A 72,089-nucleotide genomic window follows, 5' to 3' on the forward strand; every position below is an offset into this window, starting at 1 on the left:
AAACTCACTTTTTAGCAATTTGTATAGCGATCCCAGTGTTCCCTTTCGTGCTTGACTGTAATCCGGATTCTGTTCTGTGGTTGTGTTGTCGTCTTATCCTCGTTTCTATCCTTTACTCTTAGTGTTTAAGTTTTAAGATGTGTTGGACATGTTTCGAACAGGTAGATTGAGTTTTGGTCTCTAGTGTTGTTGCCCAGAATTTTGGTGTTACGCTCGAGCGGGTCATTCTGCGCTCGAGCGGAGTCTGGTTTTTTTTTGGTTGTCCGCTCGAGCGAGTCTTCTTGAGCTCGAGCGGGGTTTACACACTTCCAATATTTCGTGGCCCTGCAAAACTTCTGCAGGTGTGTTTTCTACGCTCGAGCGGGTTTATTGCGCTCGAGCGAGTCGCACTCGAGCGGGATTGTTGGCGCTCGAGCGGGTAGTTCTTTTTCTGAAAAGTTTTGGGAGATGAAAATCTGTGCTCGAGCGGACTGGTTCTTCACGCTCGAGCGGATGTGTTTTGCTTTTGTTTCTTGGCGCTCGAGCAGTTATCCTTACGCTCGAGCGGTACCAGATATTTGTGCCTGACGCTCGAGCGTTCTATTCTCAGCTCGAGCGGGTCGTGCGTATATGAGTTATCTGCTGGGTGATTTTAAATCACTTTTCACTTTTCTTTCTCTCTCCTACTTTTTCAAAAAAACCATTTTTGAGAGCTCCTCTCTCTAGAATCTCCCTTCTCTCTAGGGTTTGATCTAGCTAGGGTGTTCTCCTTACCTTTTGGTGTTTACAAAAGTTATGTTGATCGTCGAGGGCTATCTTTTAATCTGAAAATTTCGAGATTTGGAGCATTTCCGTTTCTTCATCTCCTTCGTTGAGTCCCATCATTCGAGGTAGGGATAACCTACTCCATCTTATGAGCTTTGTCTTTGAATTTTAGCATTTTGATATGTTGGGGGTTGTTGGGTAATTTTGAGAAAGTTTGGGCCTTTGTGTAATTTTACCAAAGTTGGGGTTTTATATATATAAACCTATATGCATGTTAGGCGTAGAGAAATGAGTTTAATGTTGGGACATTGATGGAAATGGAACCTTAGGGTTGTTTTGTGAATTATAGTAATTTGCCCTAATTGGTTTAATTAATTAACGCATATAATTAATTGAAGAAAGCGAGGGATTGAATTGAGAATGTGAAATTGGGAATGTATGGGACTAAAGAGTGTAGTCGAATCTTTTATTGCTCATCTAGTTGAAATGTTGACATATTATCCACTTGTGCATTTATTTCCTGCTTAGAAATAATTGCTTTGGGCTACCCGTGGAGGGTAGTGTTGATTGTTGTAGACAATGCATGATGATTAGGCAAACTAAAACTAATCAATTGGATGTGTCATAGAGTATGACGGTGGATAGAATACATTAACTTTAGTGTTGGTTGATTGTGCATATGGTCAATGTGTTTACATGCATTATGTGTAGACAGTTGATAGAATACATTAGCTTTATGTATTGATTGATTGCATATGTGATTCTGTGTTTATGTGCATTACTTGTGTATGGGAGGAGATGGGGGATGTACTCCACGGTTTAGGGGAAGATGGGAGATGTACCTCTAAACCGGTTAATGGTTAAGGGAAGATGGGAGATGGACCCGGGGATGCAGCTCATATGCTCTCCCATTGTAGTAAGGATACAGCTCATATGCTTATCTGTTGAAGTGTTGATACAGCTCATATGCTTAGCTGTTGGAATGTTGATATAGCTCATATGCTCATCTGATGTAGTATTGATATAGCTCATATGCTTATCTGTTGGAATGTTGATACAGCTCATATGCTTATCTGTTGGAATGTTGATACAGCTCATATGCTTATCTGTTGGAATGTTGATATAGCTCATATGCTTATCTGTTGTAGTAGTGATATAGCTCATATGCTTGTCTATTAAAAAGTTTGTTTGATTTGATATAACACTAAAATGTGTATCATCATCGTTTGTGAAGGATGGGAGTAGTTTATGTGTTATTGATACAACACTAAAATGTGTATCCATCTTAAATTTCAAAAATGTTCTAGTGATGAACTATAATCTCATCAAATGTTTTGGCTAGAGCACTGAACCTTGTTTTCAAACTCAAAGTTGAATAAGAAATAGAAAGTGAATGGTAACATAGACTTGACTGTCATGGAATTATAATAAGATGTAAATGGAAGTGTAAGTATTGACCATCTATCAGTTGCTAATCTTTTAGGCATTGTTCATAGTCGGTTTAGTATATTTCTACGGGGCTGCGGCTCACCCTATATGGGAACATCATTTTCAGGTTCAGGTAGCATGCCACCCTTGAGGACATAGCTTGGGAAGCTAGGGGCAGACTTACTTTTGTTGCCTTATTTTCCTTGATTGTATTACATATAGATTCAAGCCAAGGACTTGATGGGTAATTAAGTTAGCACTCACTTTTGTAACCAAGTGTTGACCTGGAAAGTTGTAAGCCCGTAGGGCATTTGTTTTTGTTGTAAACATGTAATACTTTTGTAATGAAATACTCTGATGAATAGATGAATGTGGACCTTTTATGTATCAATGCATGTCTCTATATGGATGGGTTTAATGTTTTTATTTTGAGGGCGCTACAACTTGGTATCAGAGCGTACCAGGTTCGAATACTTTGGGTACGTGGGAAGTGATTAGGATCACAATGGGTTTGTCTCGCTTGATAGAGACTTAGATGTAGTGTCATATGCTACGTGCTTAATTGATAACATGCTTATGTGACTATGTGGGTATGGGATTTAGTTTCTAGGATGTTGATTGGATCCTTGGGTTTCTGTGAGTCTTGTTGGAAAGGCACTTGATCAATGTTGTTTCTGACCGGAACTCTAGTAACGCCTCGGGACTATCATTATCTGGAAATGAAATTCGTAAGTGCCTATGTGTTTATGTGCTTACGTGGGGTGAATTACAGTTGTCCATGTATTAGGACGTGAGTGTTTAGCTTCGGCACATGTATGAGTGTGCTAACGTATCCCTGTTACTTTTACTAGGATGCCTAGGCGAGGAAGTTGCGATTTCCCTCCTTCCGCTCGGGAAGAGTTACGGAAACAGTTTGTGGAGTTACGCCAAGGTACTACACCTTTGGTGCGGTTCGAAAGATGGTTTGCTAACCTGTCGAGGTTTGCTCCAGGATTGGTGGAGACGGAGGACTTGCGTTGTTTCAAGTTTGAGAGTAAGCTGCGTGACGACATCCGTGTAAGGATAGCGGGGTCTTGGCATAAAAGATATAGTGTGCTTGTTGAGGCAGCTGCCCATGTAGAGGTTACGGTGCTAGCAATGGGGCAGAGTGGGGAGGGAGCCATCTCAGCAACTCCCGTGACTCAGGGTGTTGGTAGACCTTTTAAGAGGCAGAGGGTTTTAAACCCGCAACAGGGAGGTCGGGCTAGAACTACCCTTCCAGTGTCGGATTTGAGTTCGGGAGAACGTAAACAAAGGGGTGTCTTTTGTTTCAAATGTGGTCTACTGGGCCACAAGGTTTCGGGTTGCCCACAGAGGAAGGGGGCAGGGTTAGCAGTTCAACCAGTAGTTGTACCACCAGGATCATCTAACCAGCCGGGTTTTGGGCCGATCAAATGCTCAGTGGGGAGGCAGTTGTTGGGGTCTTCATCAGCCCAGATTCTGAACCAGTCTCGTGCTCAGGCACCGCCTACTTGTTGGATGTGTAATCAGCCGGGTCATATTCGACGTTTCTATACTCAGCCGGGGACTTCTTTAGGGGTTTTGCAACCTAGCCAGGCTCAGTTTCATTCGACTGGGCAGGGATAGTATCGTTTTGGGGGACTAGCAGGCCAGATTGCGAGGGCCTCAGTAGAGTCGAGTTCCCAAGCCCCAGTTGGGGAAGTTTGTAGTTGTTCCAGGTGTGGACAGAGGGGGCACGTCAATAGTTCTTGTCCATGGCTTGTAAGCTCGTAGGCTATCTTATGTTTGGGGATGACCAATTTTGGCGGTCCAGCGAGGGACGGCATGGTGGTAATACCGAGGGGTTGGTTTTGTTTTGACTAATCCATTTTGTAACTGGTGAATTATCGTTTTGTGGCCATTGGGTTCTAGCGTGTAACCAATGTGTCTTGGGAATGTTGAAACATCTAAACTATTTGTTTATCTATATATATCTATGCTTGGTTTGTTAATTTCCTGGGATTGGGTGGATTGAAGCATTGTGTAGCTTTACAGTTTTACTGATGTGATAAGTTGCTGTAAGACCATAAAATTTTTGGTAATAATGCATTCTTATGCGTGTGTTTTGGTTTGGGAAAAATGAGGGTCGTTGAGTCGTGTCTTCAAATTTAGAAGGATCACTGAGGGATGCGTATCTTAATCAGAAGTACAAAGGGGCGAGAACAGTTATACTTACCAATGTTCGAAATTTCACTAGTGTTATCTAATTGATTTTACACGTGTAAAAGTGATGTTAGTCTACTGTCGCGGGAACTCCTCGAGAGGATGTGAAGTGTGAGATTAATACTAGTTATAGTATGTATTTAACATGGTACTTTACGAGGGCATAGTGCATAACCTTATTAGGAATAGACTTGTACCCTCGTGGTAGGTAACGCTGCCGAATTGGCATATGTACTGGTTGGTTGTTTCGATTGAGGGAGGGTTAGCCCCTACATGAGGGTATGGTTGATGGCATCGGGGAGTGATGTATTGTAAGCAGTTAGTACTATATCTCGGGTAGTGGTATATGGGTATTTCCTAAGTTTTTGGGCTCCCTTATTATGATCGAATATGATAGGTTTGTACCTTAACACTGGTTAGGTCGAGAGATGCTATCATAAGGGTTGATTGGGTATGTAGCCCGTGGTTAGAGTGTGACCCGTGGATGGAGTCACAGTGGTATGGTGTTTGCGGATGAAGATGTGGGTTAATGATGAGGGAGGTGAGGACTTTTACTCCTCTGGATAGTTAGGATGGTGAGTCTTTGAAAGCCTAGTCGGCGACATGCGATAGTGTCGGGGTTGGTTCATGGTGATTGCCTAGCGGTAGTTTTGACTAGTGGTTTAGCACGGAGGCTAGGCCTCTGGAGGGTACTCTCGGGATGGGTGGCAAACAAGATGTGGAGATTTGATGTGATAGTTAGATGTGGTGGTTGCGAGAGTTGCGTGGTATTGGCAAGGTTATGTGAGAATGTTCGAGGGAATGTGAGATTTGTATCTCGGGTTAGTGGAAATGGTACCTGTATGTGGGGTTTGGGTTGTGAGTGGATGCTGGCAGCATTCTTTGAAGGAAGAGCAGTTCGTGTTCTAAAGTAATGAGTATAGCGTTGGTCAGAACAGTCCTTCGTGTGTGGGTCGTTGTGATTGAGGTTGACCATGTCGGTCTTCAATCAAGGAAGTGAGCAGGCTTGCTAAATAGTCATGGTGGGGGACGGTGATTTCCTTAGACGCAGTGTTGATGCGGTTCAATTTTAGGAGATCCGGAGAGATTCCAAAATTTTTGGTTTGTGTAGAGAACTCCGTGGTTGGGGTTAGTGGTTTGAGTAGCACATCAGTGTGTGGATTACTGAGTGTGGAGTTTATTGAGTTGATTAGTCAGCTTGTCGGTATCGGGTTTTGGGTTGGCATTAGTCACCTTGAGTTTAGTCTCGTTTATTGTAGACTTTGTATGTTGATTAGGAAAAACTGAAACTAATCGAACATGTTTTGTCGTTGAATCTGACGGTTGGAATAATACATCTAATAAATGTATTGATTGATCATTGAGAATGATTGGCTTTCTATGCATTATGTATGTATGATGTTTGGTTTGATATTGATACAGCACTATAATGTGTATCATTCGTGTATTTCTGAGCCGTGTTTATGATTATAAAGTGGTTAAGTAAAGGGAGGCGGGATAAAATTGCAAAACCATAAATTTCTTATGCCTTATGTGTTGATAGTACTGTTGTTATTTCTATTAACTATCATTACAGAAATGTTGTGTTCCGTGTTGGTTGTGGCATCACAACTACTGGTTGATGTGAGTGATGGTTGTCGATAGTGTTATTTTGGAAAGAAATGGAAAACAAAATTTTTCCCAGTGTTTGGGCCATCTGAGGGCGTTGTTGAAAAGTTGATTCAATTCAAGGATTTTAAAGAATTCCAGATTAATCTTTTGGGCAAAAAAAAAAAAAAAAAAACTGTGGATGGCTCTGCGTTTTGGGTAACACCGTATTTGTGAAAAATGTTTACAAAGCTTTTGAATTTTCGCATGGAACATGCAAGATTTATTACGGAACGTTAACGTTGAAAATTTAAACATCATTGAGAAATGCCTCTTGAACAAGAAAATGTTTTCTTATTATCTACTTTAAGGATTTGCTTTGGTCGTGTTGTTGAGTAGTGACATAGCTTGAAGCACTAGCCGGTTATTGGTGAATTGTTTCGGGGAAGGTTTGGTTTGTTGAGGCTTGCGTACCTAAGGTGTTGTCGTTTAGAATGTGTTCCCTTGGTTAGTCTCTTCCTTGGTAAGAGTGAGTCGGAGGTTTGTTTTGAAAGTAATTTCTTTCCTTGGGGCTCGGTTGTTGAATGCTCTGTGATCCATTGGCCCTGTGTTTTGACGTACCCTTAATTTCGGGGACAAAATTCTTTAAGGGGGGGAGGTTATAGCGATCCCGGTGTTCCCTTTCGTGCTTAACTGTAATCCAGACTCGGTTCTGTGGTTGTGTTGTCGTCTTATCCTCGTTTCTATCCTTTACTCTTAGTGTTTAAGTTTTAGGATGTGTTGGACATATTTCGAACAGGTATATTGAGTTTTGGTCTCTAGTGTTGTTGCCCAGAATTTTGGTGTTACGCTCGAGCGGGTCATTCTGCGCTCGAGCGGAGTCTGGTTTTTTTTTGGTTGTCCACTCGAGCGAGTCTTCTTGAGCTCGAGCGGGGTTTACACACTTCCAGTATTTCGTGGCCCTGCAAAACTTCTGCAGGTGTGTTTTCTACGCTCGAGCGGGTTTATTGCGCTCGAGCGAGTCGCACTCGAGCGGGATTGTTGGCACTCTAGCGGGTAGTTCTTTTTCTGAAAAGTTTTGGGAGATGAAAATCTGCGCTCGAGCGGACTGGTTCTTCACGCTCGAGCGGATGTGCTTTGCTTTTGTTTCTTGGCGCTCGAGCAGTTATCCTTACGCTCGAGCGGTACCAGATATTTGTGCCTGACGCTCGAGCGTTCTATTCTCAGCTCGAGCGGGTCGTGCGTATATGAGTTATCCGCTGGGTGATTTTAAATCACTTTTCACTTTTCTTTCTCTCTCCTACTTTTTCAAAAAAACCATTTTTGAGAGCTTCTCTCTCTAGAATCTCCCTTCTCTCTAGGGTTTGATCTAGCTAGGGTGTTCTCCTTACCTTTGGTCTTTACAAAAGTTGTGTTGATCGTCGAGGGCTATCTTTTAATTTGAAAATTTCGAGATTTGGAGCATTTCTGTTTCTTCATCTCCTTCGTTGAGTCCCATCATTCGAGGTAGGGATAACCTACTCCATCTTATGAGCTTTGTCTTTGAATTTTAGCATTTTGATATGTTGGGGGTTGTTGGGCAATTTTGAGAAAGTTTGGGCCTTTGTGTAATTTTACCAAAGTTGGGGTTTTATATATATAAACCTATATGCATGTTAGGCGTAGAGAAATGAGTTTAATGTTGGGACATTGATGGAAATGGAACCTTAGGGTTGTTTTGTGAATTATGGTAATTTGCCCTAATTGGTTTAATTAATTAACGCATATAATTAATTGAAGAAAGCGAGGGATTGAATTAAGAATGTGAAATTGGGAATGTATGGGACTAAAGAGTGTAGTCGAATCTTTTATTGCTCATGTAGTTGAAATGTTGACATATTATCCACTTGTGCATTTATTTCCTGCTTAGAAATAATTGCTTTGGGCTACCCGTGGAGGGTAGTGTTGATTGTTGTAGACAATGCATGATGATTAGGCAAACTAAAACTAATCAATTGGATGTGTCATAGAGTATGACGGTGGATAGAATACATTAACTTTATGTGTTGGTTGATTGTGCATATGGCCAATGTGTTTACATGCATTATGTGTAGACAGTTGATAGAATACATTAACTTTATGTATTGATTGATTGCGTATGTGATTCTGTGTTTATGTGCATTACTTGTGTATGGGAGGAGATGGGGGATGTACTCCACGGTTTAGGGGAAGATGGGAGATGTACCTCTAAACCGGTTAATGGTTAAGGGAAGATGGGGGATGGACCCGGGGATGCAGCTCATATGCTCTCCCATTGTAGTAAGGATACAGCTCATATGCTTATCTGTTGAAGTGTTGATACAGCTCATATGCTTATCTGTTAGAATGTTGATATAGCTCATATGCTCATCTGATGTAGTATTGATATAGCTCATATGCTTATCTGTTGGAATGTTGATACAGCTCATATGCTTATCTGTTGGAATGTTGATACAGCTCATATGCTTATCTGTTGGAATGTTGATATAGCTCATATGCTTATCTATTGTGGTAGTGATATAGCTCATATGCTTGTCTTTTAAAAAGTTTGTTTGATTTGATATAACACTAAAATGTGTATCATCATCGTTTGTGAAGTATGGGAGTAGTTTATGTGTTATTGATACAACACTAAAATGTGTATCCATCTTAAATTTCGAAAATGTTCTAGTGATGAACTATAATCTCATCAAATGTTTTGGCCAGAGCACTGAACCTTGTTTTCAAACTCAAAGTTGAATAAGAAATGGAAAGTGAATTGTAACATAGACTTGACTGTCATGGAATTATAATAAGATGTAAATGGAAGTGTAAGTATTAACCATCTATCAGTTGCTAATCTTTTAGGCATTGTTCATAGTCGGTTTAGTATATTTCTACTGGGCTGCGGCTCACCCTATATGGGAACATCATTTTCAGGTTCAGATAGCATGTCACCTCTGAGGACATAGCTTGGGAAGCTAGGGGCAGACTTACTTTTGTTGCCTTATTTTCCTTGACTGTATTACATATAGATTCAAGCCAAGGACTTGATGGGTAATTAAGTTAGCACTCACTTTTGTAACCAAGTGTTGACTTAGAAAGCTGTAAGCCCGTAGGGCATTTGTTTTTGTTGTAAACATGTAATACTTTTATAATGAAATACTCTGATGAATAGATGAATGTGGACCTTTTATGTATCAATGCATGTCTCTATATGGATGGGTTTAATGTTTTTATTTTGAGGGCGCTACAATTTGAGTGAAAAAATTTTCATTTTAGTTGTTTAATTGACAACTGAGATTAAAAAAAATTAACAGGATCCACCATGTTTCGCAAGTGTTAAAAACATTTAGATGAACAATAAGAAAAATGTTTGAGACCCACAAAAAAATACACACAGTTGTATCTACAATGATATGCTATCATATGTGTCAACTCTTGATTTGCTATACACTCAATGACATGGGTTTCAACTCCCTTGTCACGTCATTGTGAGTGAAAGTGTGGATCTGTAGCGTTGCTAGAACAATAAATTATCACATGTAATTCCCATTTTATTTTTTTATTATACAAAAAATATAAGTTTCACCAACTATCACTTTTAATAGGGGAAAAAAAATGTTTATTTCTATTTGATTTTAGTAAAAGTCACTTCTTAACTATTTAAGCCAACAAAATTTATTTTTTTATTTTAATTTGTTTAATTGACAATTGAGATAATAATAATTAAAAAAAAAAATAGAATCCATTATGTTTGGCAATTGTTAAAAAAGCCATTAATTTTCTTAATGTTTTTGTATCTTGTTAAAAAAAATTATTGTTTAAGTCCTTATAGTTTAGAAGGACATAATTTTTTTTATAAAATTTAAAAGCAAAAATGAAAATAAAAATAAAAATATAAACTTTTAATAGTGATTACTAATTTGAATACATGTATTTAATAACATATTATGTTTAGACCAATAATATTATGATACATCATTATGACACATGTGAATATTGATCTCATTCTAATTGTAGTAACATAATTTAAAAAAGAATTTAAATTTAAATTTTTATTTTATAATTTAATAAAAGATACATAAATTAAGGAATAAATATTGATCTTATTCTGGTAACATAATTTAAGGAAGAATCTAAATTTAAAATTTTATTTCAAGAATATATAATTAATTTATAAACCAATCATATTGTAACACATATCAACAAAAATTAAACAAAAAAAAAAGAAAAAGAATTGAAACTTTAAACTTTAATAGGATGACAACGTTTTTCAATTATAACAGTATATAAATTTTGTATGAGGTTTTGAAACTCTCATAATATCTCTTCTTAAAAGCATTTTTTTGTAAAATATATAAATAATTTCAACGTCACTCTTATTACTTCTAAATACAAAAATTATGAGCTAATTATGATAATTTTAAATTTGTATTTAAAAATTATAAATTATGGGATAGACCACTATAATTTTAAATTTATATTGTATCAATTTTAAATTTAAATTAATAGATTATTTTCCATATTTAGTGACCCTCAAATTTGAATTTTGAAATTGACTAGTATACTTTTCAATTTTTTTTTTAAAATTTGATATACTTTTTATTTGAAAGTCATAAATCAATGGATATTAATTTTTACTTATTTATTTATTTATTTATTTTTGCTTGAATAAGAGCTAACCAATAGAAGATTTTTTTAATTTTTAAAAATCAAATAATTATGAAATTTAGATTGGGAACTTGGAGCTCCCACAAGTCTTGCGGGTTAGAAACTGTAACGCCCCGAAATATTCTAGCATAAATTCAATACATCATCCACCATCCACATAATAATAATAGCGATTCTCCAAAGTTTACATCATTAATCAACAAGGTTTATACAAAAGTTCCACATGTGAATTATACATTCAACGGTATGAAAACACGTGAATCTATAACATGTAAAGCATCAAATCCCAAAAATAAATAAAATGCCCTTAAGGGCTTACATCTTCTAAGGCTTGAGTCCGGTTACACAAAAATGGTTTTACGAACTCATACATTTAAAGCCCTTGGCTAACAATTAAATTCACAACAAAATAGAGTCATCTACTCTTCACAAAAATATGTCCACGCCCTCAACTCAGCGGGACCACCACATCTTTTCTTGCACCAAATCCCATAGGGGTGAGCATAAGCCCAGTAGAGAATTCTTACAAAGTATATACAGCTATGCAAGACTTTCCAACATTAAATGCGATGCCATGCAATGCCAATTTAAAGAAAATTTCAAGTACATGGTCTTCTTGAAAATCACCATATTCAACAACAATTTAAATCTCAACAATTCCGAAGCTTACAATTTTATTCAATAGGGGCGATAAATACGACTCAGGTAATCCCTAGGTTGGTGTCTGCAAATAGGCTTAACAAGCACTGAATAAGGCCAAAATGTACATCATTGAGGCCGTTAATTAGAATCTTTTAACTTCACTTGCTGGTCAAACTGTATACTTTATGTGTGTTGAATGTCAATCAGGTTGTACATAGTCAGAGCATAAAATGGGCAAAAAGACAGAATTTGGAGAGAGTTGACTTTCCCGCACGTGCGTTGACTTTTTCTGGGAAAGTCAGCTCGACGTTTTAAACCTGTTTGGAAGGGATCAGAAGTATAAAAAGGAAAGGAAAAGGCTGGATTAGGGTTCTGAACTTGTTTTGACCTAAAGAAAGAGGCTAGGGTTTGGAGGGGAAGCGAAACTAAATGTCACGCCCCAAACTCGCCCCTAAAAGTTCGGGCATGACCTAAGCAGATACGGACACATGACCTGATATACATAATATACGGGGCCTGAACGGAAGCATTTAATATTACAAAGTAACATAGAATAACATCCATTGAGCTAAAACTAACATGCCAGGATCACATACATGAGAGCCATTTATCTATATACATACCCATACATATAAGTGAGTGTATATCCGAACATTGGTAAAGAAAGGGGGTATATACATACATTTTAACCTTAAGTAAATCATTAAAGTGCATGACAAAATCTTAACAAAACCTCACATAAATGCATAGGCTTGGTCGGGGAGTCTAGGCATACTGAGGTTGACAATTGAAGGGTAAGCGTCAAGGGTTAAGACGGACTCCCAAAGTAATTACCTACAGAACAGACATAACACAAAGTGAGCGAAGCTCAGTGAATAGTAGTATATAAATGATTCAATATTCAACTTAATCATAATACATATCAATGCGTATGTAAATGCGGAGATCATATAATTAAGAATTCTGTACTAATTTTAGAATGGCCTTAGGCCCAATCTTGGCGATAGCCCTTGAACATATTAACATTAAGCTTTTACACATGTTGGCATATAACCCTTGGACATATTAACATTAAGCTTTTACACATGTTGGCATATAGCCCTTGAACATATGGCATAAAGCCCTTGAAAAGTTGGGATTAAGCCCTTGAACATATGTATGGACTCAAGAGGTGGCTCGTACGGATTCTAGAGGTGACTCGCATTGCAGCACTTAGTTCCATACAGCACTTTGTTCCATACCAGAAATCATTAGGTCTTAAAGACCGATCAATTCATATCATGTTATAACATGGCATAAACGGAACGGATAAATAGAAGCATACACCTTTGTTTGATCGTTCACACATGTTACCATAGTTGACTTGTACTTAACAGAGTACTAATGGTAGCCGTTACATCATTTACATGAGTTAACATAGTTAACTTAAGTTTAACAGGACATTCCTGATAATTATTAATGAGAGTTAAGCACATTTACAGATTGAATGATTTCAGAGACACGTGAATACCATGGTTCCATAGTGCTTATACGTTCCCTTTGTTCGTCATGAATCATTATAGCTATCTTGCAAATAACAGAATGTTAGTCTTCTTTGTCAACAGTAATACCGCTCAATAATGCCTCTAGATTTTCCAATCGACACATTGTTAACTTGATTACTTGCAAGGAACAACATACTAACGATAAAAATCATCAACGATAATTGAACGTACGACTACCGTACTACTACTCACAGTGTTGCGATGATGTGCTCGTTTCTCCCGGAGTGTGCCCTGCACATACTCAAACCTTACAATTTAGTTCCCCTTTTCATATCAAATTACTTCCTGTTTCGTTTTACTTCGAAGGAATTTATACATATTAAAAAGGCATCAAATACATATTTCGACAACATTAGAGGATTCTACACGCAAAATGAAGCGATCCACATTTTTCAGCATGGGCCGCACGTGCGGCTGTGAGCCCCGTACGTGCGGCAAACTCCCCCCCCCCCCCCGCACGTGCGGAAGAATGCCCCCACACGTGCCTTTTAGGCAGAACCAAACCCAAAATTTTCAGCATTTGCCGCACGTGCGGCAGTGACTCCCGCACGTGCGGCGATTCCCCTATTTTGGTCCGAAATTTGCATCAAAATCTCATCTTTTGGGGAATGTTTCCAAGGCTCAAGGATGGATCTTTTCAATGCTAAATCATGGTTCAAAACATGTAATTCAAAGCATCACATACGCAATCTAACTTGCATTAATCATGAACACAACTCAATTTAATCAACCAAGAATTGAAACTCATAAACATAATTCCCTTTCTTGAAATTCTTAACTTCACTTATATCTATCATAATCAAAATCATAATTATAAGAATGAATACCAATTGGATGAGGAAGGAGGCACAAATGATAGGATTATCATACCAAAACTTCACCATACACAACCAAGATTCTCATTACACTCTAGATCATACCCAATCAAGAACTTTTTATTTCAAATTGAGGAAGGAGATTGGATTAGGGAATTTAACCTTACCTTAGCTTCAATTTCTCTTAACTCTCCCTTGATCTTCTCCTTTCTTCACTTTTCTCCAAGGAATATGTTGTATGGAAGTTCCTAAGTCTTGAGTTCATAGAGACTCTTATAGACATACATATATAAAGGGTGAATAAAGACGAAAATCAATCGTTTAAACATCTGAAATTGAAATTCCATAGAAACACTTAATATTACCTAAAAATTATGTTGATCACATATATAAACTCAATTTCAGATAAGCAGGCCCCTAAGGCTTCCAATTTCTAATTCAAACTTTATAGTTGCAACAGATACATTTCTTATCAAACAGATAGGCATCTTTAAACATGAAGTTCACTTTCTTAACCGTAATTTCTCATAGGATTTCACAATAAGCATCCGAAAGCACAAAACAGGGACTGAAAATATATAAGAAAACATGTACGAGGGTCGGGTTATTACACTAAAAGCTTCAAGGATGTCTCCCATGGTGGTTCCTTCTCCATCTACCTCCTTCCACTCCTCCATGAGTGACTAGTCTCCTTTTCTAGGGTTTTGATAAAACCCTAGCCATGTAATTATTTAGTTTTCTTTTTGATTTTTAATTATGTAAAGGTTTGAACATTTGTATGGTGATTTAGAAGTTTCTTTTATATATTTTTCATTATTTCTTCGAATATTTGATTTTCTATGATTGTTGAATGTTATCCATACATAAGTTTTCTACTCCTTCACATTCAAGGTATGAGATGAACCATACTACGAGGAACGAGTCGTGTCACTACCTTAGTTTAGAGTGAACGATTCGTATTACTTGAGATGGTTCGTGCTCGTACATTGAATGTGATGATCTTCTTGTTAAATACTTTAAGCTTGTAGTTGCGAAGCATTAATCTGTTCAAACCATAGCATAATTGATTTCAGTTGGAAACCCTAATTACGTGGCTAATGGTGGACTCTTTGCCCTAGTTTTTCTACCAATTCAGTAAATCCACTGTTAGTTATAATTGGTAATTTAATTCATTATTTTATTTTATTTGTTATTAAATTAGGTTATGAACAATCAATCTTTTTATCAAAATTAATTTAGGAATTTAACAATTAAATTAGATTAATTTCACAATTGTCCCTATGGATCGATACCTGAACTTGCCATTATTCTAAAAGAATTTGGTGTAGTTTAGTATTTAATTTTGGTGTGTTCAATGACCCATCAAATTTTGGCACCGTTGTCGGGGACTTCTGGCGAAATTAGTTAATTTAAAGTTACATTCTTATTTTAATTTTCAGTTTAGGATTTTATACTTTTGTGTTGCTAAGTGTGCAGAGCGTTTTAAATTGGAGTTATTACCGAAGCGCAAGCGGCGCGCAGCCGAGCTTTAAAAATTAAAAAAAAAACCCTCAGCACTAAAGTGAGTAAACAGAAGCAAACACTCACAAGCAAAGCACCAAAGTGCTAAAATGAAAGGCGAAGCTCAAATAGAGGTTAGAGACAACGTCTACACCTCAAGCATCTGCAAGACGAGTAAAGCGTTTTCGTTGAACCGCTGTGAGTATATCTCCTTTAGCATTCTGCTTTCGTAACTTAGTGCACAGAGTTGAGCTTTTTGTGTGTGTGTGGGTAGTGTATGCACGGGCGTCGTTCTTGTCGACCTGAATTGTGGTGTTTGGACCTTGAACTAGAAAGGACCCTTAGAAGACTTAGGGCCTCTGCCCGTGTTCCTAGGCTTGAGTATTCATATTCATACATTGAGCCATTAGAGATGGCAGATCCTAATGTCCCGAATGTGCCAAACCGGACCCTTAAGGATTATTTTACACCCACTGCATATACATCACCATCATGCATCCAATTACCCAACACCACTGCTGCTCATTATGAGATTAAGTCTAGCACCATACAAATGCTCCCATCATTCCATGGACTAACTCATGATGATCCTTATAAGCATTTGAATGAATTTCTGGAAATTTGCTCGACGGTGAGGATCCAAAATTTCACAAATGAGACCTTAATGTTGCGATTGTTTCCATTCTCGTTAAAGGATAAAGCCAAACACTGGCTAAATTCTTTACCTACTAATTCAATCAGAACTTGGGACCAATTACAGCAACGGTTCTTGGAGAAGTACTTTCCCATAGGTAAAACCAACCAACTTAGGCGAGCAATCACAAACTTTGCTCAAATGGATGGCGAGTAATTCCATGAGACGTGGGAAAGACTTCAAGACCTTCTCCAATAGTGTCCCCACCACCAGGTGCCTGATTGGCAACTTGTTCAAACATTTTATTATGGCTTAACTGAGTCGCACCGCCAAATGGTGGATTTGTCCCGTGGTGGGACATTCATGTCTAAAAATGATGCCGAGGCATGGCAATTGTTTGAGAACCTAAGTGATAATTCCCTTCACCATGCCTCCGCAGCCCGGCAAGTCCGGCAACCAGTAGTTGGAGCCCCGAAAAGAGGGGGGCATTCATGAGGTCAGGCAAAACCTAGAGTTAGCCCAACAAGTAGAGGCACTGTCCTGCAAGATGGACCAATTGTTAGCTACGGGACATGCCCCTACCCAGCAAGATCAGCCTCAATTTCACGAGGCATGTGTTATTTGTGCGAGCCCTACTCATGACTTGAGTGAGTGCCCTTTAGCATCACAATTTCTGGAGTTAGTCCAAGAGCATGTGAATGCGGCTCAAGGATTCTCCAACCCGGGTAATGACCCATACTCCAACACATACAATCTGGGATGGAGAAATCACCCTAATTTTTCATGGAGACCCCTTTCACAAGGCACTTCTTACAATCCTCCACCACCAAGGCAGAATTTTAATAATTTTGCCAACCAATCATCCTACCGACCACCGCAACCTTATCGACCCCCACAACCGTACCGGCAACCACAACCCCCGCCTATTCCTCAGGGAAACTCTGCCTTTGAGACTCAGGTGTTAGAAGTTCTCTCCGAACTTAACGGGTTAGCACCAGTAGTTCACTCCCACACTCACTCTATTGCCAAGCTAGAGACCCAATTGGGTCAAATGGCTAACAACATGAATCAGAGAGAGGAGGGAAAATTACCAAGTCAAACTATGGCCAACCCTAAGGAACAATACGGGGTAGAGAGTTTGGGTGGGAATGGAAAGCAACATGAGCAAGTGCAGGCGGTGGTTGCTTTGAGAAGTGGTAGGGAATTAGAGCCTCAGTCAGTTGCGTCTGATGCAACTAGAGTTAGGAAGGGTGACCACAGTGGTACACCCAATGAGAGCAAGGGTGAGTGGGAAACACTTAAGAGGGATAACTTAGGCCCTAACACTTCACATGAGCCCAAGGCATCATATGTGCCTAAGGCACCCTTTCCCCAGTGCCTTGATACACTGTCCCCTTTTAATAAGAAGGCGGCATCTATGGAGGCAATGATGGAGGTCTTTAAATAGGTGAAAATTAACCTCCCCTTGTTAGAGGCAATTAAGCAAGTATCATCATATGCCAAATTTCTGAAGGACCTTTGTACGGAAAAGCATAAATCTAGGACACATGTGTCCCAAAAGGTCTTACTCATGGAGCAAGTAAGCTCCATCTTGTTGAATAACACACCTCCTAAACTTAAGGACCCGGGTGCCCCAACTATTGCATATATTATAGGGGACCATTTCATTGATAGGGCCTTATTGGATTTAGGGGCTAGTGTCAATTTGTTGCCATACTCTGTGTACGAGGAATTTGGGCTTGGCGAGTTGAAGCCCACTACTGTCACTCTTCAATTGGCTGACCAGTCCCTCAAAGTGCCACGTGGCATGATTGAGGATGTGCTAGTTAAGGTTGATAGGTTCTACTTCCCTATGGACTTTTTGGTTTTAGATATGGAATTGGTAGCCAGTTCTAGGAAACAAATCCTGGTGATCTTAGGTCGACCTTTCTTGGCTACGGCCAATGCATGCATTAATTGTCGTACCGGGGTGATGGGAGTTTCATTTGGTAACATGCAAGTGAAACTTAATGTTTTCCAAACATCTCAACAACCTCATGAGAGAGAGGAGTACTTATTAGTGGATGTTGTGGATGAGATTGTGGAGGAGGCTTTGCCCTCCATTCTTGTAGAGGACCCTTTAGAGGCTTGTCTAGCTCATTTTGGGTTTGAAATTTTTGATATTGATGGGTCAGTTGAGGAGGTGAATTTCTTGCTTAATTCTTCTCCTACACCGGATTTTCCTCCATGGAAAGCCCAGTTTGAGTCACTTCCTCCTCTGTCGAGAGAGCCTGCCATACCATCTTTAGTCACACCACCTACACTTGAGTTGAAGCCACTCCCGGCCACACTCAAGTATGCATTTTTAGGGCCCCAAGATTCTTTACCGGTCATCATTGCATTTGACTTGACTGTAGAGTAGAAGAGTCAGTTAATGAGTGTTCTCGTGGCACATCGGAGTGCTATAAGGTGGTCAGTGGCTGATGTGAAAGGGATAGATCCCTTCGTGTGCATGCATTATATACACCTAGAGGAGGACACCAAACCTTTTTGTGAAATGCAACGGAGACTGAATCCTATTATGAAAGAGGTGGTGAAGAAGGAGGCATTGAAATTGTTGGATGCAGGTATCATATACCCTATCTCAGATAGCAAGTGGGTGAGTCCCACACATGTGGTGCCCAAGAAAACGGGCATCACCGTTGTTGAGAATGAGGGAGGAGAGTTAGTCCCCACACGAACCACTACTGGGTGGCGAGTGTGCATTGATTATAGGAGACTAAATTCCTCGACTAGAAAGGATCATTTTCCTTTACCTTTCATTGACCAAATCCTAGAGCGGTTAGCCGGGTAGGGTTTCTATTGTTTTCTTGATGGCTACTCGAGGTATAATCAAGTCTTGGTGTACCCCACTGAGCAAGAAAAGACTACATTCACATGCCCTTTTGGTATTTTTGCTTCTAGGCGCATGCCCTTTGGGCTATGTAATGCACCGACGACTTTTCAACGGTGTATGATGGCCATTTTCTCTGATATGGTGGAGAAATTCTTAGAGGTTTTTATGGATGACTTTTCGGTGTTTGGACCGTCTTTTGAGGAATGCCTTAGGAACTTGACTAGAGTGTTAGAACGATGTACTGAGGCAAACCTAATCTTGAGTTGGGAAAAGAGCCATTTTATGGTTCGTGAGGGTACAGTGTTAGGACACATTGTGTCCCCTCGAGGCATAAAGGTTGACAAGGCTAAGGTTGACCTCATTGCAGGCCTTCCTCCACCCAATTTCGTGCGTCAAATTAGGTCTTTCTTAGGGCATGCAGGTTTTTACCGTAGGTTCATCAAAGACTTTAGTAAGATATCACGTCCTTTGTGTAGTTTACTGGTTAAGGACGCGCCTTTTGTCTTTGATGAGGCATGCTTAAAGGCATTTGAAATGCTAAGAATGACCTTGACCACCGCCCCAATCATGAAATCACCAAATTGGTCGCTTCCCTTTGAAATCATGTGTGATGCCTCCGATTATGCTGTCGGGGCTGTGTTAGGCCAAAGGGTCAATAAGGCACCATTTGCTATATATTATGCTAGTTGCACTCTCTCGGATGCACAATTGAATTACACTACCACCGAGAAAGAGTTGCTAGCTGTGGTCTTTGCCTTAGACAAATTCCGGTCTTATCTCCTAGGTTCCAAGGTCATAGTCTTTACTGATCATGCCACTTTGTGGTATTTACTATCTAAGAAAAAGACAAAACCTAGGTTGATTAGATGGATTTTGTTGCTTCAGGAATTTGATTTAGAGATCCGTGATAAGAAAGGATCTGAGAATGTGGTGACGGATCATCTCTCCCGAATCCTCGTTGAGTATACTAGTGGCCCTCTCATTTTGCATGATTCGTTTCCAGACGAACAACTTTTTGAGCTGTCACAAGCGAGCCTCCCGTGGTTTGCACATATTGTGAATTACTTGGCCATTGGGCAAATTCCGCAAAATTGGTCTAAGCAAGACAAAGACCGATTCTTTTCGCAGGTCAGGTATTATTTTTGGGAGGATCCGAAGTTGTTTAAATATTGCTCCGACCAAGTGATCCGACGTTGTGTGCCAGAGAGTGAGGTGCATAGCATTCTTACATTTTGTCATTCTTCTGCATGTGGCGGTCATTTTAGTGGGCATAAAACGGCCACCGAGATTTTAGAAAACGGGTTTTATTGGCCCACAATTTTTAAAGATGCCCATCAATTTTGTAGAACTTGTTTGCACTATCAGCAAATGGGTTCGATGTCTCGGCGTGACATGATGCCAATGTCCCCTATTCTTATGGTAGAAATATTTGATGTTTGGGGGATTGATTTTATGGGGCCTTTCCCGTCGTCATTCGGGTTTGAGTACATTCTCTTGGCAGTAGATTATGTGTCTAAGTGGGTGGAGGCAATAGCTACCCGAACAAACGATCATAGAGTGGTAATCAAATTTTTGCATGAAAACATCTTTAGTCGTTTTGGGTTTCCTAGAGCCATAATAAGTGATCAGGGTACACATTTTTGTAACCGGTTCTTTATGTCGGTAGTTAAGAAATACTCTATCACTCATAAAATTGGCACTCCATACCACCCTCAAACTAGTGGCCAAGTGAAAGTCTCAAATAGGGAGGTAAAAGCACATAATTGAGAAAACGGTGAGGCCGGATAGGAAAGATTGGTCACAACGGTTAATTGATGCATTATAGGCTTACCGCACTGCTTATAAGACACCCATTGGGATGTCACCATATAGAGTGGTGTTCGGCAAAGCTTGCCATCTCCCGGTGAACTTGAGCACCGAGCATTGTGGGCCATAAAGAAGTTTAACTTCGATATGGCTGCGGCTGGGCTCAACCGGAAATTGCAACTCAGTGAGCTGGAGGAAATCCGAAATAATGCATATGAGAGTTCGAGAGTTTTTAAAGCTCGGACTAAAGAATTCCATGACAAGCATATTAATAGAAAATCCTTTGAACCCGGCCAAAAAGTGTGGCTTTTTAATTCAAAATTGAGACTCTTTCCGTGTACGCTAAGATCAAGATGGGATGGCCCCTTTTTAGTTGTTGAGGCATTTATTCATAGCCCCGTTGAGGTGCGAGATCCAAAAACTGGCCACACTTTCAAAGTGAATGGCCAAAGATTGAAACCATATATAGAGGGGATTAAGAATGGGGATATGATTGAGTCCATTGCTTTGATGGACCCATTTTATTATGATTAATAGATTGATTTCTTGTTCTCTTTTCTTTCTCTTCTATGCTATTCTATTTTTCTTTGTTCTCGTTATGCTTTACTTGCGTCTAGGAGACTTTAAATCCTCTAAAGGTGTAATTCCTTTGGTGTTAGCCGTGCCCAAATGGCATCTGACGGTCTGGTATAGCCACCTAACCGTGTTTGTAGTGAGTTCCTAAGAGACTAATTGAGACGGTGGAAACTAGAGTTCAAATGGCAAAGCCTAGAACACAAAGGTTTGGGATTTCCGAGACTAGAGTTTGGTTTAAATACCCAGGGGTGTGGAGATTGTTTCAAAACTACCTCGGCTTGAACTCTGTATGGCAGCCCCATTGGTTGAGGTAGCTTTATGTGCCTCGATTCTGGATACCGAATCAACCTAGTCTATCACCCTATTGGAGAATAGGGAAAGTTACAAACATAGTTAGGGAGAAAAGTAGTACCCGTGGTTTTCGCGTGAAGATTATACCTTTAGTAGGCATTCCGTTATTTTCTTATGTGCTATATTTATTTCGGATGTCAATTGAAGGTAGAAATGGTTAAGTATACTTTGGGTTGTATTAGCCCGAAGGCTATAAACTACACTGGGTTTTATTACCTGGGGGATTCTGAAGTGGCAACTTTATGCCATAACTCCGGTGCCTTTTGTTAGGTGCTGGGAGTTAGTTTTCCATTTTCTTGAAGCATGTACGCTTACGAGTGCTTCTTGTTTTTGTTAAACTATGCTGTTGCAATGTAGCAGAAAAAGGTCATTGCATGCATGTGGGTGGAAGGGACCCTCTCTAGCCTGGGTAAGACCTTGATTTCTGCTTTGTGGTATTTAGGAAATCAAGTATTTAACCACATTTAAAAAAAACAAAAAAAAGAGAGTGTTATACTTGTTCATTTTTTTAAAAATAAATAAATAAAAAAAATAAAAAAATTTGTGCTGTCCTTCTTGTAAAAAAAAAAAAAGGAGAGAAATTGCCGCACGTGCGGCCTGGGCCCCGCACGTGCGTGACATTTGGTGACGCGCGCCTTGTTTGCCCAGCATTTCATGCCCCCACCACCACCGGCTTCCCCGTAGTACCCGACTGTATATTGCTTTGTCTCTTTTATTTTTGTTTTTCTTTTTAGTTCTTTCTTTTCTTTCAAAAAACAAAAAAAACAAAAAAAAAAGGAAAAAAAAAAAGAAATTTTTTTTTGAAGTGTGTATATGTTACTCTCTGCCTACCTGGATGTGCACCTACAATTCTGGTAATGTTCTCTCATTTCTCTTTACTTTTCCATTGAGGACAATGTCATATTCAAGTTGGCGGATGAGGGTTATATTTTCTTTTGTGCATTTCTATTTGGCTCATAATTCATGCTTATACTTGTTTCACTTGATTGTATTACTTCACTTGATGTGACTTTTTGCTAGTAGGGTGATGATATTTGCATATGTTTATTGGAGAGCATAGTAGACTTGTATGAAAAGGGTTTATTGGGTAGATACTTGTATGCCATGTTTGCACGAGGAGAGTTGTCTGTGTTTGTGGTATTAGTACACTTGTCATGAGTATGCCTTAATTCACATGAACACACTATCATAGCGGTGATCTTTTTATTGTAATACCTAGTTTACATCATTGATAATAGCTAGAGTTGCAGAAAATAATAAATGAGGAGCCAAGATTCTTAAAAAAAAAAAAAAAAGGGAAGCACACTTGACTTCTTTGGGTTTGTAGCTTTTTTAACTCGAGTTATTAAGCCCGTAGGGGTGTCTCTACACCTAATACCCTAAAACCGTCTGGTTTGGGAGTCATTGGCCCTAAACTTGCTATATGGGTTAATTAGAAAGCTTAAGGGACTTGGATAGTTAAGGAAAAATAAGAAGAATGACTTGTTCAGGTTCGTAGCCTTTTCAACTCAAGTTATTAAGCCCGTAGGGGTGTCTTTACACCTGGTGCCCTAAAACTGTCTGGTTTGGGAGTCATTGGCCCAATGCTTGTTATATGGGTTGATTAGAAAGCTTAATGGATCAAGACATTGCACAGTCATCAAAAAAAAAAAAAATTTGAGAATCTTGGCTGCAACAGGTTAGTTTTTCTGTATATGTTGGGTGTTATTATGAGTTACACTGGGCTATTATAGTGGACAATTAACTAATATGGAGATTGCACTTTACACCAAGGGTACTCACGACTTGTCTACTAACATGCACAAGTACAGGGGACTTTACTTTTGTGTTAACTGAATTGTGGTTTTGACTCAATAGGTTCCTTCATATTTGTCCATTGTGCCTTTAATGACTCATGATGCCTCAATATCACACTGTAGTGGCACATAAGTTGATTGTTAGGTGGAGTAGTGTGGTCATTTGTTGTTGAGTATATATGAATATGTTAATGTTTGTGGGTATCATTAAATGACTCACGAGACTTTACTCGTCCACTTGGGGTAACTTTGTGATTTAAAGGCTTGTTGCATATGCTAAATGCAACCGTTATTCCACGAAAGAGGAACTAGCTAGATTTTGTTTGATTTTATTTTATTTTTATTACTTGCTTGAGGACTAGCAAGTAGTAAGTTGGGGGATGTGATTAAGGACGAAATGTATATCATTGAGGCCATTAATTAGAATCTTTTAACATCACCTGCTGGTCAAACTGTATACTTTATGTGTGTTGAATGTCAATCAGGTTGTACATAGTCGGAGCATAAAATGGGCAAAAAGACAGAATTTGGAGAGAGTTGACTTTCCCGCACTTGCGTTGACTTTTTCTAGGAAAGTCAACCCGACGTTTTAAACCTGTTTGGAAGGGATCAGAAGTATAAAAAAGAAAGGAAAAGGCTAGATTAGGGTTCTGAACTTGTTTTGACCTAAAGAGAGAGGCTAGGGTTTGGAAGGGAAGAAAAGCTAAAAGCTTCAAGGATGTCTCCCATGGTGGTTCCTTCTCCATCTACCTCCTTCCACTCCTCCATGAGTGGCTAATCTCCTTTTCTAGAGTTTTGATGAAACCCTAGCCATGTAATTATTTAGTTTTCTTTTTCATTTTTAATTATGTAAAGGTTTGAACATTTGTATGGTGATTTCGAAGTTTCTTTTATATATTTTTCATTATTTCTTCGAATATTTGACTTTCTGTGATTGTTGAATATTATCCATACATGAGTTTTCTATTCCTTCACATTCAAGGTATGAGACGAACCATACTACGAGGAACGAGTTGTGTCACTACCTTAGTTTAGAGTGAACGATTCGTATTACTTGAGATGGTTCGTGCTCGTACATTGAATGTGATGATCTTCTTGTTAAATTCTTTGAGCTTGTAGTTACGTAGCATTAATCCGTTCAAACCATTGCATAATTGATTTCAATTGGAAACCCTAATTACGTGGCTAGTGGTGGACTCTTTGCCCTAGTTTTTCCCCCAATTCAGTAAATCCACTGTTAGTTATAGTTGATAATTTAATTCCTTAGTTTATTTTATTTGTTATTAAATTAGGTTATGAACAATCAATCTTTTTATCAAAATTAGAAATTTAACAATTAAATTAGATTAATTTCACAATTGTCCCTGTGGATCGATACCTGGACTTGCCATTATTCTAAAAGAATTTGGTGTAGTTTAGTATTTAATTTTGGTATGTTGAATGACCCATCAAGCACTACCAATAACCCCACTTTACAAGTTGCTAACCAGAAGGGAAGTGGTACCTCTTCCGCGCATGTTTTCGGTCTTTCACCCCGGACACTCAGGCCAACTTATCAATTTTATCTAAACCTCCTATCTGGACTTACCAACGTATTTACCCCTTAAACATTTCCATAGTTCTCATTACAATATATTCCTTTCTCGAAGTAAATGTTTCCAATCTAAATTCACAATGCATAATAATTAATTAAATGAGTCTGTAATTGTCACGCCCCACTTTTTATTACTCAAAGTCATTACCAAATTCATTAGCTTAATTCAAGTTCAGAGATAACATGCGGAAATAAACTCTTCAATCCCATGAATAGAAGTAAATAACAATTCTCTCATCCGAATGCAAATTAAATATAACATGAGCATACTGAATAAAATGCCCGAAGGCTTACATCATTAAAGAATCAAAGAAGGGTGCAACCCTTTTACATATATGGCATTCCGCCAACACAAAAGAGGCCCCGTGGCCAACAAGTAAGAAGATCCACATCTTGTAACACATCCTGCTTAACACCTGAAAAAGATTCAACAACGTGGGATGAACATATAGTCCAGCAGGGATCTCTACATGATCCTCAACAATAACAGCTTACAGATAGCTATGATCATGAATGCTCAATCTCGTACTAGAATAATAATGTGGCAGTTTATACAAAAGTATACATAAGTATAAGCTTTTCTCAAAATAGTCAATCCATTCAGCGCTATAAACGATTCATCTTTCATTTCATTTCATCAACCCTTGTTCCCAAACTTTCATAACAATAACAACTTCTTAGGAAACCAATTTCTCTAAGCCCATTATCTTTCTCACATTTTCCATACTTACAACAAATATTCCCTCTTTCAAAATATACTTTCAAATACCCAATTTTTCCTTCACACTTTCCCAAAATCTCATAATGGCATTTTGGTTTGTTTTCAATACATCCATAACTATACATGCATGCCTTCAATAAAAAGGAGATAACAGATCATCAACATGTATAAAATTAACAACTGAGGCAACTAGGCCCTCCAAAACTATAACCATCACAATCCATGATATACTTAGATACACTGAGACAAAGCAATAAAAACTCTGCTCTACCGGCTATATGCACAGTAAGCCAAGGATACAACTCTCACAACAATATGCCATTTTACCAGGCGCTAGCTGGAAGGGTGTGGTACCTTCTATTCTCAGCGCAGTCAGTTCTCCAGGCGCTAGCTGGAAGGTAACGATACCTCTGATTTTAAGCGTAGGGTATAACACCAAGAATCACCATACAACAGAGTATTACCAACAAGTGTAATACGTACACATAAACTATCAAAATACATAAGCAATGTGTTAAAGTATATGAACACATAAGTATGTGTGGAGTACATCCCCTATCTCCTCCCACACACTGGAGTACATCCCCTTTCTCCTCCCTAACAATCTATACATATATAATGTACAATAGCACTTCATTACATACAATGTTCAATCAACACAGGTGTAATGCATGCACGACAATTCAACACAACCATTTCATCCTCCACCGATGACCAAAGACAAAACCTCTAGATGCATGATTTAGTACATCTATTATAAAGACTCAACTCTCATGAGATCTTAAATCCAACAACAATTTTCCCCAAATGTGCGTATTCAACACTCAAGATACAACGATTCAATTCTCATATTCATTTTCTAAAACTCACATAGAGTTAACACTTCACTTTCCATTTCCAAGATCGACTTCCAGGATTTTTCAATTCCAAAACCCCATTTTCATTTCATAAAACCAATACCGTTCTTCTCATAATTTTCCAAATCAATTATGCAAATTAATTCATAATAGTAAATTAGGGGTTTCTCTTCTATCAACATTAATATACTAATTTACACCCCAATTAGTCCAAATCACCATCAATGATAACAAACCCATTTTCAAACAACCAACCCTAGGTTCACCCCCATGGTTTTCAAACAAACTCAACATGGATATAATTTTCATGCAATACAAAACTACCACATGTCTATCTATAGACGAAGCATTGTAAAAGAACAAGGAAATCCCTACCTCAAACTCGGAGCTAAAAGGGAAAGGATGAAGAATTTGGAGATGCTCCAAATCCCAAGATTTTCGGATCAAAACGTAGCCCACAACGAGATCAACACTTTTTACAAAGGCCCAAGGATAGGGGATCACTCCTACTAGATCAAACCTTAGAGAGAAGTTGGTATTTTAGAGAGAGAGGCTCTCCAATGGAGTTTTGAAAAAGTAAGAGAGAGAAAGGAAATCAAAAAGTGATCCAAAAAGGTGAAGTCCCGAAGTGATATACAAACAGGTCCGCTCGAGCGGAAAATAGAATGCTCGAGCGTCAAGCACAAAAACTGGACCCGCTCGAGCTCAAGAATACCCGCTCGAGCGCCAAGACACAACTGCAAAACACACCCGCTCGAGCGCGAAAGAAGGCCCGCTCGAGCGTAGATTCACCACCTCTAGTACTTTCACGGACACAGAACACCCGCTCAAGCGCAAAGAGGCCCGCTCGAGTGTGAAGAAATCCACTCGAGCATGAAAAACAACCCTGCAGTACTTTTACAGAGGCACATATACTGGAAGTGTGCAAACTCCGCTCGAGCGCAAAGATACCCGCTCGAGCGGACAGCCAAAAATCTGGGCAACGAGGAATGGGACCAAAGCTCAACCAACCTGTAACAACTCTGCCCAAAACATTTCTAAACTCACTTACTAAGACTTAAAGGATGGGAATACAACACAGACAACAACCATCAACCACGGAACCGAGTCCGGAATAATAAAAAAAAAAGAAAGGGGAAAACCGGGATCGCTATAGTAATGCACAAATTAACCATGCCTCATAGCATTTCTCCATTTTCAAGTATCACAACCATAATATCATAATAATCACATTTTCCCATTTCCTCTATTCAATGTTATTTCACAAAAATAACCACATGTTCAACTAGATCATCAACAAGTAGAAACATTTCCATCTTGTATAATTCTCATAATTTAATCATTTCATAGCTACATTGCATTGTGGGCAATCACCTTCCAAAATTCCCAATTGTCATGTTCCCAAAAAGAATTTACCCTATTGCCAAATAAAAGCAAGAAATTTTTCTAATCATTCATTTATTTTAACATGATGATGTAAAAATACCCACGCATTTCCAACATGTTTCACAAAGTCTCAAATTTCTAGGTTTTTGCCCAAAAACCAAACATTTGTTCATTTCTCACAAGAAATCTTCCCCTAAGGTCCCCATTTCCATAATATAGTCAAGTTTTCTAGTATGGCAAGAAAAATAAAAGGTAAACCCATTTTTGTAAAAAAGAAGAACCCTACATTTTTTAGCAAAAAATTAACTCTCATAAAATCAACAAAACAAACCCAAAGCCCTCATCAATACTTGCAAAACATATATATAGATATATAACTCAAGAAGTCCCTACCTCAAGTTTTGGAGAAGATGGGAGAAGAAACCCTAGAAATCAAAAGTTGTAGAAAGTTGATCTCCACCATACAAAGTAAGGTTCTTGCTTTGCTCTCCAAGGTTAGTGAAAGAAGATGGATCAAAGCTCTATGGATTGTAAGAGATCAAGATTCTTAGGTGTTTGGTGAAGGTTTTTAGAGAGAATGAGGAGCAAAATGATGTTTAGAGTGAGAGAAAAATGCCCCAAATGTGATACATACACAGCCAAAAAGAGGGGGAAAAAAAAAAACAGAGATTCGGACTGCCAGCGTCCTGCACGTGCAGTACGTGCCCCCGCACGTGCGGCGTTCATCCCCGCACGTGCGGCCATCCCCTCCCCCCCCCCCCCCCCCCCGGCACCTAGCACTGCACCTGCATATATTGCAGTGTGCTATGCCAAACATCCCTTGAATTCCGCACGTGCGGCCTCACCTTCCACACGTGCAGCCTTATTTTCCCCAGCCCAGAATTTTCTCAGCTCAATTCCAGGCACTTCGAACCTGACCTCGCACTCTCTAGAACAAGTGAAAATCAACACCGAACAAACAAGAATAAGAATTTATTTGAGAACAATTTCTGGGCACCACAAACCCAAAAAATTAAACGAAGGAGAACGGAGTGAAAATATACCTTGTCGTCACAAAAACCCTTTTTCCTTATATAATATATAGATAGATGTGATGTTAAGATTTTAAATTTAACTAAAATTAATATATATAAGTATTCAAGTAACAATTTTATAAAACGATAACGCCAATATTATCAAAATAAATAATTAAAATCATACTTTAATTATTCTTTTATAACACACATTATACAATCAAATATTTTTTGAAAAAACAATAGCATGTGTATTGTACAGGTCAACTGTTAGTATAAAAAATAAAAATCATAAAAAAAGATAAATGTTAGCATTTATTTGATTCATGTTTGCTTTTTAAAAAATAAAATAATTTGATTTGTATTTAACAAAATGTGATGTTAAAATTTTTAATTTTAATTTTAATTTTCTATGATATCTTTAACTCCTAATCTCTATCCCAAAGTTAAATTTGAATTTAAATACTAAACCTCAAAAATACTTATCCTTAAATTAAGCTTCCATATAAATTTAAACATCCACCAACAAAACCCAACATTGAAAACAAACCCTAACAAAATCTATTTGTTTTTTTGTTTTTTGTTTTTTTCTTTCCCCTTAATGCAGTTGTGATCATAAAAATTTATTTAAGATATTAATAATTTATATCTCCTAACTCCAACAATTTATTTGTTCTTCCTCTCTAGGGGAGATTGTAATATACATAGAGCTTTATAAGCAATTCCTTAAGGTTCATCATTTTTTTTTATATGAAATCTATTTAAAGCCAGAAAACTTCCATGCAATTTTTTTACATCTTTATTCTATTGTATATTTCATGATAGATCATTTTAAGCAATCTGTTCAAATTCATATAATTTTACATAAAATCTACGTAGGTCTATAAATTTTTCCATGCAGTTGCTCTAGATTTATATATCTTTGCATGTAATTTGTGACAATACTTGAATTTTTATTGAATAATTCATGCATATAACAATTATTAACCACTTCATTTTAACTCACTATAATAAATATCCATATGATAAAGTAGGAGGGTTTTTAAAAATGTGTCAAAATGTCTTAGAGATACATTTTGTTTCAAGGGTTGAGATTAATTCCCAAATTCATTAATGGTCAAGATTTCTTTAATTTCACTCACCCACCTTATTTTCCCCTCTTTGTTTCACTCATGCAAAATCTCTCTCTCTCTCTCTCTCTCTCTCTCTCTCTCTCTCTCTCTCTCTCTCTCTTGCCCACCTTTCTGCATCTTTCATTTTTATAGTTTTATTTTTTATTTTTCCTCCTTTTTATTTTCTTTCTTATTTCTGTATTTTTTTATTTTATTTTTCTCCTTTTTGCTCACTTATTTTATTCATGCACTAGTATATATAATGCATGTTTCTCAAATATGTCATTTGTCCTATAATATTTGGTATAACTAACTACTACACATTTTTTGTCTCTATTGGTCTAATTATTAGTTCTATATGATATTTTAAAAACTCATTGTAATGATTGATTGCAATTATTTAATTGATATATGATTTTTTTTCTATTCTTTTTTTCTTTTTGGTATTATTTTTATTCTAACTTTTGTCTATTGTATTGTTTATGTAAGAACTTTATTAATAAATTGAGTGGTATAAAAATTATCAATTCGTTTGAATAATTATTCATATTGTTAAGCTTAAGTAGGAGATATTATGGCTCTTTCTATTAAATGATTAGTTTTGTATTAAGATATTTTTCTTCTTAATCTTATTTTTTTTAAAAAAAACTTGAGACTCCTTGTAGGAAAAAATTGATCACCTATTAGTATTAATTTGGTTCATATTGAGTCAAAATTTAATCATGTTTAGTAAATTTAAAATTTAAAAAATTAAAAATAAACATTTATTACGTGCGGCAGAATCCAATTGGCTTAAACATTTTGACTATAAAATTAATCATAACTATTTATTAAATGTTTAGAATAAAATTGAACAATAAAAATACTTATCTTATTCCACTACAAAAAAAAAAAAAAAAAAAAAGTCTAACTTTTTTTTTTTTTAGCTGGTGAAAATACCTAATTGAATATTAGCTAAATTAATTGGCATATGTGGTCATGATCAATTGGGTATGATATTTGACTATATTTCAATCATAACTATTTGATTATAAAAAAATATAATAAATAAAAAACAATTAAAATTTTCATAACCATTAGGGTATTTATCCTGTCACCCAAGGTTCACTAAATTTTTTTTTAAAAATTCTTATTGCATAAGGACCCAACAAGATAAGGCCTAATTTTGATATATCAAAAATCTTGAATCACTACTAATCTAAATCTATCTCCTTTTTTTTTTTTTTTATTAGCAACAAAAGAAAACTTTTATCAAAAAAAGAGAAAAGAAAAATGTAGAAAGGAGGACAAAGAAGTCCTCAGAAGCAGAAAACAAAAACCTAAGATTCACACACAAACTTCCCATCGTTAAAAATCAAGAAAAGCGGAATCCCCCTAAATGAGAGAGCCACTGAAGCCTAAAACGATACAAAAAATGTGATTTTCTCCCATATCTAAATCTACCTTATACTACTACTGATTTTCTCCCATATCTAAATCTACCTTACACTGCTACAATGACCACATCAAATCTCTATCACAATAAAAATCTCTTGACACCACTATATTATATTCACACCACAACTAAATTCACATCTCTCTTTATCTTTCAAATTTTAGTTTTATAACAAATATGAATATATTTAATAAAATATTAAAAACAACGAGAAATATAAATCAAGATTACGTAATATACACATATTTTAAAAGGTTTCATTATTTTCTAATTATAAATAAAATTTTGACATCCCCGTGCATAGGACGGATTTCATGCTAGTAATGTTGGAAATAATGGTTTTTATATGCTTATTTTGGGTCAACTTTGAGCCTAATTTTGAGTGGGGTCCACATGTATTTTGAGGTGAGTCTGAATAGATGACGTGTTCCTTGCCGCATGGCAAGTCACACGGTGAAGACGGTTCGTCAAAACCATTTATGAGTGAATGGAAACTTGACGCCGTTTTCAGGTTCGTAGAATTGGACATTTAAAGAACTAAGACCTTGTTTGTCATAACCTAAAAAAGTTAAAAAATCAAAAAGTCACTATCTTATTTAAGTCATATCATCTTATTTAAGTCACATTACCTCTCTATCACATCACTTCAAAACCAACCCATACCCAACCCGTATTTCATAAAAAGTCAAAAAGTGTACTTATTTAGATCATCTCAAACCACCCTTAAATGTGGGGTTCCTTTTAAGGCTTGTCCCACATTGAAACTTGAAGAGAATTTACGTGTGTATATAAGTTCTAGGTGGCAACACTTGGGTTGGGCCCCAAAGGGCATCCCAAGTTTGTAGAATGGAGGAGTTATGGACAAAGTGAACCTTAGTTCAAACCACCACGCATGCGCGCACCACCATTGGCCAAGCCAGGCACGGTTGTAGGTCGGGTCGATTCTAACATTAATTTTTTGGAAGAAATTTATTAGAATTTTTTCTAGAAATTTTTAATGAAATTAAATTCAAATTTTGTGCCAAAATTGAATTTAATTTTCTGTCCAATTTTTACCTCTTTCAATCCGAAATTTCAGTAGATTAATTGCTCAAAACGGCCTAGCAGTTATAGATCCGAAACTGCACAGTTTGACAAATTCACACAGTTCGGACAGATCAAACAATTCTAGCAGATCTGTTGAAATGTGAACTGCACCTGTTCATTTCAAAACCACACCTGTTTGGTTTGAAAATCAAACCTGTTCAGTCCTATATATACCAGATCTGTTCCAACATTATATCATTTCGAAAATTCATTTTGGTTGCCTTCTTTGTTCTCTCTTGCATCAATTATTCTTTATATTATTTTAGGAAAAAATTTACAAGAGTTTAGAACACAGGTTTTGTTCGCCGAACAAATTGTTTGGAGTGCTACTACAATTTGTGAAGATCATTGTATCCTAAGAGATAGACGTCATTTGTCCGTAAGCACCGTAGCGGGGCGAATCTGTCTTAAGGACAGAGTGTCACACACTCGAGTTAATCTTTTAATTATTTACTTGGTTCGGTAAAATAAATTCGGTAAGTAATTTATTTTTTATTTGTTTGATTTGTTTTAATTTATTTTTTGTATACAGAAGATTGTTTCAACAAGTAATACTATATGCACATGGTACACACAAATAGGGGTGTATAATGTAGCCTAACCTCAATTTTAGATCCTCTATCCATATTCTATATGCTAACACTATCTGGCCTCTCTTAGCACTCTAATCTCATTATAATATAAATTTGATGTAATTTATGTATGTTTTTATTAGACTTTCAAAATTTAATTTTTTTTAATTCAAATTTTAACTATGTGGGAACACCAAGAAGGTGGGATAAAAAAAAATTAAAATATTGATTTTTATCAACACACAAAAAATTTGAATAGTATCACTATTAAATGCATAGTTTTTTACCAACACCAAAAAAAAAAACTTATTATTAACCAGATACTTTTACTAAAATAAATTAGTACAAAAATATAATCATATTTTATAAGTAATTCACTCAAAAAAATTATAATAATCAACATAAGAGACCAATCTTTTTTTTTTTTTTTTTTTTTTTTTTTTTTCTAATACAATTTCACTGCTTTTAGAAAGCCTCCGTCCCCCCCCCCCCCTCCCAATCATGTACTATATTATTTGTTTGTTGCAAAAAAAATTTCACATGTGACATTACCAATAACTTTTTAACAGGGGCCAATAACTCTGTTTTTTTTTTTTAAAAAAAAAAATTCCCCTAAAGTTTCTTTGCACTCTTTATTTAAAGCTATACTTCTACGATTTTTTTTTACTAATTTATGCATATATATATATATATATATTAATATACTTTCTAATCAATTTCTTAAAATGATTTTTTTTTTATGTATTTTCAGTTTGTATTTATCTCTTAATTAAAAAGAAAATAAAAGAATTAATTCAATAACCAGAATTACTCTTTTATTTTAAGTTATTAATTATTTTGCAAATTTAATCAATTTTTCTACTATCAGATTGAGTGTTACTTTGCTATTTTAAATTTAACATTATATAAACTATATTATATATTTATTTAAGTTGCATTATACAGTTGGTTCAAAATTATTCCCTTGCATTGCATAAGTTTAGTTTTTAAAATAATTATACATATGTACACATAGATATATACACATAAATAATTTAACTAAATTATATAAAATATTATTCTGAAAATTTTTCTTTCACTTGGGAATTGCATGAGTTAATTGTTAGTATAAATAAAATAAACAATTAAAACAATATTTTTAGTTTCAGTCATTTAAGTTTATGGATTTTTTTATTAATATTTTTTAACTTAAATAATTAAATTTTCAAACCAGGCCTAAGACTAACCTAATGGGTGATCTGAACAAAGACACGTATGTCCAAGACATAAACATCACTATTTTAAGAAAATGGAGCGTGAAAAAGTAAGGGTTTGCATGGCAGGTTGATTGCAACAGCTGGCCCACTTGATTAGAGTAGAAGGTAACTTAGAAATAAAAAATTGCCGACTCTTCTGCTAGTCAAAGATTGTTTTAAGTGAAAATTCTTTAATTGGAAAGTATAAATCTACACATATTGCAAAGATTTTTTTCTTTTTTTCTTTTTTAATTTAAAGTGTATACTTACAAATATCTATCTCAATTTTTTTAATTTCAAAGTGCATACATATGCATATTTGTTTCAATTTTTAATTTCAAATATGCATATATATTCTTATTTTTAATTTGAAAATGCACAAATATAAATATAGGATCTATTTTTCTTTTCATAACGACCTAAAACTTAAATTATTTTTTAATTTAAAAATGCAAATTTACACATTTTAAATATACTATATCTATATATATAAGAACCGCTTAACTGCTTGAGATTCATCTTTTCTTTTCAATTTTGCCTTTCATTTTGAATAATTTACTAGTTGTGGACTATATGTTGAGTGAATGTTTTTTTTCGTAAATATGCAAACATTCTTGGTCAATTATGCAACAGGTTTTTTTGTAATTGCGTAAACATTCTTGGTCAATTATGAAACTAGTTTTTTTCGAAATTATGTAAACATTCTTGGCCAATTATGAAACATAAATATTTTATTTTTTAACAAATTATAAATATACACATAAGGCTTGTTTAAAATATGAATCGGTTTTATAATACTAGAAAGTACAACTATCATTTATTATAAATTTTAATTTAACACAATATTCAAAGAAAAAAAAAACTATTCTCCTATGCAATAATAAATTATCAAAATTGTTTATTGAAAAATATTTCTCATATCATTAAAAACTGTTAATTTACTTGTTAACAAAATAGTTAATTGAAAAATATTTTTCATATCATTAAAAATTGTTAATTTACTTAATGATTTATTTATTAATAAAATTAGTTATTTATTATGCAAGTATGATTTATGTATTAAAAAAATTAGTCATTTGTATATATATACATATATATATATATGTATTTTTTTCTTTTTATTTATTAGTTCAGTGAATTATCTTAATAGTTTTTTTTTTAAATGGAAGAATTATCTTAATATTTGTTTTATATTTATTTGTTGACGAAAGCTACACATCATAATTTTTTTTAATAATTCGGAAGAAATATTAAAAACTCATAAATTCATCCAAAATAACATGATAATAGAATTGGAGTCTGCATCATTAGATGTATAACAATCAAAAAAAGATACTTACCATATCATATAATTCAATCATAGCCCTCTAGTTTATTAGTTGGACATGAAAATCTCTAATTTAAGGTATAACTTTTCTCAATTAATATATATATATATATATATATATATATTTATGTGTACAAAATCTAATCACATAAAGAAATTACAAGTAACAAGCAATGATGGAGGGTTAGGAGGCCGTCGCACCTTTAAAAATGTGAAAAATATTATATATTATATTAAAAATTTTAAAATAACTTAAAATTATAAGAGTTCGTACCTCCAAATTTTTTGTAGATAATTTTAAAATTATATAGAGTAGTCCTTCTAATTTTTTAAATTATAAAATATTCTTTAAAGATATAATCTTAGATCCGTCGGGTAACAAGTAACAAGTAAGTTTAGCCTTTTTCCTCTGTTAGGCCTAGATAAGGAAACACGAAGGCCAATTGTCGGGCTTTGCGTGGTAGGATTGTCGACTCAATTCATCATCAAAAAAAACAAAAAAAAGACTGGAACATTTTTAAATTCTAATACAAATATAAATATGTCCTTATGACAGCTATGGAATGTAGTGTTGACTGGAACATTTTTAATACTTCTTTCCTTTTAAAATAATAGTCTTTTTTTTTAAAATTTAATTTTTTTATTGTATAATTATTATATTTTAAAAATATAATAGTACTATATACACTAATTAGTTTTTTAAATACACTTTACTTAGATGTATCTAAATAGTACAATATTTGTGAAAAAATATTTTAAAAATTTATTAAATACACAAAAATACGAAAAATGTACTGAATTGTTATTTTTTTTTTTTTGTATTTTTTGGTATTTAGTGATTTTTTTTAAAGATTTTTTCCACAAATACTATACTTTTTAAATATATTTATGTTGGGTGAATCTAAAAATTAAAAAAAAAATGCTTAAAATATTTTAAAAAATTCATTGAAAATATTAAAATGCAGAAAATAAAAAAGTAAATTTTTTTGAAAATTGTTTCTGAAAATCAAAACCAAACAAGTTGATTAATTTTTGAAAATTACTTTTTGATAGTATATTTTTTTAGAAATATCAATTATCATATTTGTATTTTTTTATTGTTAATAAGTTTAAAAGAAATATAAAATAAAAAAATTATATTACTTTAATTTTTAATTTTTAAAAAAAATTAATATTTTAAGATAATAAAAAATGAAAACTAATATTTTAAAACAGAGAGTATGTCTTTATGACAGCTATGAGCCCACATTTGAAAGTAATTCAATAGTTGGGTTGGGTTGACATTCAAGGTTGATTGTGTCAATTTGCTTTGAACACTTGGTGGTCATATGGTCCGGTGGAGCCATTTGGAGAAGGAAAATATTTTAGAGCTTTAAAAGAAAATTTTTAAAAGGTTTTTAATTTTTTTTTTCATTATAATTTTTCTTTTTTTCTTTTTTTTCATTGCCAATTGTATAGAGCTCTATTTAGAGTTCTCTATCACTGTCGTTTCGAAAATAGATGGCCACAAGAATGCCGGTGACAATACTCGACCTATAATGTTACTCCCATTTCTTCTTTTTTTTTTTTTTCCCCGATTGTAAGGAATGTTCGGAACAGTTTACGTTCATCTCGATTAATTCTTTCCCGATCTAGTCAAATGAGAAATTCCTTATGACTTGACCCTAAGAATTGAATATTGAACAATTATTTAAATAGTATACCCACTAATCACTTAGTAAGTTAGTACAACCCTCAAGGTTACTTCCTTTTTCAATATTGGTGCTATAGACACCTTGAAAAAGTCAGAGGCCGCTCTCGACACCTAAATCTAAAGAAAAAATTTAGACACATGTTACTCATAATGATATAAAATGATGGGAAAATTAATCTAACATCCCTCTTCAACTTTAGGTAGTAAGAAAGGTTTACAAAAAAAAAATTCTGTCAGATAAGGCCCCTTACATCCTTTACTTCTATTTTATTCAAAAAAAAAAAAAAATATCAACTTTACCCTCACTCTTCTCTCTTCTCTCTCTACATATTTGGGTCTCTCTTCTCTCTCTCTACATATTTGGGTCTTTCTTTTCTCTCTCTCTCTCTCTCATTCATTTCTCTGATGCCCGGGTATGTAACTCGTATTATTCTCCTTTAATCGTGTTTATTTTACTTGAGTTGGGGATGTCGAGAACTAATCTGAGTCCTTATCTGCCGTTTAGGTCCATCATTCTCGAAACCTTTCTCAAATTTACATCTCCAATTTTGTTTCGGAGTTAAGTTTTTCTTGTTTTGAAAGTGTAATTGGAGTCAGGGTGGTCATAGGCCTGTTAAGCTTGCAAAATCTGGGCTGTAGCAAAACCACACGTGCGGGGGTTGGAACTGCACCAACGGAAGAGGTGTCGCTTGTGCGGAAGGGTGAGTCGCACGTGCAAAAAGGGAGAGTTCCTAGCAGTTAAGGACTGAAATAACCGCACATGCAGGGAAAGTACCGCACGTGCAGGAATCGGTGTCGCAAGTGCAAAGAGGTGGAGTTTCTATGAGGTTGGTCCTTGAAATAACTGCACGTACGGGAGTGAATGCCACACATACGCTCCACACATGCAGGGAAGGTACCGTACGTGCGGGAAATACTGATGTCCGAATTTTTTTTCTTTTTTTTTCTCCTTAAGCTAAGTGTATCCATTTCCTCTTATCTTTCTCTCTTTCTAAAAACATATTTCCTCTCCCTTCTCTCTACAAACACCATTCACCCCCATAAATTCTTGATTTCTTCAAATCTATTGAACATTTGACCCAATTTCCTTCGTTAATTTTTGAGAGCTCATCAAGGGTTACATTTTGTGCGGTGGAGATCGGATTTCAATACCGTCAATTTTGAGATTTCTTCTCTCTTCTTCTCCAAATCTTGAGGGATGGAGTTTCTTCGAATTATATATATGATTTTGGCATGTTCTAGTCTTTTCCTTGATGTTATCATTGGGTTATGAGTTGGGATTTGAGTGAGGGTTTTGAATGTGTTTTAAAAATGAATATTTCTCTTCCCTCCCATGAAATTAATTCTTATTTATGAATTGTGTGAGTCTTGGAAGTCCATTGGTTAAAACACTTCTTAAAAATGAAAAAAAAAAATCATGTTGGGTGGAAACCCTAGATTTTGAAATTTGAGGAAAAGGTTGAAATTATGGAAGAAATATCATATGTTATTATGTTGCTAAATCATCTATGTAATGGATGAATTTTTGTTGAGAAATTGCCATGGATAGTATGATGAGAATACTTGGATTATGGAATAATTGGAAATTGTGTAGCATTTGTGAATATTGATTGTGTCATGTGTCACATAGATATGATTATTTATTAAGTTGAGAGATGTTGATAATTGCATTATATTGAAGGCATAATGTTGAAAAATATGGAAATTGTAAATTCTTATTTACATACCTTCATTTGCATAGCTTTCAATACCGATTATTATGGCTATGTTTTGGAAATAAATTTTTTTTTTTGAGAAAATAATTGATTAATCCTGAAAAGGATTTGGGATAAATATGTTGGTAAGTTTGGATAGGGGGTGTAGATTGGTATTGTTTAAGTTGGCTTGAGTGTCTAGAATGAAAGCCCGAAAACACACACGAAGTAGGTACCACGTGCCTTCCAGTTAGGAGCCGGTAAAGTGAGGATTGGTAGTACTTGATATGCCTACTTGCAAACACCAGCCAAGGGATTACCTGAGTTACATTTATCATCCCGCTATGTATTATGAAAATTGATGAAATGATGTATTTTTGAAAAAGCATTGCATATGATTTTCAAAAAAGAATAAAGATATGGATTTTTGGAGCATGTCAATGCATGGCATGCATATTGTTAGACTACTTAAGCATGTATACTTTGTTAAGATCTTCCTACAGAACCTTGTGCTCACATCTATTGGATTTGTGCAGAAAATGATGTGGTGATTCCGCCTAGCTAAAGGTGAGGAAAATATTTTGAGAGCACGAGGCTCTTTTATTTTATTTATTTATTTATTTTGTATGTTTTGACAAATGAAGGGCTTCAATTGTGTGGGTTTTTTGATGACAATCTTGTTACCCAAAAGACAACCTAAGAGTGAATTAAGTTTTTACAAATAAAATAATAATACCATAATAAAAATTATGACTAGCACAATAGATAAATATAGTTAATGAAATAAAAATAATTAAAAAAAGTGTTCTAACAATTATGTCAATTAATGATTTTAGCACAATAAAAATATGAATTATAGCTATGGCAATTTAAATAAAATAAAGAGATAAAGGAGAGAGAGGGAAACAAATTTATAGTGGTTCGGCTTCAACTCGACCTACGTCCTGTAGGAACCCACATTTTATGTCCTCATCATGTTCATGAGCATCGGTATGATTATGACTTGTTTAGCTTGCATGTGTATGTTGTGATTTGTTTCGCTTGAGCTAATGTGATCCATGCCTTGTTTTGAAGCCTTGTGATTTGTCTAAGTGTAGTATGCTTGTCTTGTTCCTTCCTTGATGTGAAACTTAGGTCACGCCTTGCTTGAGTTATGCTAGCCGATGTTATTCCAAGCCGAGGTCATCCTTAGTCTAGTAGTAGTATCTTGGAACCCCTTGTTGACCTCCGCCCTCGCCTTGACACATTAGCCGAGATGTTACCTTGCACCCAAGCGATCTCGTCCTGGAGTGGTACGACCTAGGCCGAGGTGTGGCGCATCTAGGCCAAGATGTGGCACAGCTTAGTCAAGTGTTGTCCTTCCTAGCCGAGGTCATTGTCACCTTAGTTGCCGAAGTCTTTTGTTAGCCGATGTCATCCCTTGCCAGAGTGCCATTCCGTATAGCTTGTTAGATACGCCTTGTTGATTAGCCGATGTCATTGCCTCGTCAGAGAGCCCATGCCGCTTTGCTTGTTGAACACCCTTCCACCATGCTTTGTCTGGCCTATCGGCCACCTTTTCAGGAAAAACCCAACCAGTCGCCGCCACGTGTCTCAGTAGAAGGTTAACCCTAGAACCGGGTAAAGAAAAACTATCATTTGGTATCATAAACTTGCTTTGTCGAGAGAGAAGCTCTAGGAGGAAGAAAGAGTTTTAGAGTGAGGAAGTAGATCTTCAAGCTTGATTCCTAGAGATCGAACCGTTAGATCCGTGTTCTAAGGTTAGATTCTTGATCTGCTCATGATGTTCTCTATGTTCATGTTATTGCATTGCATGATCGGATATGATTTGTAAGCCATGCATCGTTTTGAAGTTCGATTTTAGAAAGAGAAAATGACATTCATGTGTTCTTCAAGAAAGTCTTGTTTTGATCCGAAAGCTTGCATAAAGAATCATGTTTTGTGTTTATTTCCGCAAGAATTCCAAGTACGGGTACCCAGGTCCATGTTTTCAAACTCATAGCACGAAAATCCCAGATTTGTGATGTCAGATTACGATTGAACATTCATATTTTTCATGTTTTCACACTCATGTTCTTTATGTTCATCAGCAGAGGGAAACCCAGAGTTTCCCGACCTCTTTTCCTTGCATGTGGCCCTCGGGAACACACCTCGGCGAGGAGGTGTGGAACCTCGGCCTAGACCTGGTTGGTGCCCAGCATGTTTTCCGAAATCATTTGTGTACATACGAAACTTGTTGAAGGTGCATTCAATAGGCTTTACCCTGTGTTTGTAGGACTTGGGCTTGTCTCGACCCCGACGTGTGAAGAAACTATGTGAGTGGTATTTTTAATAAAGCTATGTTACACTTGCTTTCATAAAATCTCGTCTTGCCTTGTTTTGAAAAGTACTTGATCTAGCATGAATGACTATCCCTACTTGTATATTAAACACTATCTTGTTTTGATGACAATTCTTGAAAGTCCTTAGCTGTAACGCCCTCAAAATTAACCCATTATATATCATTGACATGCATTATTTAAAGAAGACAATTTATTAATTCATTCATCAGAGTATTACCAAATAAAGTATTACATGTATCATCGAATAAAATGCCCTACAGGCTTACATCTTTCCAAGCCAACACTTGGACACAAAAATATGAGTTCTAACTCAACACAAGAAAAGCCCTAGGCTTGAATGTTTACATGTACTAATAATTAAAGACAATTAACTAAAAGTAGTCTTCTTCAACCCAGAAGCCAGACCCTCCCAAGCTAAGTCCTTGGAGGTAGTTTATCACCTGAACCTGAAAATGATGTTCCCATAAAGGGTGAGCCACAGCCCAGTAGAAATATACTAAACCACATATAAGCAATGAATAAAGCAATAGCATTCAACAGATGGTTAACCAAGATAATCAATTACTTCATTTTACAGTCTCATGACACTATTGTCTAAGATACGTTTTACTTTCCAATTTTATCAACATGGCTCAGAACCTGGCCAAACTTACAACAGTGAATCACATATATAATATTCACATCCTTCCAATATCAACAAACAAATGAGACTCAAGCTCAAATCAAACACTTCATACTTCCAGATTGATACACATTTTAGTGCTGTATCAATAAAACACTTCTATATAAATAAGCACACATAAAAGTGATGCTAATGGAGTCCATCCCCTATCTCCTCCCAAACAAAATCCGGTTTAGAGGTCCATCCCCTATCTTCTCCTAAACCGTGGAGTACATCCCCTATCTCCTCCCACACACAAAACAATGTATGCAAATGTAATGCTCAATCAATACACGTATTTTCTGTATCAATGCCATAGTCAAAATTAATGACTTAACCAATGTGATTAGTTTCAGTTATTCCTAATCCACATGCAATGTTTACAACAATCACGACTATCCTCCACCGATAGCCCAAAACAGTTATTTCTAAACTGAAAATAACTATGTCAACAATTCAATAGACAAATGATACTAATTACCCAATTACGCCATTTAAACAATGAATTCCCCAATTCCATGAATTTAACCCTCTTTTCCCAATTCCATGAATTACTTATACAAATTAATTCAATAATACAACTAGGGTTTTTCCCAAAATTTACCAAAGTATCCCCAACATGTTAAAATACCAAAACTTAGAACAAAACCTATAAAATGGAGTAGGAAATCCCTACCTCAAAGAAAACAACCCAAATGGTGAAGAAAGAGATGAGTGCCCAAATACCAAAGTGCTCCAAATCGCCAAATGCTCAGATTAAATGGAAGCCCTTGCCTCACTCTATCTTTTTAATGAAGGATCTAGGGTAGAAACACTCCCTAAGTGGATCAAATCTAAGAGAGAAGGTGAATAGGGAGAGAGAGAAGTCGGACCTAGGGTTTGGAATCAAAAAGAATATGAAAAAGACTGATCAAAACCCGCTGTTGCGTATATAAACTGGACAGGCTCGCTCGAGCGAAGACTTGGTCGCTCGAGCGACCAGACACAGAGAAACTACGCTCGAGCCAAGGAAGCCTTGCTCGAGCCAACAAGCCAAAAGCTCGCTCGAGCGAAAGAAAGCTCGATCGAGCGAAGAACTCAAACCCTCAGGTCTGTAACCAGACACACGCTCGAGCGAAGGAACAATTGCTCGAGCGAAGAATGAACTAACTCGCTCGAGCGAAGAAAAGCTCGCTCGAGCCAAGAATGCAAAGCTACAGGTCCAAACCAGACACAAACTCTCGCTCGAGCTACCAAACCCCGGCTCGAGCAAAGAACCAAAAACAACAGCTCGCTCGAGCGACAAACTCCTCGCTCGAGTGAAGATCCAAAATACTGGACAGCAACACTTGATTTCTAAACCCAACCAACCTGAAACAAACCTGCCCAACACATCCTATAATTCCAAATGAGAAATAAGGGACAACAACAACCGTTATACAATGACAGAATCTATGGAACCTAAGTCCGGATACAATAATCAAATGGGAAAAGACCGGGGTCGCTATATTAGGTGCAGGGGACTATAATGCAACTGCACTCTTGTCTTGAAAGTCCTTAGCTGCAGGGGACTATAATGCAACTGCACTCTTGTCTTGAAAGTCCTTAGTTGCAGAGGACTATAATGCAACTGCACTCTTGTCTTGAAAGTCCTTAGTTGCAGGGGACTATAATGCAACTGCACTCTTGTCTTGAAAGTCCTTAGCTGCAGGGGACTATAATGCAACTGCACTCTTGTCTTGAAAGTCCTTAGCTGCAGGGGACTATAATGCAACTGCACTCTTGTCTTGAAAGTCCTTAGTTGCAGGGGACTATAATGCAACTGCACTCTTGTCTTGAAAGTCCTTAGCTGCAGGGGACTATAATGCAACTGCACTCTTGTCTTGAAAGTCCTTAGTTGCAGGGGACTATAACGCAACTGCACTCTTGTCTTGGAATTGTCATCACCCTCTTGTATTAAGTAGATGTAATAACATCCAAAGACTTGAAAGGCCGGCAATGAACTTGATTTCCCCCTTGATTGTAAATTATGCTATGTATTGTTTTGAAAGAAATCTTGGATATCAATCATGCAAAACCTTTATTTCTAATATCATTCACTGAGTATCCAAGCTCACCCTCTCTATATATATGTAGGTGATGAACAAGAAGGCATTGAGGCCTAGACGTGATGCCGATGTGTTTTTGGGTGCATTGCCGACATGTTTTGGATTAGCATTTTTGTACCATCTTGAAGATCATGCTTCTTGGCTTATTTTTCATTTGTACTTGTATATGTCGGCTTGAGAAGCCTTTTGGTCAAGATGTGTTTTGTATCTCATTTCCTTATTGTATTTAAGTTGTAAGACTTTATAAAGATGTATGTCATTTCATTGGACTTATGCACGGCTCTCATGGACTATTTAGATTCTGTATATGTATATATGTAGCTTCCGCACTTGTAAGCCCCGTATTTTATACTCTGATTGTGTATGATTCTTGAAAGTTGGCCTTCGGTAATCTCGGATTACTGGCCATCACGGCACCAAACTACTAGGGGCGGTTTGGGGGCGTGACAGAATGGTATCAGAGCACAAGATCCTTATAGTACGTTAATCACACACCTTGAGTCCTAAAGAGCATAGGGTTTTCCTTAGAATGATGTTACGATTGCATCATATTGCTTGCTACTTGACTACGTGTACATCACTTCGGCATGGACATTTGTTACTTGTATACGTATTATCTGTTTAGTTATTTTTAAAGTCTCATCTTGCATCCTCCTAGCATCATGAGGAGAGGTAGACCTCCAGTTGGCCGAGATCGTTCAGAAGATAGATTGGAGAGATTGGAAAGGTTAGTCGAAGGCTTGGTTCGTGAGCAGAGACAACCTAGGCCACAGGATACTGGTACGACTTCCACGCAGGCAGAGCAGACGAATGGCCGTTATACAGCTCCACCCCCTCCAGTGCCACAAGTGCCTCTACCACAGGCTTTGTATGGGAACGACACGATAACCCTAATCAGAGAGTTCAAGAAAATGAAACCGCCGAGATTTCAAGGAGGTATAGAACCAATGAAAGCCGAGGCATGGGTTTTAGAGATGGAGAAGTTGTTTGAGATCTTCCCCAGTACAGACGCCCAGAAGGTATCTCTGGCAGCATTCACATTAGACGACGATGCTTGTAGGTGGTGGATGATGGTCCGAGAAAGCAATCCGGGTTTGACTTGGGCAAAATTTTTGGAGTTGTTCTACAACAAGCATTTCCCCCTCAGCGTCCGAGACCGAAAAACCACGGAGTTTCAGAATCTGATGCAAGGAAACAAGACAGTGGCAGAATACGATCGTGCCTTTACTGAACTGGCGAGATATGCACCTCATATGGTTGACGACGAATACCGAAAAACGAGAAAGTTCGAAAGTGGGTTACGTGGACCGATACAAGACAGGGTCAATATGCTCAATATGCCTACATACGCTGGAGTACTGGACAAGGCCATCCTGGCTGAAGCTAATTTAAACCGATACCAGAGTTCAAGTGAGGGTCAGAGGAAGAGACAGAATTATGATAATCGCCGAGTTCCGTTCAATGCCAAGAAGAGAATGAGCACAGACAGTTCCAGCAACTCAAATCAGGAAAGTAACGCCAAGCCGATGTGCGCGAGTTGTGGAAAGCTACATTTCGGGGTTTGTCGTTGGGCAACAGGAGCTTGCTATGAGTGCGGCGAGATAGGTCATCGTGTTAAGGACTGCCCGAAGGCGGGGAATGACAATGGAAAGAGGAATGGAAGCACCTCGGGCTCTGCACAGAACAACAACGTCGGGAGAATACAGGCAAGGCAAGGCAGAGTTTTTGCATTAGTACCAGGAGACGCCCAGAATGCCGAGGCGGTAGTGTCAGGTACCCTCTCAATTTGTTCTCGAGATGCATACGTATTGATTGATTCGGGTTCTACGCATTCATTTGTGTCTGCTATATTCACCGAGAAGTTGAATAGGAAATTAGAACTCCTCGATTATGTATTATCTGTGTCTACTCCATCTGGGGGGAATATGATTGTTACATCCATTTATAGGGCGTGTGTTGTCGTGATCGAGGGTGTAGAATTGTTAGTTGATTTGATGCCATTAAGCATGACTCACTTCGATGTTGTATTGGGAATGGATTGGTTAGTGGCGAATCATGCATCCATTAATTGTGTTACTAAGAGCGTCACATTGAAGACCCCAAGCCAAGCCGAGGTCATTTTTCAGGGTAAAGGAGTAGTACCCCCACCTTACTTAATCTCATCTATGAAAGCCTACAAGTTGATCCAAAAAGGATGTCAGGGTTATCTGTGCAGTATACTAAGTGATTTGAATGAAATTGTTGAGATAGCCGACATACCCATTGTTAAGGAATTCCCTGACGTCTTTCCAACCGAGTTGCCTGGCCACCTTGTCGACAGGGAAGTAGAGTTTACCATGGACATCCTGTCAGGAACACAACCCATCTCCAAAACACCCTACAGAATGGCCCCAGCCGAACTTAGAGAACTGAAATTGCAATTACAAGAATTGTTGGACAAAGGATTTGTTAGGCCGAGAACTTCACCGTGGGGAGCACCCGTTCTATTTGTTAAGAAAAAGGATGGCACACTTCGTCTTTGCATTGACTACAGGGAACTTAATAAGGTGACCATCAAGAACAAGTACCCATTGACTAGAATCGACGATTTGCTTGATCAACTACGAGGAGCACGAGTCTTTTCCAAGATTGACCTTAGGTCAGGCTACCACCAATTGAAGGTTAAAGCCGAGGACATTGAGAAAACTGCTTTTCGGACAAGATATGGCCACTACGAATTTTTGGTAATGCCCTTCGGAGTAACCAATGCCCCAGCAGCATTCATGGACTTGATGAACAGAGTCTTTAAGCCGTACCTAGATGAGTTTGTCATTATTTTTATCGACGACATATTGATCTATTCCGGGAGTACGAGCGAGCACGAGAATCATCTGAGACTTGCCCTGCAGACCTTGAGAGATAAGAAGTTGTACGCCAAGTTAAGTAAATGCGAGTTTTGGCTTTCTAGCATTTCATTTCTAGGGCATGTGATTAATGAGGACGGTATATCAGTTGACCCCAGTAAGATTGAAGCCATTGTGAATTGGCCGACGCCGACCAACGTGTCCGAGGTTCGTAGTTTTCTGGGTTTGGCAGGTTATTACAGAAAGTTTGTGAAGGATTTCTCGAGGATTGCAGTACCTTTGACACAACTAACTAAGAAGGGAGCAGCTTATGAATGGACCAATGAAAGAGAATCAGCCTTCCAGGAGCTGAAGGCGAGGTTAGTTACAGCACCAGTTCTAGTACTACCATCGGCTAATGAGGAATTTCAGATTTACAGTGATGCTTCACATAAGGGTTTGGGTTGCGTGTTAATGCAAGAAGGTAAAGTCATAGCGTACGCGTCGCGTCAGTTGAAGCCCAATGAAAAGAATTATCCTACCCATGATCTGGAGCTAGCTGCCGTGGTTTTTGCTTTGAAGATATGGCGTCATTACCTGTATGGAACATCTTGCCAAGTTTTCACCGACCACAAGAGTCTGAAGTACTTGTTCACTCAGAAGGAGTTAAATATGAGGCAGAGAAGATGGCTCGAGCTACTGAAGGATTATGACATGCAGATTCAGTACCACCCAGGTAAGGCAAATTCCGTAGCTGACGCATTGAGTAGGAAGTTAGTTGGAAGTTTGGCGTGCCTGACAGCGGTTTCGGTGGAACCGACCATTATTGAGGAAGTGAAGACCAGACAAAGGGAAGATAAATTCCTCAAGAAGGTAATTGATGAATTCGTCACCAAGCCGAGGCCGGGATACACTATGGAGAATCAAGTGCTTAAGTTTGAAGGAAGATTGTGCGTGGCCGACGTACCAGAGTTAAAAAGGAAAATTTTGCAAGAGGCCCATAGTTCTAAGTTTGCCATTCATCCAGGGAGCACCAAGATGTATCAGGACGTAAAGCGGACCTTTTGGTGGCCAAACATGAAAAGAGAGATAGCCGAGTTTGTATTTCAGTGTCTGTGTTGTCAGCAAGTGAAGGCAGAACACCAGAGACCGGCAGGACTTCTTCAACCCTTGTCGATTCCTGCGTGGAAATGGGAGCACATCTCCATGGATTTTGTAGTGGGTTTGCCGAGGACGCAAAGAGGTATGGATTCCATTTGGGTTATAGTCGACAGGTTTACTAAGTCAGCTCACTTTTTGCCTGTCAAGACTACATTCAATGCCGACCGACTTGCCAAACTGTACATGAATGAGATCGTTAGGCTTCATGGTGTGCCGATGTCCATTGTGTCAGACCGAGATCCGAAGTTCGTTTCTAGATTTTGGCAGAGTCTACAAGGAGCCTTGGGAACAGAGTTGAGATTTAGCACAGCCTTTCACCCTCAGACCGACGGGCAGACAGAAAGAACGATTCAGACACTCGAAGACATGCTCAGACTGTGCGTGTTGGATTTCCAGGGAAGTTGGGAATCGCATTTGCCATTAGTAGAGTTCGCGTACAACAACAGTTATCAAGCCAGCATAGGCATGGCGCCGTATGAAGCTTTGTATGGAAGGGAGTGTAGATCGTCGATATGTTGGACTGAAGTAGGAGACAAAGCTCTAATTGGCCCCGAGTTGGTTCAGATGACAACTGAAAAGATCAAACTCATTCAGCAGAGGATTAAAACTGCACAGAGTCGACAGAAGTGTTATGCCGACCAAAGAAGGAGGGAGTTAGAATTTGAAATTGGGGATCATGTATTTTTGAGGGTCTCGCCGATGACAGGAGTTTCGAGATTTGGGAAAAAGGGTAAACTCGCACCCCGATATATTGGGCCGTTTGAAATTCTTGAGAAAGTTAACACCGTTGCTTACAGACTCGCTTTGCCGCCAGATTTGAGCCAAGTCCACAGCGTGTTCCATGTTTCAATGCTGAGAAAATATATCCGAGACCCACTGCATATAATAGATTACTCCGGAGTTGTAGTTAATGAAGACTTGGGCTACGAAGAGAAGCCGATGAGAATTATCGACAGACAAGTGAGACAGTTGAGAAACAAGTCGATATCAATGGTGAAAATCGAATGGGAGAAGCATTATGGCGAGGAGGCCACATGGGAAAAGAAAGAAGAGATGAAAATCCGTTACCCGGAGTTATTCGTAGGACAAGGTAACTTAAGTTTGGGGACCAAACTTCTTTAAGGAGGGTAGACTGTAGGAACCCACATTTTATGTCCTCATCATGTTCACGAGCATCGGTATGATTATGACTTGTTTAGCTTGCATGTGTATGTTGTGATTTGTTTCGCTTGAGCTAATGTGATCCATGCCTTGTTTTGAAGCCTTGTGATTTGTCTAAGTGTAGTATGCTTGTCTTGTTCCTTCCTTGATGTGAAACTTAGGTCGCGCCTTGCCTGAGTTATGCTAGCCGATATTATTCCAAGCCGAGGTCATCCTTAGTCTAGTAGTAGTATCTTGGAACCCCTTGTTGACCTCCGCCCTCGCCTTGACACATTAGCCGAGATGTTACCTTGCACCCAAGCGATCTCGTCCTGGAGTGGTACGACCTAGGCCGAGGTGTGGCGCATCTAGGCCAAGATGTGGCACAGCTTAGTCAAGTGTTGTCCTTCCTAGCCGAGGTCATTGTCACCTTAGTTGCCGAAGTCTTTTGTTAGCCGATGTCAACCCTTGCCAGAGTGCCATTCTGTATAGCTTGTTAGATACGCCTTGTTGATTAGCCGATGTCATTGCCTCGTCAGAGAGCCCATGCCGCTTTGCTTGTTGAACACCCTTCCACCATGCTTTGTCTGGCCTGTCAGCCACCTTTTCAGGAAAAATCCAACCAGTCGCCGCCATGTGTCTCAGTAGAAGGTTAACCCCAGAACCGAGTAAAGAAAAACTATCATTTGGTATCATAAACTTGCTTTGTAGAGAGAGAAGCTCTAGGAGGAAGAAAGAGTTTTAGAGTGAGGAAGTAGATCTTCAAGCTTGATTCCTAGAGATCGAACCGTTAGATCCGTGTTCTAAGGTTAGATTCTTGATCTGCTCATGATGTTCTCTATGTTCATGTTATTGCATTGCATGATCGGATATGATTTGTAAGCCATGCATCGTTTTGAAGTTCGATTTTAGAAAGAGAAAATGACATTCATGTGTTCTTCAAGAAAGTCTTGTTTTGATCCGAAAGCTTGCATAAAGAATCATGTTTTGTGTTTATTTCCGCAAGAATTCCAAGTACGGGTACCCAGGTCCATGTTTTCAAACTCATAGCACGAAAATCCCAGATTCATGATGTCAGATTACGATTGAACATTCATATTTTTCATGTTTTCACACTCATGTTCTTTATGTTCATCAGCAGAGGGAAACCCAGAGTTTCCCGACCTCTTTTCCTTGCATGTGGCCCTCAGGAACACACCTCGGCGAGGAGGTGTGGAACCTCGGCCTAGACCTGGTTGGTGCCCAGCATGTTTTCTGAAATCATTTGTGTACATACGAAACTTGTTAAAGGTGCATTCAATAGGCTTTACCCTGTGTTTGTAGGACTTGGGCTTGTCTCGACCCCGACGTGTGAAGAAACTATGTGAGTGGTATTTTTAATAAAGCTATGTTACACTTGCTTTCATAAAATCTCATCTTGCCTTGTTTTGAAAAGTACTTGATCTAGCATGAATGACTATCCCTACTTGTATATTAAACACTATCTTGTTTTGATGACAATTCTTGAAAGTCCTTAGCTGCAGGGGACTATAATGCAACTGCACTCTTGTCTTGAAAGTCCTTAGCTGCAGGGGACTATAATGCAACTGCACTCTTGTCTTGAAAGTCCTTAGTTGCAGGGGACTATAATGCAACTGCACTCTTGTCTTGAAAGTCCTTAGTTGCAGGGGACTATAATGCAACTGCACTCTTGTCTTGAAAGTCCTTAGCTGCAGGGGACTACAATGCAACTGCACTCTTGTCTTGAAAGTCCTTAGCTGCAGGGGACTATAATGCAACTTCACTCTTGTCTTGAAAGTCCTTAGCTGCAGGGGACTATAATGCAACTGCACTCTTGTCTTGAAAGTCCTTAGCTGCAGGGGACTATAATGCAACTGCACTCTTGTCTTGAAAGTCCTTAGTTGCAGGGGACTATAACGCAACTGCACTCTTGCCTTGGAATTGTCATCACCCTCTTGTATTAAGTAGATGTAATAACATCCAAAGACTTGAAAGGCCGGCAATGAACTTGATTTCCCCCTTGATTGTAAATTATGCTATGTATTGTTTTGAAAGAAATCTTGGATATCAATCATGCAAAACCTTTATTTCTAATATCATTCACTGAGTATCCAAGCTCACCCTCTCTATATATATGTAGGTGATGAACAAGAAGGCATTGAGGCCTAGACGTGATGCCGATGTGTTTTTGGGTGCATTGCCGACATGTTTTGGATTAGCATTTTTGTACCATCTTGAAGATCATGCTTCTTGGCTTATTTTTCATTTGTACTTGTATATGTCGGCTTGAGAAGCCTTTTGGTCAAGATGTGTTTTGTATCTCATTTCCTTATTGTATTTAAGTTGTAAGACTTTATAAAGATGTATGTCATTTCATTGGACTTATGCACGGCTCTCATGGACTATTTAGATTCTGTATATGTATATATGTAGCTTCCGCACTTGTAAGCCCCGTATTTTATACTCTGATTGTGTATGATTCTTGAAAGTCGGCCTTCGGTAATCTCGGATTACTGGACATCACGGCACCAAACTACTAGGGACGGTTTGGGGGCGTGACACGTCCACTCCTCAAGCTTCACTTGAGATTTTCCACTATACTCTAACTTCACAAGGTGCTAGCAACCTTTTCACAGATGGAGCAATCCTCCACAGATTTTACATAGACTTTCTAAGTTAAGAACACTGAGTGTACTACACTTTTACGAGGTTGAAAAGAAGGTATTTTTGCTTTCGCAGAAAGCTACAAGAATTATCTCTCAAAGATAGATATAAAAATGAAGCTCTGATTTTTTTGTAAACCTCACACAGGAAAGATGGGCATAAAGCTATACGTTTCAGTGTATAATTTCTGAAAGAGAACGTAAACAAAAAATTGAAGAACACTTCTCAGAGAATTTTTCAGGGAATAGATGTGAATGATTATAGATCAAAGAATATTTTCTAGTTTTTTTTTGTCACTTGTTTACATTAGAGGCTTTGGTATATATAATGAAACTTATAGCCATTTATAGCCGTTGTATTCATTTGAATTTATAGCGGTTTATAGCCGTTGTATTCATTTGAATTTATAGCCATTGTATTTATTTAAATATCTTCCACTTCATCATTACTAATTTGAATATCTTCCACTTGAACCTTTTGGCCCGCTGTCATGCTGGGCTGTTTGAACCTTTTGGACCGCTGTCGTGCTGGGCTGTTTGAACCTTTTGGCCCGCTGTCGTGCTGGGCTGTTTGAACCTTTTGGCCTGCTGTCGTGCTGGGCTGTTTGAACCTTTTGGCCTGCTGCTGTGCTGGACTGTTTGAACCTTGTGGCATGCTGCTGTGCTGGGTTGTTTGAACCTCTGTTTTGGGCTGTTTGAACCTCTAATTTAATCAAATATTAAATACATTCTAACAACATTTAGGATAAAAGTTCTAGGTAAGAAATAATGGGACAAAATAAATTTTGATTCTATTTTTATCTTTCAAATAAATTAAAACATAAAATCATCAAAATAAATGTTGATTCTATTTTTCTCTTTCAAATAAATCATCAAAATAAATTTTGATTCTATTTTTCTCTTCCAAATAAATTATAAACATAATTAAATAAATCATCAAAATAAATAAGTCTAACAATCTCTCCATTTTTGATGATGGCACACAATGATGTTTTGATTTGATTTGGGAGTAAGAAAATCTCCCCCTCAAGTCATGCTCCCTGAATTCATTTCTAAATACATAGGTTAGCACATGTGTAATAAATAAGCTTTAATTAGAGACATGATATGAGACTAAGATATCAAACTATAAATACATAATCATCAGATTAGTTTTCAAATAATACCATAATTTGAAAATAATACCATAATACATAACATCATAACAAAATAATACCATAATACATAACATCATATAATTTCTTCCCCTGTGACATTATCAAAAGGAAATCATGGGTCAGAATATGGAGGAGGAGGAGGAGGAGGAGGAGGAAAATGATAGTGATAAATGACATTCATACAATTCAAAATAGATATATACATATATAAACAATTCGCGTGCCTCTCTCTTTTCTGTCGAAAATCACGTCGGACACGCGTCCTCATTTTTGCTTCAGCCGACCGACAAAAGCGAGACGGATTAATCAACGGCCTTGGCTCTCTCTCCCTCTTGTCTTCTTCTCCTCCGTCTTCTTCTTAATCACTCTCTTCGCCTTTTTCTTTCTCATTCGCTTCCATCTCTTTCTTCATCTACGTGAGAAAGATAGAATAGAGAGACTGAGTAGAGCAGAAAGGCTGGCAAAACAACCCTCCCGTCGATTACATCTCTCCCTTCTACTTCATGGCCTCACCCCGTCCCCTTACTCCCTTTCCGGACCTAAATGATCTTGTAAGCGCTGCTAGGCCGAGTGCCCCGGCTCCTACTCTTCCCAACGTTCCTATGATGTCGATTGAGCAAATAATGGCAGCTCAATCTGACATTGAAGCCAATCATTTCACACTGACGTCCTGTATGGAGACTGTGACTGCAGTCACAAAATTGGCTCACCTGCAGAACAGGACGAGTGAGCTCCACCAGGTCAATGCCCAACTCTCATTGCTCCAGCGCATGTACAAGGATGCGCGAGTAGAGATTTGCGCATTGAAGGCCGAAAATAAAGAGCTTAAACGGAAGACCACCTCCATGGCCCGATTTAGAGCAACGTTGTTTTTGGCCTTTGATAGTCAGCACGGAGTCATCACTCGAGAGGAAAACACGGGGCAGGGCCCTCAAGGTCCTCCCAAGGTGATAAAAAGAAGAAGAGATCGGTGGAATAGGCGAGTAAGTAAGATCGGCATATGGCCGTAAAAAAAATGAAGGTTTTTTTTTTTTTTTATGTAAATATGTTTATTTTGATTGGCGTATGGCCGTAAAAAAATGAAGGGTGTGTTTTTGTTTTTTTTTGTTTTTTTTATGTAAATATTTGTATTTTGATTTGTTTTTGTTTTTATGTTTAAGTACTAAAAAATGAAATTAAAAAGCAGAAAAAAATAAGAAAAAAAATAAAAATAGAAGAAACTAAGCCTAATAGCAAAATAAAATAAATAAAATAAATTAAAATAAAATAATACCAGCAGAAATTAAACTTTATGGGACGTTGGTATTGCTGGAATGGTAATGCAAAAAAAATACCATAAGGGTTTAAAAAAATCAATGTATGCAAAGTTAATTTTACCTCAAGATGCAGAACCAAGAAAAAAAAAAGTACACAGTTAAGAATAGCAAACTGTTAAGGAGAATAAATGTCTGAAGGACTTAAGAGCATTCAACTGATATAAATGTTTCCATATCAATGTAGCAATACACATATATCATTTTAACAAAAATTCAAGTTTCACAGTCATAAAAAAACTTTATAAGTAGAAATTGACATTCCAAGCTCGCCACGAATAAAATTGAAGCGATCCTCGGTTAGGGCTTTTGTGAAAATATTCGCCAATTTCTTGTCAGTGTTTACAAATTCAAGTACAATATCCCCTTTTTGAACATAATCTCTTAAAAAATGATGTCGAATTTCAATATATTTTGGTCGTGAGTATTGAACTGGATTTTTGCTTAAATTGATGGCACTAGTATTATCACATTTAATAGAGATATGGTCATAATGCAAATCAAAGTCCTCTAATTGTTGTTTCATCTAAAGTATTTGGGCACAACAACTTCCGGAAGCTATATATTCAGCTTCGGCCGTTGATAAAGCAACAAAATTTTGCTTTTTGCTAAACCAAGATACTAATGGGTTACCAAGAGAGTGACAAGTGCCACTGGTGCTTTTTCTATCAAGTTTGCATCCGGCAAAGTCGGCATCCGAGTAACTAATTAAATCAAATGCAACACCTCTAGGATAAAACAGTCCCAAATTTTGAGTGCCAACAAGATATCTAAAAATTCTTTTAACAACACTGAGATGTGATTCCTTAGGATTTGATTGATATCTAGCACACATACAAACACTAAACATAATATCGGGTCTACTTGCAGTTAAATAAAGAAGTGAACCGATCATATCTCGATATTTTGTTTGATTAATGGACTTACCTTTTTCATCCTTGTCTAGCTTAATGGATGTGTTCATAGGTGTTCCAGCTATTTTTTAGTCATACGTACCAAAATTTTTGAGTACTTCTTATGTGTACTTAACTTGGTTGATAAAAATTCATTCCTTACATTGTTTGATTTGAAGCCCAAGGAAATAATTTAGTTCCCCCATCATGCTTATCTCAAACTCACCTTGCATACACTTAGCAAATTCCTTACGCAAGGTTTCATTAGTAGCACCAAATATAATGTCATCCACATATATTTGCACAATAAGTAAATCATCATTTTTAGTTTTAACAAAAAGTGTTGTGCCAATCATTCCTCTAAAAAAATTATTTTCAATCAAAAATTTACTTAATCGTTCATACCATACACGAGGTGCTTGTTTCAAACCATATAAAGCTTTTGATAGTTTAAAAACATGATTTGGAAAAACATGATCTTCAAAACCTGGGGGTTGTTTAACATAAACTTCCTCATTTATAAAACCATTAAGAAATACACTTTTTACATCTGTAACGCCCCTAAAATAATACAATAAACCTATCTATCATGGGAAAGAATATAACAGAAAGACAATGCTTTCATTCATCAGAGTTTACTGTTTAACAACCAGTTAAATGCCATGTAAGCTTACATCTTCCCAAGTCATTGTTTGGTTGCACAAAGTGAGTCTCGCGCATTACATTTTAAGCCCTTGGCTTTATAAATAACAAACATACACACAACAAGACATAATTAAGAAGCTCTTGCTTCCCGAAAGTCCATCCCCGCTACTGCCTTCGAGGAAACATCTCACCTGCACCTGAAAATGGTATTCCCGTATAGGGTGAGCCAACTGCCTAGTAGAAATAATCTAACACAATGTATGATGTTTAACAAAGGTATAAATACCACGTGCATAAACAATACCGATACTAAAACATCTACAAGGCCTGTATATTCATATGCCACTAAGACCAAACCTCATTTCCTTTTCCCTTCAATTTATTTCAAGTTCATATATGCTACTCAATTCATGAGTTAAATTCATTATCTTTCAACAAACAAAATGAGACTACAACTCAATGGTTTCCAATTATGCAAAATACACATAAACACTTCAAATCTGCCATTTTACGGATATTTCGTACGAGGGAATCGGCACCCATATATACTCTCCAATATACCATTTTACGGATATTTCGTCTGAAGGAATCGACACCCATTTATATATTTTCTCAAATATGCCATTTTACGGATATTTCGCCTGCGGGAATCGGCACCCATTTATATATTTTCTCAAATATGCCATTTTACAGATATTTCACCCACGGGAATCGGCACCCATTTATATATTTTCTCAAATATGCCATTTTACGGATATTTCGCCCGCAGGAATCGGCACCCATATATATATATATATATGATTTCGGGTCTTTCACCTAGGACACTCCGGCCAACTTGCTTTCAGCGGAGTCCATCCCCTTTCTCCTCCCAAATCAACATACATATACAATGTATTTATAAACATAGTCATATGCAATGACAACCAACATTTGATTAGCATTAAATCGCCTAATCCTCATGCAATTTCTACAATAATCATAACTATCCTTCACCGATAACCCAATACATTTATCTTTAAACAGATATTCAATCTCAAGATAAATAGTTTATTCACAACTTCCAAAAGTGTAAGATAATACATATCTAATTTCACCATCTATACCCATAACCTTTCAATTTCACATTTTCAATGTTAATCCCAATTATTTATACAAAATAATAATTTAATCAAAATTAGGGCAAAATCCCCCCCTTTCCAAATATCAACCCAAACACCAAAATTAACTATTTTGGCACAACATGATCTTATATTCAAGCCTCATACTCATTTACCTCATATTCATCAAAACCCCCATCTTTTCATTTCACACCCAAATCTTAGATCTGTCCAAACCACAACCAAATCTCATCATCTATACACAATAGCAAATAACTAAGCTAAAAACCATATTAGAGTGTAGAAAATCCCTACCTCAAGCTTAGAAGAGAAGATGAGCAAAACAAGGTTGAAAATCCAAAGATGTCGAAACCAACTTCTACTTGGATCAAAACGAAGCTCTTGACAAGCTCTACACTTAATCTCAAAGGAGCAAGGCAAGGAGATGCTTCCAAGAGAGTAGATCTAAAGATCTTTGAGCAAAAAGTGATTTTGGAGAGGGAGAGAGTGACTCACGGCTTGGAGAAGGGAAAAGAAGAGAAAAAGTAAAGAAAAGGTTAAGTGAAGGACCTATTTATAGTGTTGGGTCATAATGAAATAAAGTCCCAAAGTCAACCCAAAAGATCAAGTCAAAATCCCCAAAAAGTAGGCCCAAAACTGGACTGAAATCTAGAAAAAATGTCTGCAGGGGTCAACCCTTTCAACACAGGGGTTGACCTTATAAAGAAAATTATGTTTGTCACATGCAAGAGGATCGACCCTTAGACAGGAGGGGGTCGGCCCTATTTTCCAACAACCAACACACAGAGATAAGAGGGTTGACCCTCTCCCAGTCTAGTGTCTACCCTATTTTCCAGCAGCACTCCCAGAAACTTCACCAACAGGTAAGGGTCGACCCTTAGGAAGGATGGTGTCGACCCTAGAATAGAATTTCTAAGTTTCCAAGGAACTTTTAACAAAAACAAGTGCGAACAACCAAACCCAACAAGTTTAAATCGGATTATACTCCTCCAAAACCAACCCATAACAACACCAAAGATTTCCAAAATAAAAATAAGGGATTCAAATACACTTCCCAAAAGCTCTGAAGAACACAAGTGTTACAACATCCATTTGATAAAGTTTGAAATCTCTAAAACATGCAAATGCAAGTAACATGCGAATAGTTTCTAATCTAGCAATCGGAGCAAAGGTTTCATTGAAATCAATACCTTCTTCTTGATTGTATCCTTGTACAACATGTCTAGCCTTGTTTCTTATAATTGTGCCGTATTCATCAAGCTTATTTCGAAAGATCCATTTGGTATCGATAATAGTATGATCTTTAGGTTTTGGCACAAGTTCTCACACTTTGTTTCTCTCAAATTGGTTAAGCTCTTCATGCATAGTTATCATCCAATGTTCATCGAATTCGGCTTCTTGAAAGTTTTTAGGCTCAATCTATGAGAGAAAAGCCAAGTTACTACAAATGTTTCTAAGTGAAGAGCGAGTTTCAATACCTTTTGTAGGGTCACTTAGGATTAAATCCTTAGGGTGATTATGAACAAACTTCCATTCTCTTGGTAAATCATCATTGTTTCCTCCTTCTTCTTGAGGTGGGAGAATAGGTTGTTCAATCTCTTTGTTCAATTTACATGGTTGGTTCTCTTCTTTGTAGATATTTGAATCTTCCACATTTGATTCCAAATCTATATTATCACTAACAATTTTCTTTTGAGCAGAGATGTTAGTTTCATCAAATGCCACATGCATAGATTCTTCCACAACAAGAGTTTTTTTTTATTAAAAGCATGATAAGCTTTGCTAGTTAAGGAATAGCCAAGAAAAATTGATTCATCAGATTTTGAATCAAATTTACCTAAGTTATCCTTACCATTATTATGCACAAAACATTTACAACCAAAAACATGCAAGTGGCTAATGTTGGGCTTTCTATTATGCCAAAGTTCATAAGGAGTCTTTTTGAGAATAGGTCTAATTAATGAGTGATTTAAAATATAGCATGCGGTGTGAACGGCTTCGGCCCAAAAATATTTAGGAAGATTATTTTCTTCATTGTTCTACTCATCTCTTCTAAAGTTATATTCTTCATTTCTACTACACCATTTTGTTAAGGGATTCTAAGTGCTGAAAAAATATGTCCAATACCATACTCATCACAAAACAATTCAAATTTCTCATTTTCAAGTTCTCTACCATGGTCGGTTCGAATATTAGTAATAAGAAAGCCTTTTTCATTTTGAATTCTACGACAGAGTTTTGTGAAAGAAGAAAATGTTTCATCTTTGTGTGTTAAAAATATAACCCATGTTAATCTTGAATAATCATCAACAATAACAAGACAATAATGTTTACCACCTAGACTAGATGTCCTTGAGGGACCAAATAAATTCATATGCAATAGTTGTAAAGGTCTAGTTATCGAAATATAAGATTTTGATTTAAACGATGTTTTAGTTTGTTTTCTTTGTTGACAAGCACTACAAAGATGATCTTTTTCAAATTTAATTTTTGGAAGTCCAATGACCAAATCCTTTCTCAAAATTTTAGCAATTAAATCCATATGAGCATGACCAAGTCTATAGCGATCCCGGTTGTCCCTTTACTGTTCTGTTGTATTCCGGACTCGATTCCGTGGAATTGGTAGCTGTATCTATCTTGTTGCTATCCTTTAAATCCGTTGATTGAGTTTTGGGATGTTTATGGGCTTGTGTTAAACAGGTGGGTTAAGCCTTGGACTATATCCTTGTTGCCCAGGTTTTTGGTGTTACGCTCGAGCGGGTCATTCTACGCTCGAGCGGAGTTTGGTTTTTAGTCTAGCGCTCGAGCGGGTGTTCTGGCGCTCGAGTGGAGATTGCACACTCCCAGTATTTCGTGTTCTTGCAAAACTTCTGCAGAGGAGTTTTCTACGCTCGAGCGGGTTTTTCTGCGCTCGAGTGGGTTGCGCTCGAACGGGATTGTTGGCGCTCGAGCGGGTAGTACTGTCTTGGTGAGGGTTCTGGGAGAGGGAGATTTGCGCTCGAGTGGACTGGTTTTCTCGCTCGAGCGGATGTACTTTATTCCTGTGTCTTGGTGCTGTCCAGATTTTTGTTCTTGGCGCTCGAGCGTTGTGTTCTCCGCTCGAGCGGGTCATGCGTATATGAGTTATCCGCTGGGTGATTTTAAATCACTTTTTGCTTTTCTTTCTCTCTCCTACTTTTTCTAAAAACCATTTTTGAGAGCCTCTCTCTCTAGAAACTCCCTTCTCTCTAGGGTTTGATCTAGTTAGAGTGGCCTCCTTCTGTTCGGCCTTTGTAAAAGTTGTGTGGATCGTCGAGGGCGTCGTTTTGATCCGAGAATCTTGGTCTTTGGAGCACTTTGGTTTTGGTTCTTTCTCCATCCGAGCTCTAACTTCGAGGTAGGGATAACCTACTCCTCACTATGGGCTTTGTCCTTAAATTTTAGTATTTTGAGATGTTGGGGTTGGTTTGGTAATCTTGTCAAAAGTTGGGGCCTTTGTGTAATTTTACAAAAGTTGGGGGTTTTAATTATACAAAACCAAAATGCATGTTTGGCATGGAAAAGTGAAATTAATGTTGAAACATTAATGAAAATGGAACCTAAGGGTACAAATATTAATTATGGAAAATGCCCTAATTACATTGGTTAATTAATCTGCATAATTAATTATGAGAAATAAGGAATTGATTTGGAAAGGTACGGGATTAAAGGGTGTAGTTGGATTACTTATCGCTCACCAAATTGAAATGTTGATTTTATATCCATTGTTACATTTATTTTCTGTATAGAAATAACTGCTTTGGGCTATCGGTGAAGGATAGTCTTAATTGTTGTAGACAATGCATGATGATTAGGCAAACTGGAACTAATCACTGGAATGTGTCATTGAGTATGACGGTTGAAAGAATACATTAATTTTATGTGTTGTGTGATGATGTGTATAATTATTGTTTATATGCATTGTGTTGTGTTGGAGGAGATAGGGGATGTACTCCACGGTTTAGGGGAAGATAGGGGATGGACCTCTAAACCGGATGTGTTGGGAGGAGATAGGGGATGGACTCCATAGATAGAGCTCATATGCTTATTGTAACAAGCCCGCGGGGGACCTCGCTACAGCTCGGACTCGACTTTCGCAGTCACGGTTCTAAATCTGAACCAAAGAGTCCAAATCCGGCAAATCGTTTTAAGAAAACAGATTTTTGAAAGAAGTGCCAAACATGGACTGCTTTGCCAGATACAGAGTCGCCACCTAAATATTTTATTTTGGGAAATTTAGGAAACCCTGACTCGGTGCCAAAAGGCCACGTGTCCGTCATCACCAAAGTTACCTCGGCTCGGGAACTTGGGTACGATTGGGGAAGGTCACTTCGTGAGCACCCCCGCTCGCCCGATCAAAGATCGGCCTCTACTAACCGTGATATCTATTTTTGAAAACTTTGTGTGTTCTTATTCCGGTTATTAGCCTAGGTTACTATGTGATGCACACAGCATATAAGTATAGACTGGATCGCCCGAATTGGAACAAAACATTTCATGCTTGTTTATTTGAAAGATGATTTGCTACTCGCAAGTAGGCTTAAAATGCAGATTTTACCACCCACAGGTGGGTTTAGAAAAGATGGTTTTGCCACTATCTAGTGGGCTTAAAACAAACAGTCGATGATTTATTCCAATCTAAACAACTCAACCTTCACCCACAGGCATTCAGGCAGATATATCACATAAGCACATAGCCTCATGGTAAGCATGCTATTCATGGCAGTCACTCACACGCATGCGAGGATGCTAAAGCATAGAACTTACCGAGTACTCCAAGCCAAAATAGGAACTACATTAGAAATCATGCATGATCCTAAGTATACAAAAATGCTTAATGCAACACATGCAAAATGCAACTATAGTAGGCTCGGCTATTCTAAGATGGCATATGAAATGCTACAACTAACATGTATTCAACTTGGAATTGAAAATACAATGCAGTTAGTATGATGCGCCGAGCCCGGTGCATGCAAAACAGATGAATGATGCAAACATGCTGTCATACTGTATGCTAATTTAAACATGCCCTAATCTAACCATCATAAGCGGATAAATAAAAGGGAGAAAGACGTGGGGTTGGAAGACATACATCACACTCACGCACACTTATTACAGTTGTGCCCTCACTCGGAGGGTCCGAATAAATAATACAGTCCAAATATTACAGTCCCCAAAATAAAAGAATATTACAGTCCAAAATATTACAAAATCCTAATTAATTAACAAATTAACTAAGAAAGCAAATAAAACTGGCGTGCATGCCAGGGACTGCCTTGCTTCTGGTGGATGATGCATGTCCGGACTGTCTTGCGCGAAAATCCACCGGAATGCCCCAATTAGCCTCTGTTTACACCTGTTCTTGAAATGCGTGCCAAGTCCCAAGAAGTTGCTGATTCTGCGTTTTGCTGCAGCAGAGAGCAGGAAAGGGGCATAGCAATGTATTTGCACAGATATATGTATGTCTCGAACCTCGTGCCACCAATCACGCATACCGAGGCATGATGGCCGAGGAGTCGAAATGCACTACTCAATATAGGATGAATGCACATGAAACTACAGCTAAAACCTAACTCCATCATGGATAATCCGAAGTGTCGGTAACTGGGAATTGAGACACATTCCGTCACTCGAAGTACGAAATGTACTTCGTTTCCCGTGCCCAGGCTAACTCCTATTCCGGACATGATGCAATATGCATGATATGCATGAAATGCGACTAATATACAATCCTAACATACACAATGCTATGAAAGTGAAATGCCTCGAAATGCGTGTACCCGGGCACGCAAACCGAGAAAATGACAGAATGCAATGAAAATGAGGTGCCTCGAAATGCATGCACGCGGGCACGCAAACCGAGGCAATGATATGTGTCTCAAAATACGGGCACACGGGCATGCAAACCGAGGCAATGATATGTGTCTCGAAGTACGTGCACGCAGGCACGCAAACCGAGGCAATGATATGTGTCTCGAAGTACGTGCACGCGGGCACGCAAACCGAGGCAATGCTAAAATGTGATGAAATGACATGGAAATGATATGCAAGCATGCCAATGGAATTTCAGCACTAAAATATGGGGGAAAACAGTCCCGAAATGAGGCGAAATGACATGAAATGCAAGGAATTGTCCCGAAATGCAACATTAGGCACCCGAAATGACCTATAGCTATGCCAAACATGCACAATATGGATATGCAATGCAAAGACAGAAGCTAGACAGTCCCAAAAGATGCACTTTTACAGTTATAAACATGGCCAAACAGCAAGCATAGGTAGGGGAAAAATAGCATGCAAGAATAGGGGCCAAAAGAGGGGTAATGAAGCAAGTGGTATAAGAAAAACCCAAACTGAAAAATTTCCTTCTACAACACTGAAGATGGACAAAAAATATGAACATTTACAGTATATGGAAGCCTCAAAATCAGTATACAAACATGCTAAAAATATGATGCAAAATGAGGCTCAAAAGGTGCTAAAACATGAAGTATACAAAATAATCACCAAACAGAAAAAAAGTGTGAATGAAACATGAATTATAGGCCAAAACAAGGCCACTTTCAGTTCGGACCAAGGTCCAAAAACAGAAGCAAAGAGGGCTACTAGTTTATGCAAAAATGGGGCCAAATAAGGGATATAACTACAAGTGACACATAGAGACACCAAACAATGTTGAGCCCTTCTCCAATGTTGAAGAGGGGCTCAAAATAAGCCTTATATCAGTTTAAAACATGCTCGAAAATAAATTTCTCATGGGTCAAAAATAGCATGCAAAACTATGACATACAAGATGGTCAATGAAGCAAGTGTATCATGGAGGGCTCAAACAGGGTTGAGCCCTTAATGAGAAGTGAAGATGAGCTCAAAACATGGCCCTTTTCAGTTAGGGCCGGAGCTTGAAACAAAAAGGAAGTGAGGCTTAGAAATGGATCAAGAAAAAGGGTCAAAAGGGTAAAAGTGTAACTTACCCTTGAAGATTCGAATTTTTGTTGCTTCTTGGATGGATTTGCAGCTTCTTTAGCCTTCAAGAATCCCTCCTTGCTGCTGGAAATGAGATGGTGGTGGTAGAGCTTGGTGGTGTAGAAGGAATGAAGGTTATGGACTTAGGGTTTTTTGAAGAATTGAAGAAGAAGAAGATGGAGGTGGCTATGGAGCTTTGAAGAAAAGTTTTTCTAACCCTTACAAAGGAGGCCACCAGCTGGTTATATGGACAAAAAGAGGGTGTAAAGGTGGGGCAAAAAGGAGGGTAAAACTCCTCCACAAAATATCCCCCGGACACAGAAAATATCTGGGGGATATTGCCCCACAGCTGTAAAGTGCACAGTGCAAGGAACACGGCCGGCCTGTCACTTTTTCTGCAAGTGGCCGGCCAGCCACACCCCCTAGCCGGCCAGCCACCCCTCCTAGCCGGCCAGCCACCCCCCCTAGCCGGCCAGCTAGGGGTCAAAAGGGTCAAGTTGAATTAATGGCCGGCCACCACTTTTTAGTGGCCTCCCATGTGTGTACATCACAAATATGTGGTTCAAAGTTTAAGAAAAAAGGTCCAAGGGGTTCAACATTAGCCCGGAAGAAAGGGGTCAAAAGGGTCAGGTGACCTTAATGGCCGGCCACCAACTTTTAGTGGCCCCTCAGGTGTGTAGATCACAGATATGTGGCTGAAAGTTGGCAACACTAACCCTAGGGTGTACAACATTAGCCCGGAAGTGCGAAAAACGGGCGCCGGGAGGCTCCGGAGGAGAGATAACTGGTTGCTGCAACAATTACTAGCCTCCCACCCTTCAGTGACCTTCCTGGTGATAAAACAGAGGTACCTGCCAAAAATGAACGAAAACCGATGCAAAACGAATGTTCGGGGGCCAAAACACGCAGTTCGGGGCCCCGGAAACTGCCCGTTAAACACCGAAAGTGGCGTTCGGCCACGAAGTGGGTTTCTCAGACCCCAGTGTCCCTCAAAAGGGAGAAAATAACAAGTATGCCAAAAACCGGGGCAAACGGAGATGGTTAGGCGGTCCCGAACCGAGGCACACGGCCTGACGGCTCTGAAAACCGGAAACCGGACTCCGAAATGGGAAAAATGGCCTACGGCCACCAAATGTAGCCTACGGACATTGAGAGATGGTCTGCTGGACCTCTCCCTCCCTTCAGGAAAAGAAGCAGAGAAAACCGAGTCTGGTTCGCAAACCGAGACAGGGCACAGAAGAGGGTTCGGAAGTCCGGAGGCAGGGCTCACGGCCGCGACTCCGAGACTTCTGAACGAGCACATCATGTAACATCACCAAGCGCTCAATCGGTGACGTCTGAGTCTTAAGGTCGGTCAAAAATGGGGTGTCTACAGTTGCCCCTCTTTGACAGAACTCGGAAGTCACAAGTGACGGGAGTGAATGTCAAAGCCCAGAGACGACCCATTTTTGACAAGGCCGAAGACTTAGACAAACGTACAAGATAAACAGAGATGTGCCCGCAGGCATGCCCGCAGGCAAGGGGGGGCAAAATGCAAAATGATATGCAAGAAGCCGAACATAACTCAATGATCATGCAAATGCAGCAAGCTGTAACTCGGTGTTTAGGGACGTATCCCAGAGGTGTAGGGACGTATCCCAGGAATTTAAGGACGAGGAAGAGAAACAAAGGGACGTATCCTGGTGTTTCAAAATGGTGTGAGCATCGGGACTTCTTCCGAACGCTTTTAACCGAAGAGGGAGAAACATAGGGACGTATCCCGGCGTTTCAGAATGGTGTGAGCATTGGGACTTCTTCCGAATGCTTTTAACCGAAGAGGGAGAAACATAAGGACGTATCCCGGCGTTTCAGAATGGTGTGAGCATTGGGACTTCTTCCGAATGCTTTTAACCGAAGAGGGAGAAACATAGGGACGTATCCCGGCGTTTCAGAATGGTGTGAGCATTGGGACTTCTTCCGAATGCTTTTAACCGAAAGGGAGAAACATAGGGACGTATCCCGGCGTTTCAGAATGGTGTGAGCATTGGGACTTCTTCCGAATGCTTTTAACCGAAAGGGAGAAACATAGGGACGTATCCCGGCGTTTCAGAATGGTGTGAGCATTGGGACTTCTTCCGAATGCTTTTAACCGAAAAGGGAGAAACATAGGGACGTATCCCGGCGTTTCAGAATGGTGTGAGCATTGGGACTTCTTCCGAATGCTTTTAACCGAAGAGGGAGAAACATAGGGACGTATCCCGGCGTTTCAGAATGGTGTGAGCATTGGGACTTCTTCCGAATGCTTTTAACCGAAGAGGGAGAAACATAGGGACGTATCCCGGCGTTTCAGAATGGTGTGAGCATTGGGACTTCTTCCGAATGCTTTTAACCGAAGAGGGTCTAACCGGTCGCACGCGTGAGGAGAAAGAAAGATAATTGCAAGTGAACTGGTGCATAAAAATGCAAGTAATTGAGCATAACAATGCGAGATAGATGTGCATAATCAATGTAATGGATATAATAATGCTAGTGAAGTGGGTGCTTAATGCAACAATGAGCATAACAATGCTAGATAAATGTGCATAACAATGCAACAAATGAGCATAACAATGCTAGATAAATGTGCATAACAATGCAACAAATGAGCATAACAATGCAGGTGGAGTGTGCGTGACAACGCATATTTGAAACAAAATACCGAACAAGGGAATACTAGCCTTAAGTAGACCAATTTCCAAACGCAACCTCCGATTTACCTCTCGGAGGGGTCACGATACATTCCAAAAAGGATACACCTCGTGCATGCCGACTGACGATGAGCTACACATCGAAGACATGAGTTTGAAAATCCCGCAGAAACATTTTGAGCTGAAAAGAGTAGGTCCTTCTTGCGCTTTCTTGACTGTACTTCCAAACCGCAGTTACTACCTTTCCTTTCTGGCTATGTTCACAACTTTCCCTATTCTCCAACGGGGTGACAGACTAGGTTGGTTCAGTATCCAGAATTGAGGTGCATACACGCTATCTCAACCTATGGGGCTTCCATACAGACTTCAAGCCGAGGACACGCCTCTGGGTATTTAAACCAGACTTTAGTCTCGGAAATCCCGAACCTTTGCGTCCTAGGCATCAGCCATTCGAACTCTAGTTTCCACCGTCGCAGTTGGTCTCCTAGGAACTCATTGCGAACACAACCAAGATGCCTCTGGCGGGGAATGGTACTCAGGGAGAGCACTTCTGATTACCATTTTGGCTTGAAGCAGACTTGATCTTGAGCTTGAGGTAGAGGCACATTCATACTTCGGAGCTTTGGCAAGACTTGAAGAGGTACACACGGAATGTAGTCTTGGAACTTACTGAAGTTGAAACAAACTCAGATGCTCGACATTTCCTCTTTTGCTTTTGCTTTGTAGTCTGGAACCCATATGGCTTCAGATGGGTCCTAGTTTTGCTGTTCTCGCATGACCTGGGTTGAACCCTGAGGTTTTATGAAAGAACGAATCTTGTTTTTGCACAGATGTGGAGAACGGCACGATGTTCGGAGCGCAAAACGATTTCATTTTTGAATTTGATAAATGAGCTTTTGACCGGGTATCGAGCCTACGACTGAACACAGCGAAACGACTCAACAAAGAAATAAAAGGCACACAACCTAGACACATCGAGTAACACTCGAAACGACTCAAAACAAGAATCGAGATAAAACAAAAAGACACGACACTCAGACGTGCACAGGGAGCCTGTTTCACCGGGTAGTGTTTCCCATCCTTTCTCATTTGTAGTTCTCACATCGCTCGGCCCTCAAGCTCTGTTTTTCTGAAAAAGCCCTTTTCTCACTTTTTCTCTCAACGCACGTCTCTCTATTCTTCAATCTCTCATTTTTCATCCCTCCCCTGGGTGGTTGATGGACGAACAGCAAATTGTGGGCTCGCGTCCCTAGCATTCTGCTAGATTCTCTTTCTTCTGCTCACAACAGTGAGTTCCTCCTACGGAAAGGTTGCGCTACAACTGGGTGTGTAGCAAATCTTCAGCTAACATCGGTTAATGATGCTCTGCTGGGGAGTTTGGACGTGATCAGATGTGTCCAGACAAGAGAGTGGAATATCTTGCCCCATTCTAGTTCGTGCTTCGCACTTTGCTTGATACCTCGTTGCTTGGAGGATGTGAGAGCTTTCTGCCCTTAGTTGTGCCCTTTTCTGGCAGGTAGAGTGCCCTTCTTGGCAAGTATGTTGACAATGGGAAAGACAGGAAGCCTAACTCAACTATGCCCTTAGTTCATCATTTTGACCATTTTTTGTTTTAGTTTTCTCCTAAAAAAAAATTTTTGACCAAAATGAGAGTTAGATTAACATGCTTGTTCAATTTTCTGATTTAAAATCATGCAAGTTAGGCTGTGAGCACTAAAAATTTTCCTCTTTTGGGTCCAAGAGATGGTCCAGTTTTAAAAATGGAATACCTTTCGAGAAGATTAGTCAACCTTAGTAAAAATTCTCAAAAACTATTTTTGCAAACGACCACTGCTCAACGAGCACGGAACCTACTCTCGAGATGCACAACCTCGGATTCGAAGGAAGATTGCCCCTTGCTTGAGGGGAACTGCATGGCAACGGAAAGTTGCCCCTTGTTTGAAATGACACTGCGGCGTTTTGAATGGCAACGGAAAGTTGCCCCTTGTTTGGATAGCACCGCAGCACATTGAATGGCAACGGAAAGTTGCCCCTTATTTGGATGACACCGCGGTGCATTGAATGGCAAAGGAAAGTTGCCCCTTGTCTGAATGGCACCGTAGTGTATTGTAGTCAGTCCTCAGAGCGATGATTGCAATCGAACTCTCGTATACAGAGAAGACAAAGATTATCAGAACCATTACATGGACATGATCGAATTTGAAGTGTTTTAGGGCTGGACTTCATAATGAAGTTGCCTACGTATCCCAAACATGGGAATCAAGCCTTACGTAGTTCGGGGTTAACGTACACTCGGGTATTAACCTCTCCTTTTTAGGCTCTAACTTTTGCCAAGGCGCCCGTTGCGGGTTTTCGACCTTGCGAGCTTTGTTCTTTTTTTCTTTTCAATTCTTTTCATTTCTTTTTCCTTTTTTTGATTTTTTTCGTTCTTTTCTTTGCATCTTTCTTTTTTGTTCTCTTTTTTCTTTTTGCATTTTTTGCTTCTTCTTTTTTTGTATTTTTCTCTTGCTCTAACTTTTGCCTGGGTCGCCCTTCCGGGTTTTCGGCCCAGCGAGCCTCTCAAGGGTAAAAGTATAACAAGTCCATGCCAAATGGTTTTGAGATCCTAGAGTCATCTGAATCCAGGAGAATGGCTGCTGCTTTGCAAGAGGACTCATCTTCAGCTCTTCGAGCATGTCTGATATCTTTGCCCCTAGTTCGAGGGGTACTTATGTTCTAGCTTTGCAAGCTTCTTCTAATCTTCTGATCTTTTGATCTGACTTTCCTGGCCTCTTGTTCGAGGGCTGCTTCAAATCTGGCCACACAGGCCTCACGTCGTAGTTGACCGTTGAACCTTCTGAATTCAAGTTCAAGGTTTGGAAGCGAAGGGGTTGAGTTTCGAGGCTGAGAGCGATCCTAGGCTGCACGATCTCAAGAGCGATTCCACACAGGTCTTCGCAAGACCGCGCAAAACATTTTGTTTTTGAAAGTTTTTAAGAAAGCGACAAATCGCTCGCGCTGAAGGTAGTGTGAAACCAGTCTGGATCAAGCCAGGGTCCTTCTCAGTACTCACGCTAACAAGCATGATTTCATTCATTAAGGGCTTAGCATGCCTCTCTTTCTCTCAAATGATCAAAGTTTTGCAAATCCCGAGGAATTCCTTCCTCTTTGTTTTCACCGCAGTGTTCAAAAAGTTTTGAAAAAACTTAGGTCAAATGCAATGATTTTGGGGTGCAGAAGAGTAGGCGAAAAGTACTGCTGTTTCAATCAAACTTTCTAGTACAACTGGCATAAAGCAGAAGCAAGCACAAAGCATGAAAAAAAAAAAAACCACTGCTGTTTCATTCAATATCTGTTGGTACAACTGGCTCCCTGGCAGAAACAGACTCAAAACAAAACGAAAAGACAAACATAAAACAAAATGGTGACGCCCGAGGTAACACCCCCCCCGGAATCACCCGACTCCTATACAACAGGACTGACTTGATACAACAAGACTGACTCAAAACAAAAGACAGACTCAAAAACAAAACAACAAGACTGACCTAATACCCGAGTCGGAAACCGGCATTCGCAAATGCTCAAAACAGTGCATGCCATCCACCATGTCTGGAGTAAATTGAGCGCCACCCGCAGCTGGTTCAACCTCTGATCAGATCACATTATCCCCCAAGTTCACTGATCAAGTGCCAATAGACTTTGCAGGACTTAGCAGGGGGATGACCCCATTGTCAAATAGATCCTGTACTTCATGGCGAAGACGGAAGCAGGCATTGGTAGTATGGCCAGTTAGTTGATGGTACGCGCAGTACTGGGTAGTATCATGTGTAGCCGGAAGAGGATTCGGGAGAGGCCGAGGCTCAAGGGGTTTGAGATGGCCTTGTCCAACAAGGATTTGGAGAGCTTTGGACAAAGGCATATAGAGGGCATGGAAGACCCTCCGACCTCGGGGTTGGTATTTCAAGGTTTGTGGATTTTTGCTGGACGCACCAGCAGGGGGATTAGCAGGTGCTGGCCTAGTTTGGTGATCTCTTCCGAGTGAAGGATTAGAGATAACAGGATCGTCTCTGGTATGATAACCCTTCCCCCGATGTTCCTTCTGATTCGGACTGCCTCCAACCCGAGTAGCGAAAGTGTCATCCACAGCTTTTGCAACAACTGCGAGCACTTGCTCTTTGTTCAGTCCCTCGGCTTTCAAAGCCTCAACAACGGATAGAAGATGTTCATGGGGATCCATACCCGCCCCTACCTTGTTCTTTCCACTCGCCTCCACTTTGCCAAGGGATTGGCCTTCCTCAAATGCAGCTCGTCCCAACATCGGGGAGCCTTTTGACATGAAGTTCCCGGTATGTGGTGTGGTCGATGATGGAACCAATGTCCCGAAAGTCAGATCCGTCACGGTTCTTTGAAGATCTTTAATCATCCCCATCAACTCAGAAGTAGTGGGTTCACGGGTTTGAGATGGTTGAGGTTCAGGTGCACCCATCATGCATAAGTCCATGCTTTCTGGGATAAACACCTCAGGCTTGGGTAGATGGGCCGGGGTGATGTATATGCTAGGGTCAAAGGTGGATGGCAGTATGTGGATGTGATTGAGGTAGGCAGGAGATGTTTGGTCATTAGGGTCTGAAGGTGGAGCTATCGTCCGGTTGTCGATGAGATTTTGGACCTCATGACGAAGGCGGTAGCAACGGTCGGTGCCATGACCGCGCTGCTGATGGTACATACAATACTTGGCGGGGTTATGTCTGGCTGGGAGTGGGTCGGGAAGAGGTTGAGGATCGAGGGGTTTGAGATGCCCTTTTTCCATCAAGGCTTTTAGTGTGCTAGTCAGGCTCCTATAGAGGGGGGTGAAAGTTCTACCCTGAGTTCGGGCTGGGCCAGCTGTTTGTAGGCTCGGTTTGGCAAAAGGGTCGGCTGTGGCGACCGTATTGATTTCGGTGGGTTTGGGAATAGCGCTACTACCAGTGTTGGTACTCCTTGAAATCACCTTCCTTGTCAGTTCCCTTGTCCTGGGAATGATCCCGCTGTTGAACGCATTCTCGACTTGAACCCCCAGTTCATGCAAACTTTTGAAAGTGAATAGTGGAGCGACTATCAACTTTTGCAACATATCATGCTCGAGGTTTCGCACCATCATCTGCACTTGATCCTTCTCAGAAGGGCGACGATCTGTCATTTGTGCTGCCTTTGCTCTCCACCTTGCAATGAATTCCACAAAAGGCTCTGTTGGGTTTTGGCGAGTTGCTTCAAGCTCTTGGATGGTCATTTCAACTTGGGTATTGTAGGAATACTGATCGACAAAGGCCTCAGCCAGTTCTTCCCAGTTTTGCTTCACTGTATCCTCCAATTTGGTATACCAAGTGGCTGCCACACCCGACAGGGTTCTTCCATACAAAGAGAGTTTCTGTGGCTTAGTCAGACCCATCGGCTTCAGGACATCTAAGAAAACTCGGATATGTACCATTGGATCTCCAGACCCGTCGAAACGGTCGATATATGGCATTTTAAATCTGTCTGGGAGCCGGATGGAAGCCTCGGTGTGCCCATCCTCAATGCCAGGAA

This window comes from Camellia sinensis, chromosome 8 (genome assembly GCF_055761805.1).
Source record: "Camellia sinensis isolate YWXY chromosome 8, ASM5576180v1, whole genome shotgun sequence".
Classification (NCBI taxonomy): domain Eukaryota; kingdom Viridiplantae; phylum Streptophyta; class Magnoliopsida; order Ericales; family Theaceae; genus Camellia; species Camellia sinensis.